Consider the following 72,089-nt stretch of genomic DNA (forward strand, 5'->3'; position numbering starts at 1 on the left):
TTAAGTCTTTGCCAAATTCATCATTTTCAGATTATTTTTTAAAACTATGAATTAAAGGCATGAAAGTCCAGTTTGGTTACCATTAAGTTATCAGTCTTTCATAAAAAAAACACTGCATGGCTAATTCTAATTTTTAAAATGCCATCAAAAATATATTTACATTCTGGTACTGGAAACATTTTATTGGTTCTCCTGTCTCTGTTATATTACAGTAAATGAACATCTAAAATATGTTTTATAACCATCACGGGATTCTAATATAATTTCTAAGTTTTGTGACTTTATTTGTTATACTATTTCTTTACTTGGCTAAGTTGAAAATTAAAATTAAGTATACCTACATATATTTATTTAAAAGCATCAACATCTCATGGATTGTTCTGTTCACTAAGCAGAAGACTCACCTGGTATGTAAGCAGGAGATGGACACTATCTCTTATGGCTTCAGTGATGTCAAGAATTATATAGTCTCCTCCACCCCCAAGTGCCCAATTGAAATGCTCAGATAATAACATCACCAAAACTTGTGGAGTTTTCCACTTAAACATTTACATATATATTAACTTACTTGAACCCCAAACCATAATGTAAAGTATTGAGAAAGTAGGACCGTATTTTTTTTCATATGTGTTTATTTTAGAGAGAGAGAAAGAGACAGAGTGCAAATGGGGGAAGGGACAGGGAGAGGGAGACATTAGAATCTGAAGCAGGCTCAAGGCTCTGAGCTGTCAGCACAGAGCCCTACGCAAGGCTTGAACTCATGAACTGTGAGATCCTGACCTGAGCCAAAGTTGGACGCTTAAGCGACTGAGCCACCCAGGTACCCTGACTTTAAACCCAAGTCAGCTCAAAAAGCACAATTCATAAATAAGAACCAGGATTCTAACCTAACTAGTAAAAACCAAAACCAGGAAATCTTCATCCCAAATCTTCATCCTTTATTTCTAGATTCTGTGTATTTTTTTTAATCTTAGGAACGTTTTTCAAAAGAACTCATTATTATTAATAACATTATTATATAAGAAACCTACACAACTGTCTGAAGAAAAAAATAGGTAACTTAGGTCTTAATATAAATGCTTAGCAACAGGAGAGTATTTAGTTAGATAAACAATTAATCTTGCTAGAAATTAAACATACTAACTGAAATTGAAATTCACACAGATTCAGTCAGATGTTTTTAAGAAAAACATTTAATTCCATTGAGAATGTGGTAAATCTGTCACACTGGTATATTCCTGAGAGAATTGTCTATTGGCAAAATGTTTAAAAAAGCAGTTGGTAATATTTTTGTGTTTTCAGTGTCTTCAAATTTATCCTGCATAAATAATTCAAAAATAGGAAAAATACATGTTCATGAGCATGTACTGCTAGTAACAATGGGTAGATATCGGAAGTAATAACATCATTAAAATAGGGAGAAATAGTAAATTAAACAATTGTAGTCTATGAAATAATATGCTTTCATTTAAATGATAATTGTAGATATTATGAAGCAGCATAGAAGTGTTTATGGCATACTGTAAATTGGAAAAAAACAGAGATGTGTATATTTATTAGGATAACCACATTGAGAAATTATATGCACGCATACTGTTAAAATGTGGAAAGAATACTAGTATTTCTGTTAAGCTAGTTGGGGTTATAAGTAATTTTTTCCTGTTTTCACAACTATATTATTATGGAATGTAAAAGGAAGTACAGTAGTTAGAATAATAATCTACATTACAGCCAAGCTAAAACCCGAACTTCCTCTTTTCACCCCCAATATCCAAACATCGTTACTTTGGGACAGTCCTGCCTCAAAGGAATCTCCCTAACTTAACTATTATGTTCCATTCCTCCTGCCACCTCCAGGAGCAGGCCACCATCATTGTTTGCTTTGATAACCACAACAACCTTCTTCACTATTATTGATCCTTCCCTCTCCAGGGTCAATTCTGGTCTCTCTCCCCTTTGTATTCTGCTCTCCTGCTGTATAGAAGTTGTTTTCCATTCCTATTGGGTCATGCTTTCCTGTCCTCCGAGCTTTTATCTCACCTCTGCCCTTTCCTTTCATTGCCAACACTTCAGAACTCACTTAAACATCTATTGCTTCTTCTCAGACTCTTATGGACTCTTCTTCCCACTTCTAAATTCTGCAGTGTCAAAGGCTCAATCTTTACCTCTCTTGTCTTTTTAATTTCCATCTCTCCTTAGCTGATTTTTTTCAAGTTTTATACTTTGACTTTCACCTAAATTCCACTGATTCCCAAATTTATTTCCAGCCCGAACCTCTCACAGAAGCCACAGAATTGAACAAATCACTGTCTCCTTGACATTTCAGTGTATAATAGGTACCTTTAAGTTTTCATGTCCAAAAATAACTCATGATTTCCCACACCCCACCATCAAAAGCCACTTCTCTCTTACTCTCCATCTTTGTAGGTGGCATCATGATTTACCCTACTACTTAGGCCAACAGCCTAGGTGGATCCTTGAATCTTTGCTTTCACTAACAACCAACCTTGAATCTATCAGGAAATCATTTTGTCCTCTAACTTTGCAATATATCCCTATTTGGTCACTTCTTGCCACATCCGCTTTGATCACTCTTTTCTAAGCCAACATCTCTTTTCTCATCTAATGCAATGCCTCCTAAATTGTCCCCCTGCTTCCACTCTTGTTCCCTCTACAATCTAGTCCTCAAATATTACTGAGAGGAATGTTTTATAACGATAAATGTGATCATATCACTCACCAGCTTCAAACTTACTAATGACTTCCCACTACTCTTGGATCAAAATCTGGAAGTGTTATCATGATCTTCAAGGACCTGTATTTTTGGAACTCGTTTATCTTGCCTCATGCCACCCACTCCCATGCCACTGTGCTCCAGGCAATAAGGCTCTTGCCACTCCTAGCACCCACCAACCTCTTGTCTGTTTCAAAGCCTTTACATTTGATATTTTCTCTTCCCAGAATTCTACTCCCCCAGACCTTCATGGTTCTCACTCCTTCTTGTTCTTTAATAGTCTCTCTTAAAATATCACATTCTCAGGCTCTCCCTGTCTCCTCCTTGTTTGAAAACAAACAAAAAACAAACCCAAATCTCTTATTCCCATTTTATTCTGTTTCATTTTTTCATAGAGTTAATGTGCATGCCTCATGAGGGCAGAGATATCTGTTTTCATTCACTGATAAATCTTAAGCACCCACTGGTGTGTGCTCAATAAATATGAGATAAGTGAACAAAATGTATTACCATTACCATAAATTATGGTATATATAGCTTATATATATATGCTTAATATATACTTATATATAGTATATATAAGTACATATATAGCTTCTCTTCTCCATTAGAATGCAAGTTGTCTTGTTTATATGTGTATTTCCAGTGCCTAGAACAATGCTTGACTTATATTATTCTCTCAAAAAATATTTCTTAAAATCATGACCAGAAGACCTTTCATTTATGCCTTGATCCCTTTATTCCTAAAGTTTGAATTGCTTTGTTTTTCTATGTTAAGCACATGCAATTAAACACTTTATTAAAATCATTTTGGCAAAGCCAGGTATCGGCTATTAAAAAAACACTACTTTGACAATATACTGGAACAAAGTCTTTAGGGGTAAAATTTGTAGAAATCTTTGAAAAGTTTCTATATCTCATGGAGGGACATGAAGAAAGAGACCATGAACTCTAAAATAGCTGCTCTGTACCATGTCTGCCAATTGTTCTTGATTATAGCATATGTCATTCATTGCTTATTTAAACTTACCACTGTCTCTTACCAAAGAGCAGTTTGCTATTTATTATAACTGGGAAATTTTTATGATTTATTATAACTATGAGACTTCAAAATGCTGAATTGTAAAATTGAAGTAATAGTAAGTTTCAATGGGTCAGAGTAATGAACCTTAACATTTCTGAGCTTCTCACTTTCAATTGTTTGTCATGGTGTCCAAATCCAGTGACCCATTTTCGAATCATTGGGTGCCTATTTGCTTAAATTCTTTACTTTGTAAAATAAAATTTTATTTTGAAAGAGAAGCTGCCTACAGAAGTTTAACATATTGAATTAGGTTTTTATATATAAATTATAATAAATGGCTCCTCTTTGCCTTTTATAAAAAGAAAGTTATCCACGGTCAGAATTCATAGATATCACAGAAGTTGTGCAAGTCTGGAAGAACATGCTTAAAATTGATATGCTTCAAGTCTTCAGAGTTGTGCCAGTGTCTAGCTAACTGCATTAGTGGATCTAGTTACTAAGGTCATTTTATCACAGATCCAAATGTATTATTAGAACATATATTAGCACTCTTGACTGCAGGGCTGCAAATATTTAGTAAACTAATCCCATTTGATGTTCATGGTAGTGAGAACACCTGATTGTAAATCTAGTTATTTTGCTACCATCAGAAACAGAATTAGCACAGAAAATCAGATACCAGGCTCTCATAGAATTGTGAGTTCAGTAAATTTCTTAATGCCTTCAGAAAAACAAGGAGTTGAGGGGCGTCTGGGTGGCGCAGTCGGTTAAGCGTCCGACTTCAGCCAGGTCACAATCTCGCGGTCCGTGAGTTCGAGCCCCGTGTCAGGCTCTAGGCTGATGGCTCAGCGACTGGAGCCTGTTTCCGATTCTGTGTCTTCCTCTCTCTCTGCCCCTCCCCCGTTCATGCTCTGTCTCTCTCTGTCCCAAAAATAAATAAACGTTGAAAAAGAAAATTAAAAAAAAAAAACAAACAAACAAAAAAAAAACAACAACAAGGAGTTGACTGAAAGAATGAAGAAATCCCCAGATTTCTAGATACTGAATTGGCTTCAAGACCATTTTAGACCAGATAATCAATCCAAGATAAATGTTCTACAGGTGGTAAGAAAGCAGCCCCAGAGCTCCCTCCGTCTCCATCTCTTCTCCTGAGGACATCACCCATTACAGCTAAGAATGTGACAGGGCATGACTATGCATGGGGTCAAGGCCCAGTAGGCAGTTTTCATCTGTGTTGCTTTGTCAAGACCCTCTGTCACCTGTCACAAGCAAATCAGCAGCTGTGATCTGACATACGCTTCTTTGACATATCTTTATATATCCCATTATTGCACTTAATACTGCATAGAGTAGGTGCTTAACAAGTGATCATTTTTGATATTGTCAATCTAAAATCATATTATCCCATTCTTGTGAGAATCTTGAAAGATTCCTCTCACATAGCAGCTACTCAATAAACGTTTGGATACATGGTATTTCCTTACTTGAGTCCACTTTATTTGGAAAAAGAAAATTTAAAAAAAAATTAATTCCGTTTTCTAAAAGTCACTTTGAGGCGCACCTGAGTAGTTCAGTCGATTAAACATCTGACTCTTGGTTTTGGCTCAGGTCATGATTTCACATGGTTCATGAGTTCAAGCCCCACATCGGGCTCCATGGTGACAGTGTGGAACCTGTTTGGGATTCCTTCTCTCTCCCTCTCTCTCTGCCCATCCCCCACTTGCACTCTCTGTCTCTCTGTCTCTCTGTCTCAAAATAAATAAACTTTAAAATAATAAAGTAGCTTTGAGAAAAGCTTATTAGATGTCTGTCAACTTACATTAAAATAATGCACGATGTATAAGTGAAAAAGTAGGGCAAATAAATTTAATTCCTTCAGACTTCAAAGTAAACAGTAAACATCCCTTTTTGCATAGCAGAGTGAAAATGTGTGCCTCTGTTATCATTCAATAAGACAAGGCCTGCAGGACTCCAAAAGTCCTCCAAGTTCACAGTAAATGGGAAGACTTGGGAAGGCTTCCCATTGCCCCAGAGCAGGGCACTGTTGCTGGGTTGAGGCATCATGGGCCGTGAGGAGTACTGGTGCATCTCCTCACCCATCAAACCTTGAGGCCAGAGAATCATTGGCATTTACTCTTCACTGAAGAGATTAGACAGACCTTTCCAAAAGAAGGTCTATATCTCTCTGGAGACAGGCTGCTCAGCAGACAAACACACTCTGGCCTGGAGAGCCATGCCTGCCAGCATTGAGGGAAAGGACAGAATAGAGATGTAGAATATGAAAATACAGTGGCTCCAGAGGCTATCCGGGGCATTTTCCTGTGTTCATAGCTTGGGAAGGAAGAATGATACAGCAGGCTGTGTTCCACTCCCCTATAAATTATGGGGTTGAAGAGCACATACGGTGGGTCCCTCCTGTGTCTTATCGGTTGAATTCGAGGACACTAACCTTCTCTTCCTGTGTCTGGCATCCCACATTCCAGTCCCCAAAGCTCACCTCCCATTTCTTCCCAGACAGGTTTCTGGAGGGTTGGCATTTTCTCTTTAGCTCAGGAGTTCACCGCCATTCCCTCAGGGTGGGACACAGAGAAGAGTACAGAGAAGAAAGGAGGGAAGACCACAGTATACTCACTATACAATTCCTCCAGCCTCATTTCTCAGATAACTTTTAGAAGTTTTGTTAATCCCTAGTAGTAGAAGTAGTGGGCTCAAAAGAATTCATTCTTCTCCAGCCCATTTTTGATAACTAACCTATCACTAGGGGTGGGGGGGGGGGGGCAGGGAAGTGTTGCCATCAAAGAACAAGATGAAGTCTCTGTGGGTTCTTTACTGTTTTGTTTCCCAGAATGTTTCTTTAGGTCTTGCTATGTGCCAGACAGTCTTCTAGACCCTGGAGATGGAACAGTAAGCCTATGGGAGAGCACTAAACAATGTAAAACAGGACTCTATTTTATTTTACTTACACAACTCTTAGAATCAGTTTTTCCTGTCATTTTTATTTAACTGAAAAATATCCTGAAATTACAAGGTAGATGACTTTAAAAAGCAATTGCTATTTGCAACAATGCACATCTGAGTTTTCTAAATGCATTATATTGCCAAAAAATACAAAAATAAATTGCATGTCGAGGCTAATATTTGATGTGATTCATAACTTCTATTTCAATTTTGCATCTTCCCCCAAATATTTTTTCCATTTACTAAAATTTTGGCAGCAAATGTTATGAATTTTATAAATTTGGTCTTCTATTACCAATGGTAAAGTGAAGAAACTTTTATCTTTATTATTTTGCATCTCTTGATGGGGGTTTTTCTCTAATTCAAAAGGTTGTCCTGGGGGGGGGGAGGTTGGAGTGATGAGGGGATGCCTTGTAAAATAAAAGGAGTTTCAAGTAAAATGGCCTCGGTTTTGAGTATTATCTACCTTAGCCAAGTTCTTAATATGTATATTATATTAAACAAGATTTTTGAAAAAATTTACCCTCAATCTCCATATCTATAAATTAGTAATCACAAGATTAAATATCATAAAAATCTGGCTTTAGGTTCTGATATGGTGGTTCAGGCAAGTCGATTCTGACTAAAAATCCAGACCCTAAGCCAACAGTTGGTGAAATAACTTCTGAAATGACGAACACTTTGTGAATATTGTGCTCTGAGTTCTGAGCAGTTCTGGGCTGCTCATGCTGTATTATACCTCACATGCAAACAATCAGGGATTTGAGAGACGAGAGCTGAGTTCTAGTTCTAGAAGGCCTTCACATGTCATTTTTTTTCCCTCCTCTGAAACAGATTGTCCTCATCTGTAAATAACAAAATTGGAGTAACTTTTCAGGGCCTTCAAGTCTGTCATGTGCTCTCATGCTTTGGTTTCTATTTCCTTTAGTGTTTTTTTTTTTTCCATTACATATATACATGGATAAATTCCTGACTGTTTGTTATATTTTCCGTTATTTTATTTTTTTAATGTTTATTTTTTACTTTTGAGAGTGGGGGCGGGGGGGAGGCAGGGGCAGAGAGATAGAGGGAGACACAGAATCTGAAGCAGGCTCCAGGCTCTGCACTGTCGGCACAGAGTCCCGATGCAGAGCTCGAAGTCACCAACCACAAGATCATGACCTGAGCCGAAGTCAGATGCTTAACTGACTGAGCCATCCAGGTGCCCCAATTTTCCTTTATTTTAAAACTATTTTTTTCTGTTCCATCATTTAACACAAAGCTGTTAAATGAGTTGGCAGTAAAGAATAGTATAGAAAAACTGGGTTCTTGTTGTGGTGGTTGTTGTCATCATTGTTTTTAAGAAATATACAGAGGGGCATCTGGGTGGCTCAGCTGGTTGAGTGCCCAGCTCAATTTTGGCTCAGATCATGATCCCAGGGCCCTGGGATCAAACCCGGTTTTGGGCTCCATGCTGAGCCTGGGACCTACTTGGGATTCTCTCTCTCTCCCTTTGCCCCTCTCCCCCTGCTCATGATCTCTTTCTCTTTCTAAATAAAAATAAAAATAATAAAAATAAAAAATAAATATACAGAAATCTTTATATGGATGGTTGCCTTAAATTTCTGGAGTTGTATGAACTAATTTAGATAAAGATCTTAGGGCAGCAATAGGCATATAGTAAACAATCAGTATTAACTACCCTTATTGTTAGTAATATTAGATTGAATACTAATTTATTATTTTTGACAAAATGTAAGCATTTGCCATTTCTTAGGCATTTTAATTATAGAAAGTTTGAAAAAATAGGAATAAGTAAAACATCAAGAATAAAATAGGGACCCTGCATGACTCAGTTGGTCAAGCCCCTCAAATCTTGATTTCAGCTCAGGTCATGATCTCGCAGTTCATGAGTTTGAGCTCTGACACTGCGGAGCCTGCTTAGGATTCTCTCTGTCTTCCTCTCTCTCTGCCTGTCCCCTGCTCTTGTTCTCTCCTTCTCAAAATAAATAAATAAACCTAAAAAAAAAGAATAAAATAAACATTATCTATATTCCTGCCCCTCAGGGATAGCATCTATTGATAGTTTGCTATGTATTATTCTATGTTTTTCTATGTACATAAATATTCATATGCAAAGAGAAATTTTTATACACTACTTTGTAGCACAAATAGTTTTTTATTTAGAATAAGGGAAATGGCCCTTGTCATAAAATACTAAGCATCTTTTTTTGGCTACATGTTATTTTATTGAGTCTATGTATCATAATTTATTGTACTAGAACCTCATTATTAGATGATTACATTGCTTATACTTATTTTCTCAGGGTAAAACCTTACAATTACAGGGTCAAAGGGTAGGCAGCTTACTGGAGGAAGTCTTTTTGTAATGAAACAATTTGTATTATAATCAAAATGACAGAATTTTCTCCCAACTCATTATAGGTTGTTCTTCCCGACTAACATGAGGGAACAGTGAGTTTCATACATCTCAGCTATACATGCAATTTAAGTCAAACCAACAGAACAAAAACAAATGTCAGATATTTTGTGTAATATGTGGAACACATGAAGCTTAAATGAGCAAGCATAGAAGATAGGTTTTTGAAGTTAGGAGCATTCAGCCCTAGGTATAAAATAGCAGAGTAAATTCAGAATAAGCCTAAATATAAATTAAACAGACAGCTAATTAAAATCAAACAATTAAGGCATTGCCATCCTTAAAAATATTTATGAGGTCTCTGCAAAGGATAAATAACCAAAGAGACATTCACATTGTGTACAATGTTATGATATAATTCTTTTTTAATATATATTTTTAATGGTTATTTATTTTTGAGAGAGAGAGCATAGGGGTTCACATGTGTTAGTGGGGAGGCGCAGAGAAAGAAGGGACAGAGGATCCAAAGCAGGCTTTGTTCTGACAGCAGGAGCCAGATGTAGGACTCGAACTCATGAACCATGAGTTCATGACCTGAGCCAAAGGCAAACACTCGACCATCTGAACCACCCAGGTGCCCCTATAAATCTTAATTTAATTACTTAATGTTATGAACTAAACTGTATTCCCCAAAATTCATGTGTTGAAACCATAACCCACAAGTTGACTATATTTGGAGATGGGGCAATTGGGGAGGCAATTAAGGTTAAATGATGTTATAAGGGTACAGCATTTTTCTGATAGGGCTGGTGCCCTTATAAAAAGAGGAAGAGACACCAGAGATCTTTCTCTCCATATGTGCATGGACAAAATGCCATGAGTGGACACAGTGAGAAGGTGGCCATCTGAAATCCAGAAAGAGAGACTTCACCAGAAACCGAATCTGCCAGTAGCTTGATCTGGGAATTCAAGCCTTTAGAACTATGAGAAAATAAGTTTCTACTATTTAAGCCACCCAGTCTGTGCTATGTTGTTATGGCAGCCTGAGTTGACTAATACACTTTCTAAAGTTTGTGTGTAAACTCATCTATAATATAACCCAAAAAACTCTCACAAGGTAGCCCTCTTTGTTTTACCTAAATTAAAACTATAAGTGGGCTTATAAGTAAATGTAAGCAGACTCTAATAACCATGTGGCTGCTATCCTAGTTTAGAAGAAGGGAACACCTCCATGGTTGGATTTCCCTACATTTGGAAGGACATCTGAGGAGGGTATTATATCATTTGGACTCCGGTGGACATGGTATGTGCCAACACCACCCAAATTTCTTTTCCATTAAGGACATGTCACCCTAGCTGCTGATATGCTGTCAGACAATAGCCTTCAGCTGTTAGCTCCTTCAGGGATTAGCCTGGCTGCAGAGAGCTGCCATACCCAAGGTCAAGCCTTTTTCTAGCTTGTCTGACATTGAAGGATTAATCAGTCCAGCAGTATAAAAGCATGATCATCTTGGCCCATTTGGGGGCAATTCTGAGGTGCTATTCTAGCCCCAGAGCCCTCCATGTGGTAGATGGAGGCTGTAGTTGGCCAATTTGCAGCTTGACTTCTCCCTGTGCCAGCTTTCTGCTTCCCACTCAACCCTTCCACAGGTGTTGCTCCCAAAGGCATACCTAAATAAGCATACTGCATGCTAAATTCCATCTTAGAATTTGCTTCCCTGGGAACCCAACCTGTGGTACATAGTGGGTAGAAAAGGTTACAATAATATTTGCAGGTGCTATAATTGCATCACTGCCTGATTGCTTCTGTTCAAAATGCCCCCCAGAGGGAACCCATGCCCTTTATGCCAAGCCATTTGGCTCACAAAATCAGACCTAGCAATTGTAGCATAAGACCATATTAGCCTTCAATTTTCACATTCTGTTTGCATAAAGCATACAAGAATTCAATGATAAATACTTTCTTTCATTCAACCAGTTGCTTTATTATTAGCCTTCTTATAGATTATTCTTACTGAAAAATGTTGACTATGCTCAAAACTAGATATACAGATAATCAAAGTCTACTTAGAGATCTAGTTATTCAAAATTCAAATTTCTGTTGAGACTTTTCAACTTTTATTTATTTTTGGGACAGAGAGAGAGAAAGCATGAACGGGGGAGGGGCAGAGAGAGAGGGAGACACAGAATCCACAGAATCAGAAGCAGGCTCCAGGCTCTGAGCCATCAGCCCAGAGCCTGACGCGGGGCTCGAACTCACAGACCACGAGATTGTGACCTGGCTGAAGTCAGACGCTTAACCGACTGCGCCACCCAGGCACCCCACTGTTGAGACTTTTCAAATAGGTGTTACATTCACAAAATATGTAATCCCATTCACTTAGGCTTTCCATTAGAATCCTTGTGATCAATTTTCCTCATTTATCATTGTTCTCTTTTCCTTTCCCCTCCCCCAAAAATCAGCCCCTGCCACCACCACCTCTAGCCAAAACAGTTTTTCCCAACTTTGCTATGTCTTCAAATCTATGTTCTGACACTTCCCTGCCATATAACATTGAGAAGGTCATCTAATTTCTCTGAGCCCTACTTACCTTTTCTGTAAAACATGGGAGGAAGTACTAAACTACCATAACTGGGTATAAGTTAAATGAGATAATGTATGAAAAACACAGAACATGGTACCTAGCACTTACCAGGTACTTATTTTTTTTCTTTATCTCTTCCTGAGAGAAAAATCTTTGAGAAAGGCTATGATAGGAAAGAACCTAGAATACACTGCCAGCAAATGGTAGATGCATTGAGGTAGGGGCAATCTCTCCCTATTTCTTGATTAAACTCCTATTTAGGGAACACTTACTTTGTGCTAGGAATATAATTATGGACAAGAAAAAGTCTTTTGATTCAAGAGCTTACTATTTAGTGGAACGCTTACACATAAGAAAATAGGGATGTAAGAGGAAGAGAGGTAAAGGGTGACTACAGATCTAGATAGAAGGGCCAAGGACAGTGCTTTCCTTTATTCATAGCTTTGGTTCTTGAAACAATAACATTTAGAGGGAGAGCTATGTTGCCACCCCTGGATTAACAATCTTGACTGTAGGCACGCAGCTGGCTTCCAGAACAGGGGCTATTCCTAGCACTAATGCAAAAGCTTATCTAAGGAGAATTGCAAAACAAAACACCTGGCATTTCCAAGCCTCATATTTGTAGTGCTGCTAATAATGGATAAATTGCAAATTGTGTTTAAAAAAGTATATCTCCATGAATTCTTATACCCCAAATAAGCATTACTGTGTGTGGCAAATGCAAATATAGCCCATCACTTGGACTCCTCAACACACCTCCATCACAAAGGACTTTGCTTTCTTAAGTGAGCCTCATTGATTCAACATAATTTTCTAGGAAGCTCTTGTCTTTGAAATGGATAAAAATATAATTCTCCTGCACTGTCTTGTGTGTGTGTGTGTGTGTGTGTGTGTGTGCGCGCGTGCGTGCGAGCTGTAGAAAGGAAAGCAATTATATAGCATTGTTTTTCTTTTTTCTATTTTTATGTTTATTTCTTTATTTTTGAGAGATACAGAGACAGTGTGAGCTGGGGAAGAGTTGGGGTGGAGGGGGAGAATGAGAGAGAGAGAGAATCACAAGCAGGCTCTGCACTGACAACACAGACTCTGATGTGGGGCTAGAACCCCACGAAACTGTAAGATCATGACCTGAGCTGAAACCAAGATTCAGATGCTTAACTGAGCCACCAGGTGCCCCTATACAGCATCATTTCTTTAAGGGAAAAATAACTTAGAAGAGATTATCCCTGGCTTATGATAGAATAACACTCTTGGAGATTCAATACAGCATGCAGGTAATAAAAGTAAGGTTTTCTTTGATTTATCACAAAGAATAAAAGAGGGAAAAAGAATACCAAAGCAAAAAAAAAAAAAAAGTGACAGCAGGATGGATAGAAGGAATTTTGTCAGAAGAGCAAAAGCAATATACATAGTATAAGAAGATGAAATGGAATTGAATGAAGAAAGGAAAGGGGAAATCCAGGGCAAGGTATTGAATGTATGCTTAGCCCATTATATTCTTTTTCCTATTTACTTATTACAATATTTTATAGATAAAGAATTTGAAACTCAGAGAATTTAAATTTCCTGCACAAGCTATCAAGTATTTGGTTTTGAGCCAAAACCTGGCAAAATCCAAAGACCATGCTTATTCCTGTTATAAATCCCAGATTTCCGCACAATCTCTACTTGATTATTAAGGAAATTTATAACAATTGTTCTGGTGATTCCCCTGAAGCAAATCCATCATATGCTGCAGCTTGAATGAGTATCTGTGGCTTCAGACTTTACCTCCTCATCTGCACTGTGGGGTGAGAAGTGGGACGATTAAAGAAGAGAAGAATTTTTTTAGTTTAGTTTTTATTTTAATTTTAGAGAGAGAGAGAGCACATGTAAGCGGTGGAGAGGGGCAGAAAGAGAGAGAGAGAATCCTAAGCAGACTCCATGCTCAGCATGGATGGAGCCTGTCTTGGGGCTCCATCCCACAACTCTGGGATCATGACCTGAGCCAAAACCAAGAGTCCGATGCCAAAACTACTGAGCCACCCAGGTGCCTAAAAGAAGGAAGAAATTTGATGAGCTCAGCTTGATGCTTTAATTAAATCAAATTTGCTCTTTCCTAGACACAAATCTTCTTATTTTCCTGGATTTAAATATTTAAATGTAAGACATTGCCATATATATACTATTGTCCTAGGTCAAAAAGTCTAGAATACAATATTCTCTTTTGAGTTCCTCAAACATAAAATGGTCCCTCCTGTTCCCAGGGCTTTTGCTTGGGCTATTTCCTATCCCTGAAATGTTTTTTTCCTTCTGAGTGCTCCTCTCTGCCAACACGCACACTCCTGTATTCTATCTGTATTCTACTCCTGTATTCTACCTCTAATATTATAGCAAATTGAAAGTACCAAATAGCTTTGTTTTTTAAATTACATTTACCACTGTTATAACTTCACATTGATTCATGTAAATTTTTGCTTATGCCTGGTTCTCATAAACTCCACAAGAAGAAGGCCCCTCCATTTGTGCTATTTTGGTACTTACTATTGTATCCCCAGAATGGAGCTTTACAAAGAGCTTAAGTGAATGAATCATAGTTTTAATACTTTTTTCTTCCTTTTCTAGAAAACATGCTATGATGGGAAAGCTATGTTCCTTTTCATACTCTTCCTTTAGTAACTTTGAGTAACCTCCTGAAAAACGGAAAAGATCGTGAGCTTTGGTAGACCCCTGGGTCTGAATCCTAGATCTGCCACTTAATGTGGTTGATTTTGTGAAATTTATTTACTTCTTGGAGACTCAATACTCCTCTATTATAATGGATGTAAGTTTTTATTTCGGAGGATTGTTCCAACTCTTACTGAAATATTATTACATTATATGCAATTAGCAAGTGTGAGTTCCCTAACTTTTATATCCTGCTTTCCTTCTCACAGATAAGGTTGATGGATATGCAAGACTTTCTCAGCTGGTGGTGCACTTATTGCCACCAAGAGTATGAACCTGTTTCCAAGTGTTCAATTTCACATGTTAACCGAGATCAAGGTTTATCTCTTCCTTGAAATCATCCTTAGCTAAAGTGATTTCTAGTTTAATCACAGTCCTTAGTCATTTTTGTTAATACCACATGGTTTAGTATTTTTTAATTCTATTTTTTAATTTCATCCTATTATTTAGAATATATCTATTTTTCTTATTTTGTTTAATTAACTAGGAATTCCACCAGGATTTGTGGGGTGATACAAAGGAGAGGTTGGCACAAACTTCGGCATTCACCTTGCAGTCTATTGGCATAGGCAATAGTTAAAATAACATAGTAGAGGCAGTATTAATTGATAATTCTAGAAATTCTTTCTATGGTATGATTACTTTGTATTGGACACTGTATAAACACCAATAGTGGATATATTCCAGGAAAAGGAAACCATGAGTGCAAAAACATGGTAATGTGAAAGGGAATGGTGAGTGCTAGAATGGCTGCCAAGTCCAAGGGGCTGGAGTACTGTGTGTACATGGAAGACATGAGAAAATTGAGACTGGCTAGAGATGGAAAGAGGAGGGCACCTGGATGGCTCAGGGGGTTGAGTGTCCCGCTCCCTGTCAGCTCAGGTCATTATCTCACGGCTCATGAGATGGAGCCCCACTTTGGGCTCTATGTTGACAGCATGGAACCTGCTTGGAATTCTCTCTTTCCCTCTCTCTCAAAATAAATAAATAAACTTAAAAAGGGAGAGATGGAAGATGAGCTAGATCATTGGGCTTTGCCAATAATTCTGCAAACTTTCTGCTTTTTCCTAAAAGTGGTATCACAAAGACAAAAGACTTTTAGCAGGAAAATAACATGATCCCATGTCAGTTTAAAAAAGGCAAAGCTTGTCTCATTTACAGATGTTGTGTTTCTCTCAAAATTGTGTCTTCCATTAGGGCAAGGGCTACATTTTCTCCTTTTGTGATTTTCCTTAAGCATTTATGAATTGATGAGACCTAGATACCCTCAACACATCATACATAAGTTCTATAGTATGTAAACTAGCATTTGAATTCTCAATATGACATACAAGCTGTTAGAAATAAGGAAACAGGTATTAATTACTTTAAGTGTTTATAAGTAGAGTTCTGCAGGTTTAGAGAGTTCTTATAGAGATTGTGTCATTTGTTCTCATGACATACCTCTAGATGGGATAGGAAAGGAGGGAGCCAAACATAAATATGTACTTTGAAATATTGATAGGTTTCATAGATGTGACCAACCTTGTAAGTACCCTTAAAACATGGGCTCTCTGGAAACCAGAGGCCTTCAGGGAATCCTCAAGTCTTACTCTGTCCAGTTATATTTTTATACATTCATATCCACAGTATCTTGTCAATAAGATGAATGCCAGTGTACCAGCATTCCAAGCTAAAAAGAGTTTTCAAACATCTAAATAATTGATGCATTTTTTTTATCAGACTAAGCAGTAGCTGTGAAATAAAATAGTCTAATGGTAGCTTTTTTATTAGTTCTGTTATAGAGTTGTTTCATAATTTTACCATTCAATTTTAAAGGAACTGAAGAAATGAAAGAGTTATTTGGAGACAATGTGCTTCTATCTTGAGGAGCACATCCTAAAATTAGAAAAGGACATTGTGAAAACTTGTCATAGTATAAAGAAAAAAAGTTTTAGAGCAAGAAGCATGACATTTTCTCCCACCCTTGTTGTACCCTCTCCTCTGCAGCCCTCCCTACCCCACTTCCCTCTCTTTTCCTTTATCTCTCTCGCTCTTTTTCTTACACTATCTCCCTTCAATGTGAGATCTGTTCATATTTTCTCTAACAAGCAGTTGTTAAATGCTTGACATGAGAGCCATTGTGATCAACACTAGGGCTAGATAAGATAAACTAGACGGTGAGTTATGGAGAGAAACTGGGCATAAATTTCCTTTGTACTCAAAGGAACTGACGGTGCGTAATTATTTTCATGAAATAAAAACAGTAAGTACTAAAAATGGTAGTAAGAATAAAATTCATAAATTGAGTGTTTGCTCTATGCTATGTTTGCAAAATGTGGTTCCTGGACCAGTAGCATCGGCATCAGCTAGAACATGTTAGATATGCAAGTGCTCAGGCTTCACTCTAGACTTACTAAATCAGCAATTCAGGGAGAGGGGCCCTGGAATCCTTTTTTTTTTTTTTCCAAGAGAGAGAGAGCAAGAAAGAGAGAGAGAGAGAGAGAGGGAGGGAGGGACAGTGGGAGAGGAAGAGAGACAATCTTAAGCAGTCTTTACACCCAGCACAGAGCCCCGTGCTGGACTGGATCTATCTCACCAACCTGAGGTGAAATCTAAAGTCAGACACTTAACCAACTGAGCCACCCAGGTGCCCTGGAATCCATTTTGTAATAAGCCTCCAGGTGGTAATATTGGACACTTAAATTTGAGAACCACTCCTTTATCTTGAATACTTTATATGCGTCATCTCATTTAATCCACATAAAACTTATGAGTCAAATACTATTCAACTTTTGCATTAGTTAACTCTTACTGCCTAGCCAATCATCCTAAAAGGTGATGACTTAAAAGAACAATAGTTTTGTCATTATCTCTTATGATTCTGGAGGTTAATTAACGCACCTTGCAGTGTGTTCTCATTTTGGGTCTCCCACGATTGCAGTCAGATGGTGGGACTGGAATGATCTGAGGGCTTGCTGACACATATGGCCTGTGTTGGGAAAATGTAAATAGCTGGAAACTGGAACAGAGGCAACTGTTGAGACAGCTCTTTCTTTTTCTATGTAATCTCTTCATCATGGCAGCTTCACACCCGCACGTGCACACACTCACACACACACACACACACACACACACACACACACACACAGAATAGAAGCTGTATCAAATTGTATGACCTAGCCTGGAAAGTCATATGGCATCACTTTGCCAATTCCGACCATTCAGGCAGTCACAAAGAACATACTCAGTTGTAAGGAAAGGATAGAGATGCCACCTCTTGATGAAGGAATTGGCAAGTGTCGAGATGTCAGACTGGAAATATTTTTGTGCCCTTCTTTATAAGATATAATCTACAACAATCTCCATTTTTTCATCTGAGAAAATGGAGTTGAAGGAAGTTAAATAAGCTGTCCAAGATTTCATACTTAGTAAACAGTAGAAAGGAAATTCATGTTCAGAGTTTGTGATCTTTACCAGCATGCAATATTGGTTTTTATCCTGTTTCCTCTCAGTCAGGTGTACATGGAATATTTCACATAGATTATTTTTTGTATTCTCAACATACTAATGAAATCTATACCATTATTATCCCTGTTTTTCAGATGGGTCAACTGAGGCTTAGAGAAAATGAATAACTTTCCCAAATTTTTATGCCTAATAATTTGTAGTAACAGCATGTGAATACAGGTGCTATTATTACTCTGAAGCATGAATTCAAGGATAGCATCATATTGCTGATATCTTTTATTAATAATTATCTTTCATCTCATGTACACATATGCATTTTATAATAATAATAATGTTTTTTAGTGTTTTAGCTGCCTTTTCTATGCTTTTGCCTTTCCAAAGTTATAAAATGATTAATTCTTTATTATTCCTCTAATGCAAAAGAAATGAGCCCTATTTCAAGAAGTACACCTTTGCTCTGAGTTAGAAATAGTACTACCTGCTCTAGCAACAACACTGACATATTAATGTGATAGCTTAATATAGGAAGAAGGGCACATAGGTGGTAAATGTAGTAGGAGATAACTGAGGAAACTGGGCATGCTTTTGTAGAAAAAAATAAGAGATTAGTGAAAGACAAAATTGATGTCTGCAAATATGTGAGGATTAGTCATGCGGAAGAATCTAAACATTCTGTGTAGCTCTCAAGATAAAATGGAGATACAGCTAATGGTTAGGATATTTTAGACTGGCAGATCTCTGTCCAGAACAAAGCCTTTTATAATGAAGACTGGCTGGCAATGCATTGAACTTCTAAGGGGAAAATCTCTTTCCTGTGGCTAAAAGTTTTGGAAATGAGGTCAGGTGGCCAGTTGTTGAAAATATTGAAGAAAGCTTCCCACACTGGACAAACTGTCAAAGGTGATGGTATGTAAAACTGCTTCTAGTCTTAAGATGCCAAGATCCTTGGGCAATTTATTGAGGATACAAAAACCAATGTACCTGCTCCTGGAAAGGGCTAGAACATCCATCAAGCATCTTCTCAGGCTTACATGAGCTTTAGACCTTTGAGACTACAATAGGCCACCCTGGGAGTCTACCGAGTTGGTAGGGGAGGAGTACAGCTCACTATCAGGGTAGTGTCAAGCCTTCTTCTTTGTCACAGTTCAGATAGCAGCATCCACTGTCCTCCAGAAGCTGTCTTCTTTCCTTATGACACCATGAGGTCCAAGAGGATAAGACTGGTGTGTATAAGACTGTCCTGCTTTGAAGGGCCAATATCTCTCTTAACACTCCGTAGAAATGACTTCTAGAATCACCACACAAGACAGATTTATTGCAATATACGTGTTACACAACACCCAGAGAATCCCAAAGCATGATGTAGTCATCACGTATAGATAGTTTAGCTGTACTTCTTTCCAGTCCAAATGTAGTTTACCACTCAGGGATAGCTTTTATATTAGCTATGTTGCCTAGAAATATGTTGACTGTCTTAGTCTTATCAGGTTTTTTAGGGGAGCAGCACTAGAGAATTAACTCAAGGGAAGGTTCTCAAGTAGCAGTGGTGATATTTTATAGGCATTTTGCCCACAGTAGCATTAAAACATGTAACATAATATTAGCTAACATTTTAAAGCATTTGCTGCTTGGTCAAGCCCTCTGCTAAGCAGCTTAAGTGCAAGATTTCATTTATTTTTCAAAGCATAACTATGTCCAAGCAGCTGTTTTTATCCCCATTTTATAGACAAGGAAATTAAGTCTTGAGAGAATAAGGAACTTTGGAAGATCACAGAGCTATGTAATAAATAACAGAGTCAGAATTTGAATCTGATTTTGTCTGTCTCTAGAGCCCAAGATCTTAACCACTTGTTTATTCACCAGCTGTATATTGATCTGCAACTCTGGACTGAGAATTTTGCTAAGAGCTAAGGATAAAGAATTGCACAAGACACATATGGAGCATATGTATTTCATGTAGCAACAACCTATGCTGGCTATTTACAGATTGAAAATGTCTAAGAACTAAATTATATTGGAAAAAAAGTGTCACTGATGCCAGGGATATCAACCATAAACCCAGCAGCTAATTAACTTCCCAAATAAAATGACTTGGGATGAACAGGACCAGCCCACAAGCTCTGCTTCTTCCCTGGAACTGATCAAATTAAAAAAAAAGGGGGGGGGGTAAATGAAGTCCTGACTTAACATTGCCTTCGGCCAGTATACTGTTGCCTCTGTAGTTTTGGAAACTTTTACACAACTTTTTATTACTACTTTAGTAGGAAAGAACAGCATGGTCCACCCCAGCATATTCTGAGGAATGAAAGCTAATTATTTTCATTTTTTTAATGAATTCATTTATTTTGAGAAAGAGAAAGTGTGTGAGCTGGGGAGGGTCAGAGAAAGAGAAAGAAAGAGTCTGAGCAGGCTCCACTCTGTCACCACAGAGCTCCATGCGGACTCAAACTCACAAACCGTGAGATCATGACCTGAGCTGAGATGAAGAGTCAGATGCTTAACTGACTGAACCACCCAGGTACCCTGAAAGCTAATTTAATAGTAGTGGCCACTTCAAAAGAAATGATTTTTACTTACAGCTAGATTGAATAGATGAATAATATAGGATTACATCCAATTTATGTGCATCATGACCTTGACTGGATGTCCCATAGATCCAGTCTTGGGATCTGGATTCACAATCTTAGTGTGGAAAGAGAGAGATTTATGGATTTCAAAGAGGATTCAGGGTTAGGTTGCCAAATAAAATGTAGGACGCTCAGTTACACTTGAACTTCAGGTCAACAATCAATAAATTTCTAGTATAAGTATATCTCAAATATTGCAGGGAATATAATGTTACTAAAACTAGTTTGTTTTTTTTTTAACTAAAGTTCAAATTTATCTGGGTGCCTTGTATATTTATTTGCCAAATCTGGAAACCCTACTTCAAGTTACTCGTGCTTGGTATCACAAACCTAGCTTTGCAGAACCGGGGACAGACTGTGCCCCTGGGGGCACATTTATTATTCCTTCATTGAATAAATGTGTCTTAAGTGTCTGACAGGATTAGAGATGGATGTGTATATTGATGATTATAATGCAAAGTGGAAAATGTTATGAAAGTTAAGGAGTGAGTCAAACAGTAAAAATGACCAGAAAATGGCCAGGTTAATAAAAGTCTTTCCTGTATGCAAACACTGTGTTGAAACATTAGATGCATTTTCTCACTAGATCAACTTTCTGAAGTAGGTACATTTCATATATGGAGGAACTGAGCTGTACGACCTGGAGGTGTTAAGTAACTTACACCCTTGTGCATTGGCATGGCAGAGCCGGGATCAATGCCTTGGTTGGCTTGCTGCAGAGCCTGAGCTCTGACCCATTCACAACCACAAAAATGGCATTGAGTAAATACAGTTGGCCAAGAGAGGCTTGCTCATGGGCGTGCCTTGAATAACATTTTGTAGTGCAGTTAGGGAATGAGCAGATGAACAGAATGGATGGTGGAAGTGAGGAGGCTCTTCTTGAGAAAATACCATGTCTGAAACAAGGGTACATATGAAGAAAGGCAAGAGAAGGGGACAGAAAATGGGTAGGAAGCCAGACAACATTAGGCCTGGTATTCATCTGTTTAATAAATATTTCCCGATTTCTTCATCTTGACTAAATATTGATAATTTCTATTTACAGAGAACCACAAGTTAAGATCACTTTGATGTCAATGATGAAGAGATAGTGCAAATATATCCTTACCAAAAATAATAGGCTCTCCCCAGTGTGAAGATAATAGCAAATAAAGAAAATAGGGACCACATACAGCAGCCATATACAGCTGTTCCCTATGAGCCAGGAATGGTTCAAAGTAGTTTACATGTGTTAACTTATATAGTCCTCACAGAAACACTATGGATTAGGTACATTTCTCGCCCCATTTTAGAGGAGAGTAAGTTGTGAAATAGTGAGTTGAAATAATTCGCCCAAGAGTGACACTTCCAAAAGTAAATATTCAGGTTACAGAACACTCTTCTATGTTGTAGGTATCCATTTTTTCAGCTAATTCATGGAAGCCTGATTATGGATAACAAAGGCTTGGATATCAATATGCAATGTACAATAATTCCGATAGTCTGACCACATAAATCATTTCTATCTATTGAATGCTGGCTTAGGGAAGAAGTCCCGATGAGAAGTCCTGCTGGAATTCCTTGCTCTCGGGATTTTCACATTCAGAACACAGCAGGAGACAAGAAGCAGCAAAGGCAGCTGCAAATGAAGTTCTAGGCATGCTCCGAAGATGGGGGTACCAGAGAGGCTAATCAAAGGAGTCAGGCCTTGAACAATAAACAAGTTATCAACCGGCATATCTGAGGCACTTAGAAAAATATTTCAAACACAGAATTGTGTGGGAAGACAATCATATATGAGTATGTGTACAAGGAAACTGTGGTAGAGCATGAGAAATGATAGAAATAAAATGTAAGAGCTGAGGATGTGCCAGATGATTTTTACTTGCATCGAATTGTTTATTTTGTTAGCATAATAATACAATGAATGGACACTATTAGACCCATTTTATAGATGAAGACTGAGGCATAGAGAAGTTATGCACAGTGGCCAAGGACATAGAATTAATAAGTAGGAAACAGTACTTAGCAATGTATCTTACTACAAAAATATATCTACTTTCCATTTACCCATTTATTCCACAAGTATTTAATCAAATACTGTGGAAGTAGTTACATGTGGTGAACCAAACAGTTTCTTACATCATGAGGCTGTCCATCTCTGATCTACACTATCCTTGGTATCTGATCATCGTATTTTCTTTTCTTTTCTTTTCTTTTCTTTTCTTTTCTTTTCTTTTCTTTTCTTTTCTTTTCTTTTCTTTTCTTTTCTTTTCTTTTCTTTTTTATATATGTGAATACCTTGTTTCATCCAGCATGGATCACATGTGTTCTAGGTTAAGGAAAGGTAGAAGTTGGAAGGTCTCAACGAATTCAGCCACACAGGCATCCCTTAACTATAAATTTTAAAAAATTTAAATTAAAAAATTTTAAATAAGGCAGTCCTAGGTCCAGCTAGGTAGCATTCATAGCAGAAAGTTTAGAAAATTGAAAAAAAAAAAAAAAAAAAGACTCAAGTTTGTGTGGCTGTCAGTCTGGTACATTGTACGTATGGTAAACTGAGAAGTAAATCAATAGTTGTCTGCATTGGGACTGCCAGGAACAAGCTGTTGTCCATGCTTAATTAAAAGGCCAGATTAATGTCTGACACTGCTTCAAAATATGATACCTTTAGATGATGACAGGACAGGAGAAGGTGGGGAGACAAAAAAGAAGGCAAAATGGTACCCAGAGCCCTGGGTAGCATTCGTGGTCAAAACTGATCCATTCTTTAAATACCTGGCCATTTTTGGTATAACTGTAGACTTGCATTTGTAAATCTTTAGAACTTGATATTTTTCTACTTCCAAGGTGCTCAAGGGAAGGGAGCGAAGCCCAGACTGCAGGGAAGGAATGTGACAAAGCAGGAGCTTTCTTGAATTATTAATTAAAGATGAAGAAATTTTATAATTTAAATCCAAAGGAAAAAGCCTTGGTACAAAATACCTACAGAAAACATTTTAGATCTCAAAATATTTATGGATCACAAATTCTTGTTACCTATTCAGGTTTTACATGACCTTATCACCTCCCTTTAATTTCTGATCTCCCCTCCCACAGCTTCCTGCCTTGTTCACTTTTCCAAGCCCTCTGGTTTGCCCTCCAGTCCCCCAAATGCTCTCTACCTCAGGGCCTTTGAACGTTCTTTACTTTCTGCCTTGGATTCTCTTTCTCTAGATATCTGCCTCCTCAACTCTTAATTCCACTCTGACTGCCTTATTTTAAATTTATAGTTAAGGGATGCCTGCGGGGGCTCAGTTTGTTGAGACCTTCCAACTTCAGCCTAGGTCATGATCTCACAGCTTGTGGGTTTAAGCCCCACGTCAGGCTCTGTTCTGACAGTCCAGAACCTGAAGCCTCCTTCAAATTCTGTGTCTCCCTCTCTCTGCCTCTTCCCCTGCTCACACTCTGTCTCTCTGTCTCAAAAATAAATACACATTGTTTTTAATTATAACTAAGAATCCTGATCCTTCTTACTTATTTTATTAATTTTATCCAAGTACTTATCAATTTCAAAAACATTTCATAACATATATGCTGTTTGTTTTTTATTGTCTGGCTTTTAAAAAAAATTTTTTTAATGTTTATTTATTATTAAGAGACAGAGAGAGACAGAGCATGAGCATGGGAGGGGCAGAAAGAGGGGGAGAGAGACACAGAGTCCCAAGCAGGCTCCAGGCTCTGAGCTGTCAGCACAGAACCCAACGCAGTGCTTGAACTCACAAACTGTGAGATCAAAGCCTGAGATGAAGTCTGAAGCTTAACCGACTGAGCCACCCAGGCAACCCTATTGTCTAGCTTCCTTAATGAAACACAAACTCTACATAGGCACAGATTATCTTTCTGTTTTCACTAATAAGCCCCAAGTGTGACACACCTTGTATATTGTAGGTTCTCAATAAGTGTTTGCTAAAAGAATGACAAAATTTCCTCATATATAATATTCCACAAATATACACTTACACTCCCAGCATCCTGCCCAGACCTTAGGTTAATTTCCAATCTATCGCTGTGCCGTGAATGAAATAGGAAGCTGTTTGTAATATAGTATGGAAAACTGATCTCAAGGTGAAAATCTGGTCTATTAGTGTGCTCCAAGATTAGTTAGGCCTTAGTAAAGTAAATATTCTTTATCATCAATGCAGCTTCTTTGTTTCTTTTTTTGAAGGTGAAGTCACAAATTGGGAATCTCTGCCTATAGGGCCATGTTATTTAATGTAAGAATTTTTTGGCTTATAAAATTAGAAATAACAAAATTCACAAAAAACAAAAATCAATGAAATTTCATTTTTTCTTTTCAAGCCCTTGACATTATTTGCTAAAAATAATAATAATAATAATAATAATAATAATAATTAAGAGAAAGCCAAAACTGAAATTGCCAATTCCTTAGAAATGGATGGCAATGAATTTACTACATGTGCTTTGGATAATAATCAAATAAAAATATATAGACTAAATTACTAGAAAGCAAAAAGAATAAATCATATCTAAGCATCAAACTCGAAATATCAGAATAAATAAAACACAAAAAATAGAAGTAAGTAGATTTGAATAATAAAGTAATTTTTAATGGGTGTTTTGAAATAAATGATAGAGTATCTGATAAATTTAATTATTTAAAGATAGGAAGAAAGGGAACAAGAAAGAGGATGTGAGTGAGAATTCAAATATATAATATTAAGAATAACAAAGAGGGCATGACTAGAGCTATGGAAAAAATTTAAGTGTTTAAAAAATGTCAATATAAATAAAAATGGAAGTGAAAGGATTTTTACTACAGTATTGTTGGTAATCCTGAGTAATTAGAAACAACCTTAATGTCTAATCAGTAAAAGCATAGGTAAATAGTTTTTGATATTTCATATTATGAAATATTATACAAAAGTTAGAAAGAGTTAGGAAATAAACACACACATTACTACTTTAACTGGAAAAATAAAAGAGCAAAATAAATGATCTCCTATACGCAAAAAATTTTAAAAGAAAAAATTCCCAGCAAGCCAAAGCTCTGTATTTGTATTGTATATACTGACTCACATAAATTTTTAAAAATCTGGAAAGATAAAACCAAACTAATTTTTATTTCTTCTAAGAAGAATAAAATAATTGGCAAGGCTATAAGGTAGCCTTTCACTCTTGGCTCTATATACTTCTATATTGTTTACATTTTAGTAATGAAGATTTATTCAAATATTACTTGTATAACAAAAATGTATAAAATACTTAATCTACCTAAGTATTGTGTAATTATCGGAAGTTGAACTCTGGGGCCAATATATCATTCAGGTAAACAGATGCAGATTCTAATCAACAGATATTCTTTCTAGATAATTGCCTTCTTTGTGAGTTTCAGATGACCTAAGCACTGTTCTATCTACTATCATTAGCTGCTGTGCTTTGCTATTCAAACAAACAAGTTGTTTTGTTTGTTTTATTTTTTTTAAATATACATACCTGTCTTAGGCTTCCTCTTGGACTTTACTATTACAATAGTGGTGATGATGATGATGATGATGTTGATGGTTGTCATAAATCCATAGAGTTTTGCAGATAGCCATCTCAAGTGGCTTTAAGTCTGTACGGAATAAACTAAAACTTTTGAATGGTGGAGCAATATGATTAGATTTAGATTTTATGAGCTGGTCTGTTTGCAGAGTGGAGAGTGGACTATGATGGAGCAGAAGGGAGGCAGAGGAACTGATAGGGGAAAATCTGTTATAAGATGGCCTACAGGACTGATAGGGGAACTCCAGTCCCTGCCTGAAGACTCCCCTTCCGGGTTCTTCTTCCCACACTGCTTGCCCCAGGTGCCAAATTACTAGTAATGAGGAATGAGGAAGTAACAGATGACAAATTGTCCCCTCTGCGGATTCTCTGGGCTCAGACCTCTGCACAATGATCTCCTCTGAGCCCATGGTGTAAAATAAACCTCCTGCCTTACAAGAACTCTGAGTGCCGCTTGGTTCTTCTGCAGGGTGATCTAGACCAGTTTCCGTAACAGAACCAGTTAGGACAGTGAATGTCCCTTGAGTCTGCCTCAGAAAAATAGGGCTAGAGGTAAAGTACTGATTATTGAGACTCATCCGAGGAATTAGAATTTCTAAGAGGAAACAGCAATAATATATGTGTGTGTATATGCGTATGCATAAGTACTATTTATTTTTAAGGTACTTACTTGGGAGATTCTGATGATCAGTCAAGTGTTGGGATATCCGAGCAACGAGAATATTTACAGCATTCCAAGTAATTTCTGGAGAGCTCAGGAAAGAAAGAATGGGGAGAATGGTAATGGGTAATGGAGAGAAATTCCATTAGGAGAGTCTTCTTAGAAAGAGAACCTGTTTTTCATTTTCAGAAAATTATACATATTTAAATGGTAACTTTACCAACTCTTATTGTTTCCCTATTCGCATTTGTGGTCTATTTCTGGAATGGGTATTTTCTAATCAGATTTATTTAGAAAGTAGACTTTTATTTTTCTTCTCTCTGTCTTTCTGTCTCTCTGTCTGTTTCCCTCTCTCTCCCTCACTCACTGAAAAGGTACAATTCTAGGGGCACCTGGGTGACCCAGTCGGTTAAATGTCCGACTCTTGATTTGGGTCAGGCCATGATCTCGCGATTTCTGAGTTCTAGCCCCACATCAGGTTCTATGCTGAGAATGCCGAGCCTGCTTGGGATTCTCTCTCTCCTTCTGTCTCTGCTCTCCTCTGCTTTCCCTCAAAATAAACTTAAAAATAAAGGTACATTGCCAATGAGAGGAGGGAAGGACTGGTTGGGCTAAAGAAGAAAGTAGAATAATAGAGAAAGGATCTTTAGCAAAACAGAGCATCATATGAATGAACAAAGTGTTTTACTTGAATACCACTTCCTATTTATTTGCTGTTGTCTTGTGTATATGATATCACAACATCTGAGCACTGTCTGAGAGGTCTAACGTGATCTCTCTCTGAACTTTGTCCATCTTCCTATTAGGCCAGCCTTCCCCTTCCTTGCTTCATGTTGCCACATCTGCCACACAGAGTTTGTTAGCTTCTGGCCTGAGAGCCTCTGCCCTTACTCTCCTGTCTGAAACAGTCTCCCCACTGCTATTCAAAGTTGGCATCATCTCAGCACATAGGTGTCTCACCCTCAGAAAGACAGTTCTTGACCTTTTTATGTAAACGAATCTTACCTATTTTTCTTTCATCTGTCTGATGTGGGAAACAAAGGCAGAATGAAATGGCAGGTCAAATTAAATTTCCTTATAACCTGCAGCCAATTGACAAATACTTGAGGCTGGCAGAGTTTCTACATGAACTCCCTACTGTCTTAATGCTAATGCTTTGCTAGAGGGAAAAACAACTTTAGCTTGGCAATAGCTAGGCCCCCAGTATCCTGTGAGCCTTCTTTAACATAGGAAAATCTCAGTGGAAACTTCCCTGGGACTTTACCTCCCCCAGCTGCATAGTATATAACCAGTCTCTCCTCATGGTCCCAGGGCTGGTCTTCCTGCCCACGGGTCCTGTCCCCATGCTTTAATAAAGTCACTTTTTGCACCAAAGATGTCTTCAAGAATTCTTTCTTGGTGGTCGGCTCCAGAACCCCATCCCCCCATCACCCCCAAACTTCATCATCTCTGCTCATTTCCTTCTTCATTCTTAGCACAGTTTGTGATATGTTTGCTGACTGATTTATTTTCAATCCTCTGTTCTCGGTTATGGAGCAACATGGCAGGGACTGTGCCTTCTTGTCCATTGGGTACAGCCAACCCCCATCAAACTGCCTAACAGACACTAGGACTCAAATAATACTTGTTAGAGAAGGGAAATTTAAAGGAAAAAAAGTCCACAAAGATAAACAGTTGAAATCTGAAAGAATTCAGAGCCTAATTATCATACATGCCAGTTTCAGAAGGCAAGATATACATATTCATGTATGTACTAATAATGAAATTAAGAAATTTGGAATCTAATCTTCATCATCTGAGATTACCCATTCCTCTTTTGGCAGTATCAGAGTTTGCTGCAGGATGATTTGCAGAGATCTTCCCTTCTTTCTTAAACTAATGGCCTTGTCATCCCCTCAGGGGCCTGAGGCTGCCTGTGGAGGTATACAGAGGTTTCTACTGGCAACTACTTGCTAAACTGAATATACTTAGCTACCTTATCAAGTCCTAGAATTGTTTGATTTCCTACAGGAAATGTTTGCCTTTGAAAACTCCAGTGGGGAAATAGCTTTTTCACCTCTGCTCAGGAGAATGAGTTTAACATTGTCTGAAGATGAGATTCATCCCCTGGAGGAGGTGCTGAGCATCTAATGAGCTTAGGAACAAATCAGAAAAACGGCGGGGAGTAGATTCCAACCCCCACCCCCACCCTGGTTCCATTTAAAAAAAAATTCTGTTTCAGATATTTGCTTGAGTGAACCTCCCATTTATACTTAGTTTTTTCTCTGTGCTCTGTTACATATGTATAACTCAAATGTGGAAACACATCTAGCCACATTATATATTGTGAAAGATGTGTGATTTTGCTCCATGGGGTGTATTCTATTTAAATAACTCATTAATGCATTAGCAACTAGGCCTGTACTTGTATCTCTTTCATTTCTAATATGAGCCCTCCTCTGGCACTTTAATCCAGAGCAGTTTGTGCCCACACAGTAACACACACACATACACACCCTCCTCACAAGTATCCATATATCCACTGAAACAGCAACTACCCAAAGGTTATTCTTAACAGGTACTTCTATGACCTCAGTTTAAACTTGTTTGTAACTTATTACTACCTCCTCTTTCTCTTAAGAGTTCCTCTCAACTTCAACTTTTATTTGAAATTAAGCATCTGACATTGGCCTTTTGGCCATCGCTTTTATATTTGTTTACCTTGGCGTTTGATCCTAAGTTCTTCTTAACAATCGCCACTTATCATCACCTGGGGACAGAACAAAGAAATAGTTCCCAGATGGGGGTGGAAACAGTTCAGACATGCCCTTGCTCCAATCCAATCAAACACTAATCCAGTTGATTTTCCTTGAACTTTTGTTCCCTTGATTGATAGGACAAGGCTGTTATCTCTTAATCTGTTATTTCTTAAGGCTACAGGTTAGCCGCTACACTACAATTTAACCCTTGCACCATGATTTACTCCAAAGTCATCCTCTTATAATTTCTGTTTTTAGAAATTATGGAGTGCCTGGGACCAGATTTGTTCTCCTAAAATTAATAACTAGAAAAGTAAACCAAATATATTTTTCTTAAACAAATGTTTTCAGACATAATCAATACATATGGACAGTGATCACTGAGAGAAAGGAAACAGAAAAAAGTAAGCCCTACCATCTTCTTGGTATTCTACCCGAGGCATTTTCTTTTTCTTTTTCATTTTTTTAATGTTTATTTATTTTTTTTTTAATTTTTTTTCAACGTTTATTTATTTTTGGGACAGAGAGAGACAGAGCATGAACGGGGGAGGGGCAGAGAGAAAGGGAGACACAGAATCGGAAACAGGCTCCAGGCTCTGAGCCATCAGCCCAGAGCCCGATGCGGGGCTCGAACTCACGCACCGCGAGATCGTGACCTGGTTGAAGTCGGACGCTTAACTGACTGCGCCACCCAGGCGCCCCTAATGTTTATTTATTTTTGAGAGAGAGAGAGAGAGAGAGAGAGAGAGAGAGAGACCTAGTGCAGCAGGGGAGAGGCAGAGAGAGAGAGAGAGAGAGGGGCTCTGAAGTAGGCTCCAGGCTCTGAGCTGTCAGCACCCAGCCCAACCAGGGGCTCAATCCCACAAACCACAAGATCATGACCTGAGCTGAAGTCAGATGCTCAACAGACTGAGCCACCCAGGCACCCCCTGAATCATTTTCTATACTCAAGTGCAAGGATGGGAATCCCAAGCAAACATATTGGTCTAGATAAGTTGAGGAGACAGAGATCAGAAGTTGGAGAGACTAAGGTAATTTCAGTTTGAGGGTAGAGTGCCAGAAAGAAGGGAGCATCCAAAACTGCATCAGAACGCTACTTAGGAGCCCCTTGACTTTGGCTGAACAGCACACACCGTATTATATATATAGTATTACTACACATAGTAATATTAGTAACTTATTAATAACTTACATAGGATGAAACTCCTCGAGAATGGCAAAGAACAGCCATGGAGTTGTAAACTGAACATGGCTTGCAGGTGTTCTTATTCTCCAAACAGAAGAAATTCTTGTTAAATGCCTGGAAGATTCAGTAGATATACTAAAAGGTCATATCCTAAGAGTAATGCTAAACTAGCCATTGATTAAAGGCTTCTGTAAACCTATCATACCAAGCCTAAAAAAATCAAGCTGGTTCACAAGTAAGTTAGCTCCTACCAGACAAAGTGTAACATTATCTTTAAAAAAGACAACAAAATTAAGCATTTGAAGATGTTAACATTGAAGAATTACCAGTCATGTAAAGAAACATGAAAATGCAATCTATAATCAGGAGAAAAAATGGTCTCTAAAATAGATTCAGAGAGAACATAGATGATGGCTAATACAAAATAATGTTAAAATAGCTCTTTGTAATTATGCACAGGAACTGAAAGAAAAAATGTGTACATAATAAGGAAAGAAATAAAAGATGTGAAATGGACCCCCAAAATGTACCTTTTCATTAAGGAAGTATAATTAAAGGAAAGGGGGAAAAAAGAAAAAGAAAATCACTACTGCGATTAATATCAAATTAAACATTATAGAAGAAAAATGAATGAGCTTGAAGGCATAGCAATGGAAACTATCCAAATTTAAGTTCATATACAAAAAAGACTGAAAACAAACAAACAAAAAAACAAACAAACAAAATCCCTGAGCTTCAGTAGTCTGTGGAATCAAATACCCTAACAGTGGAGTTCAGAATAAAAGTGAGGGCTTTGGGGCTGAGTAACTACTTTAAGAAACTATGGCCAGGGGTGCCTGGGTGGCGCAGTCGGTTATGCGTCCGACTTCAGCCAGGTCACGATCTCGCGGTCTGTGAGTTTGAGCCCAGCGTCAGGCTCTGGGCTGATGGCTCAGAGCCTGGAGCCTGCTTCCGATTCTGTGTCACCCTCTCTCTCTGCCCCTCCCCCATTCATGCTCTGTCTCTCTCTGTCTTAAAAATAAATAAACGTTGAAAAAAAAATTAAAAAAAAGAAACTATGGCTGAAATATTTTCCAAATTTGAAGAAAACTATAAACCTATAGGTACAAAAGCTAAAGTTACCATAAGTAGGATAATCCTAAAGATGACTGATGAAGTCATTTAATAGTCAAATTGCTGAAAGCCAATGAAAGGAAAACAGACAAACATAAAACTAGCTGCGGGGGAGGGTGGTGGGGAATATATACATTATGAACATAGACATTTCCTGAAACTATGCAATGGGACATATTTATAGCAATTAAAGAGTTTTATTTATAACAATTAAAGAACATAAAACCAACTTACAATTTTATATAAAGAGAGAAATCTAAAAATTAAAGCAAAATAAAGATTTTTGTTTTTAAAAGAAAGTTTGGGAGAATTTATCACCAATACCACAAGCAATGTTAAAGAAAATTTTCAGCTAGAGCAAAATGATCTCAAGTAGAAGCTAGGAAATATACAAAGGAAGGGAGAATAACAAGGAAGTTATATAAATTGGTAAGTAAAATATGACAGAAGTACACAAGATGGGAAATGGGGATTGGAAGTCTAATATTTTAAGGACCTTACTTTTTACATGAAATAGTATAATATTATTTAAAGATAGACGATGGAAAATTTAAGGATACGTATTGCAAACTTTAGAGCAACAATTTAAAATAATAACAATGAGTTCTAATAAACCAGTCATGGAAATTAAATTTAATGGGAAAATGTATATGTCGATCCAAAAGAATATAAGCAAATGGAAAGGAAAAGGAACAAAGTACAGATGGGGATGAGTAGAAATCAATACTAAGATAATCTATTTAAATCCAACTATATAAATAATTACTTTGCATGTAAATGGTCTAAACACCCTAATTAAAAGACAGAGAGTGTCAGAACTGAACTAAAAAGCAGGACAAATCAAACACTTGTTCAAAGAAAGTCACTTTAATTATAAATACACAGGTTAAAGTTACTGAATGTACAGTGTGATGATTTGGTATTTGTATACATTGTGTTTTTCAATGATACTTCAATAGAGCTGAAGACAAGAGAGACTAATATGTTAGTATAATGGAGCAGGGGTGAAAGGCAATTGAATAATAATGGCTTTAAACATTTTGTAATTAAAATAATAAGCCTCATCAAAATCAAGTTACTGTATGGAAAAACATATAACATGCAAACAAAAAATATGAGAAACCTGGAGTTGATAGAATGTCTATTTAACATCAAAAAAGAGAACTTCAGAAGAAATATTGCCAGGGATAAAAAGAGGCTTTTCATGATAATAAAGGTGAGCCATTAAAAAAAGTCCATAGCAATTCTAAATATGTATGCCCCTAAAAACAAAATTCAAAATACAGGGAGCAAAATCTGACTGAGCTGAAAACTGACATAGATAAATCCATGTTTATAGTTGGAAACATCTACACTCGTTTCACAGTAATTGAGAAAAACAAATAGACAAAAAATAAGTATAGAGAAGATTCCATGAATACTACCAACTAATTCAACTTAATTATCATTTATTGAACAAGCTACTCAGCAACAAAAGAATCACACATTATTGTAAAAGTACACACAGGGGGCGCCTGGGTGACTCAGTTGGTTGAGCCTCTGACTTCGGCTAAGGTCATGATCTCACAGTTTGTGGGTTTGAGCCCTGCATCAGGCTCTGTGCTGATGGTTTGCTCAGAGCCTGGAGCCTCCTTCAGATTCTGTGTCTCCTTCTCTCTCTGCTCCTCCCCCACTCATGCTTTGTCTCACTCTGTTTCTCAAAAATAAATAAATGTAAAAAAAATTTTTAAAAATAAAATAAAATAAATAAAAGTACACACAGAATATGTATCAAAGTAGGCCATATGCTGGGTCATGAAATTTTTAAAATGTATTTGAGAGAATTGAAATGACATAGATTTTGTATTTTGTTATGACCAAATTAAGTTATGCCTAAGTAACTCCAAATATTTGGAAATATACAAAATATGTATAAATAATGCATGGGTCAAAGAAGAAATCATAAGAGAAATGGAAATTTTTCTAACTAAATGAAAATGGAAAACACACATGCACACACAATATATTCAAATTTGGTGAGAGTTAAAATAGTACTTACAGAGAAATTTATAATTTGGTTTATATTTTTTAAATTCAAGCATATACATTAAGAAACTAAAAGAGGGGCGCCTGGGTGGCGCAGGCGGTTAAGCGTCCGACTTCAGCCGGGTCATGATCTCGCGGTCCGTGGGTTCGAGCCCCGCGTCGGGCTCTGGGCTGATGGCTCGGAGCCTGGAGCCTGTTTCCGATTCTGTGTCTCCCTCTCTCTCTGCCCCTCCCCCGTTCATGCTCTGTCTCTCTCTGTCCCAAAAATAAATAAACGTTGAAAAAAAAAAATTAAAAAAAAAAAAAAGAAGAAACTAAAAGAAATTAAAGAAAAGGAAAAACAAATGAAAAGAAGGAACTTAAACCCAAATTCAGCAGGAGAAAGCACATAATAACACTAAGAAGTAAAAATAAATACAATAGAAAACAACAGTGTGGAAATTCAAAAAAGGCAAACGTTGGTTTTTTGAAAAGGTGAATGAAATTTCTAATCCTGTAGCTGGACTAATCAAGACATAAAAGAGAAAAAACACGATGATCAATATCAGGAAAGAGAGGACATCACTGTAGACTACAGAGACATTGAAAGGAATTTAAAAATACATTTATAGCTTCAGGCCAAAAAATCTAACTACATAGAAAAAAAAAGACAAATTCCTTTAAAAATACAAATTATCAAAATTGACTTCAGGAGAAATATTTAAAAAACTGAATAACCTATTAAAAACATTGAACTCATAAGTCAATACTTTCTCATAAAGAAAGCTGTAGACCCCGATGGTTGCATTAATGTACTCCAGCATACATTTCAGAAAGAAGAAATACTAATACTACCAATTCTTTTGCAAAGGCTAGAAGGAGCACTTGCCGCTTGATTTTATGAAACGAACATTACCTTAACACCAAAATTAGACAACACAGTGTACAAAAATAAAACTAAATACCAAAATGATCATTAATGTAGACATAATAATCTTTAACAAAATATTAGCAAATGAAACTTAGCAACCTAAAAACATGGAATAATATATCCAGATCAAGTGGACTTTATCTCGTGAATGCAATTTTGGTTTAACGTTTGAAAATCAATCATTATAATTCATAACAAGACAAAAAAAGAGAAATGTGATTATTTTAATAGATACAGAAGAATTATTTGATAATATTCAACTGCTAATATATTTTATAAAAACTATCTCAATATGATAAAGAACCTCTATGAAAAGTTTACATCTAACATCATACATACTAAAAGAGTGAATGATTTCCCTTAAAATCAGGAACAAAGAATGACCATTTCTATTCAACTTTGTACTGGAGTTTCTAATTAGTGCAATAAAATTAAAACAAAAAGCATAGAGATAGGTAGATTGCTAAGGAAGAAATAAAATGCTGTTTCTTTGCAGATAATGTGAGCATGTACATAGAAATTCCTAGGTAACATACAAAGAAATCTATTTTATTTGATTTTTGTAAGTTTATTTATTTTGAGAGAGAATGCACATGTCTGCATGCAGGGGAAAGGTGCAGAGAGAGGGGGAGAGAGAGAATCCCAAGCTGACTCCCCTCTGGCATGGAGCCCAATGCAGGATTTGAACTCAGGAACTGTGAGATCATGACCTGAGCTGAAACCAAGAGTTGGAGACTTAACTGAGTCATTCCTAAAGAAATCTATTTTAAATGATCAGTGAAATTAGCAAGATCTTAGGAAACAAGATCAATATATAAAATTCAATTTTATTTCCATATTACTTCAACTAATAATTAGGAAACACAACTTCAAATCTCAATAGAAAATTTTTGTAGGAGATGACAATATTATTCTAAAACATATGTGGGGGAAAAAATACCTAAGGGAGAAAAACAACATTAGAGAGCTTGCATTACTTAATTTCAAGATATTCTAAGTTACTAGTAATCGAGACAATGTAGTATTGATTTCAGGATAGATAATTTAACCAATGGAAAAGAATAGAGTCTAGAAATTGACAATACATCAATGGTCAACTAAGTTTTTTACAGTGCCAAGGTAATGCAATGGAAAAAGTTAATCTTTCCAACAAATAATACTATAAAAAACATATTTCCATGTAGGAAAAAAAAATGCATCTTAACTCTTAGCTTTACATCACACAAATATTAAATCTAATAGGATTGTACAACGGCCTAAATATAAATGCTAATATATTATAAAACATCCAAAAGAAAAAGGAGAAAATCTTCATGACCTAGGGATGGGCAAAAGTTTCTTAGATAGGACACAAAAAACATGGAGTATTCAAGAAATGATACTTGAGGAGTGCCTGGATGGCTCAGTTGGTTGAATGTCTGACTCTTGGTTTCAGCTCAGGTCACCATCCCAGAGTCCTGGGATCAAGCCCTGTGCTAGGCTCCAAGCCCCCCAGCCCCCATTTCTCTCTCTCTCCCCTGCTTCTGCCCCTCTCCCCAGCTAGCTTTCTGTCTCTAAAGAAAGAAAAAAACAAGAAATAATACTTGTGCTCTTCAAAGGACACCATTAAGAAGACAATAAGGTAAGCTACCAGCTGGAACCAAATATTTTCAGTGAATATGTTTGAAAAGGTCTTAAGTCCAGAATATATTTAAAAAAAAAACCCTCAGTAATTAGACACCAAATAACTCAATTAAAAATGGGCAGACTGTGTGTGTGTGCACGTTTATTGATATATGTGTGTGTGTATATGTATATATCAATAAATACTCGAAAATATGCTCAATATATGTGCACATATATCATATACATACACCAATAAACACCTAAAAATATGCTGAAAATCATTCATCTTCAGAAAAATGAAAATTAAAACCACCACAACAGAACACTGACAACAGAATGTGTTGGTGAGGATATGAACTCATTGGATCCGACACGCATTTGTTAATGGGAGAGTATGTCATTATAGTCACTTTGAAAAACAGTTTGGTAGCTTTCTTTATACAGTTAAACAAATACCTACCATATGCCCCAACAATTCTACTCCTAGTTATTTACCCAGGAGAAATGAAAACATATGCCCACTAATAGATGTGTACACAAATTTTCATATGAGCAACAAATAGTGCTCACATTTTATAATAGTGAAAAGTAGAAACCACCCAAATGTCCATCAAAGGTGAGTGGATAAACCGAGTACACTATATCCCTAAAAGGGAAATAAATAAAAATAAATTTTAACAACTTATAAATAAATAAATAGGGTGAAACTGATACAATAATGTGGATGATTTCTGAAAACAATATGCTGAGCTAAAGAAGCCAAATAGATACAAAAGACTATATGCTTTAAGATTCTATTTATATACAATTGTAGAAAAGGAAAATCTAATATATAGTGTCAGAAAGCAGATTAAAGATTTCCTGAGGTTCCAAATCAGGGATCATCAGGAAAAGGAACATGGAAAGGTTTTAGGGTAATAGAGATGTTCTATGGTTTCACTATAGCAATGCTAATAGGATATAGACATTTACTAAAATGTGATAAATGATATACTTAGAATAGGTGCACTGCACTGTGTATACATTATAATCTGAGACAATTATTTTTTAATTTTTTTAGTGTTTATTTTTTGACAGAGCAAGCGAAGGAGGGGAGAGAGAGGGAGACACAGAATCTGAAGCAGGTTCCAGGCTCTGAACTGTCAGCACAGAGTCAGACACAGAGCTCGAACCCACAAGCCATGAAATCATGACTGAGCCGAAATCAGACACTTAACCACCCGAGCCACGCAGGCGTCCTTGATACAATTAATTTTTAAAAGTTAACTTCCATGAACAGATTTCCCAGGCAACCCTACCAAAAGTTTTCACTATCTGTCTCTCTCTAACTGATATCCCACTTACTCCTATTACTGTTTATTTTCAATGATTAATATTTGCTAATTGGCTCTACTTTTTACTTATTTCTTCCTTATTATGTGTGTATGCTACCAGAATAGAAGTTTTGTAGAGGCAATCAGCTTGCTATTATTTAACAGAAATCTTGAGAACTAATTCAGTATGAAAGATTGGATGATAATAATATATCAATAAAAATATTCTTTAATGCTAGGTAATTATATTTAGGAAGCTTGCCATATCTGTTCTGAGATCTTATTTGTTCTTAGAGTGTAAATCCTATAATCCTGGAAGAAGCACATTTCTTCTATTGATTATAATAAGGCATCTAATTTGCAAACACACAGGTAAAACTTTAAAGCAATTGGCCTTTTCCAAATTTTTATATTGTAGGCTCCTTCCACCTTCTATGATTCTTGAGTTAGAACAAGAAAGACTGAAATGTACAGTTCTCCTTGTGCTGGAAAAGAAAATTATGTGACATACATAAAACGTTATCCTACTACAACACAATTTTCAAGGGCTTGATACATTCACTAGGTCTCCTGAGTATTTGGAGACTCCTTGCATTTTTTTTTAATCATTTCCTCATTTAGTTTCAAAAGATATATACATTGACATGCAATTTATATTTTATGAATTATACGGCTTCCTCATATAGTTAACAGCCCTTTCACTGTCCATCAAAGCATGATGTAGCAGAAAGATCTTGCTCTGGAGTCACAGTCAAGTCAGAATATTAGCTCTACCCCCCTCTTGGGAAATGTTAACAACATTCCTATATGTTAGATCTTTAGCTTGCTCATCTGAAAAGAGAAGATGTTAGTTATCAGTTCTGAACTTCTTCATGTATGTGTTATAGAGGGAGGTTGCCTGAAGAAGTCTGAATGGACCTTCTCTCAGTTCTCACATGCCTAGAAGCAACAGAAAACACCAACTAAAATGAACAATTGGAAATTTATGAGCCCTCTCCCACAAGTGGTTGATGGTAGAGGGATTGTTTATTGAACAGATTCTCTTTGTGTACGACATTTCTCAGCTTATTTTCTTGTCATTTCACTGTGGCCCCCCATACTTCCAAAGTAGCTGTTCCCACTATGATAAGCATATGCTATTGATCAGAGGTAGAAAATAAGTCTGTTTTGTGTATCTTTTTAAGAAAGCAGGCAAAGCTTCTACAAACCCCCTACCAAGCTTCCTCTCACAAAGAATGCATAGTCCTGCCAGGGAATCACTGCATGAGGGGACTGGATTACAATGATTGATTTCCATTAATCAAGATTCATCCTATGGCACTGGGGAGGCACCCATCATCCCTCTTGAGATACACTTATCATATAAGGAAAAAGTAATAAAAATAAGGTCCTGTTTGCAAGGATGAAGCAGACCAAGAACACATTTACCTCCAGGGAATTCATCATCATCTATGGTCTGGTGGCAGGGTTATTGCTGACCCAGAATTCAAGTGGTGCTGCACATTGATAGTGTCTTCATCTCTCTAGGAGGCAGAGGTCTGTGGGGTGTGTGTGGGTGGGGGTGAAAAATAATAAGTTGTTAATTTACAATTAGAATTGTAAACTGTGTACAGAAATGCTACTATTTTTGGCATTGTTGTGACTCTGATCCCAAGATTTTATCACCAGAATATTGTTGTTCAGAAAACCAGAACTCAAGACTCATAATTATTACTTGACCTTAGGAAATTCCTTGTTTTCTCCCCCAAAGGCGACTTGAGTGTACCCTTGAAGATAATTAAACCTTAAAGAGGAGACTGGTCATGGAAACAGAGATGTTTGTATCCACAGCCCTTGAATAAAGACTTTGGCACTTTTTTAAAAGTCTCGAATTCAAGGATTTTTCCATATGCTCTGGGAAAATTACGGTCTTTTGGGAGATGTGTCAGAGTTTCTAAAACCATAGAATATTTTGTCAAATAGCCAAATTAGACCAATTCTTTACATTTTGATTCTGCGTTGGAAATACTTTGATCTAGATTAACCGATTTCTTCATACAGGTTTTGTCTAGAGACACTATAATGCGATTAATTTGGTTTCTGTGTACTGAATTAAACTGTCACTTACCTAGGTCTCAGGAATTATTACTAAATCATTTTAGTTAGAATTGAGAGTGATCACATCTCCTGATGTCCTTACACAGAAAGTTAATTATATAAAGTGTACAAATTTTACTAGCTAATTCAAAGTGGTCAGTTTATTTCATTTACCTACATATCTTTCAGGGACATTTCACTGTTATTCCCACATAGTCTCAAAAGAATTGATTTATAAGGGTTAAGTGTGATTGTGCATATGAAGGAGGATTAGCATTACTGACTGTTATGGCTGGCATGCACATAGTAGGCACTCAATAAATGTGATGTGCTATTATTTTATCCTGAAAATTGGAATTATGGCACCTCCCTCTCAGTGTTATTACAGAAATGTAATTAAATATCATCCACATAGATGCCAAGTATAGTACCCAGCTTCTATACAGGAACTCAATAAATGTTAATTTCATTCCTTTCCCTGCCTACTAAACAAAACATCCAGAGGAGTAATAACACTGTCTTCATGATCCTACATCACCTCAGCAAAATAATTTCCTCTTCTTAGAAGAGAGAAACTACCAATAAAGTCTGGTTTCAATTTATTAAGAATATTCTCTCCTTTTGACAGTATAAAACAAATCCCTGCTATGAAATAACCTTTTTGCTGATCTGTGTATAATGGTAACTCAGTGCCACCTACTTCTTTTTGGATGAATAAATTAAAAATACTTTCTTTCAAAAATGCAACAAGCATACTAGTTGTATAAAGAAACTGCCCATTACAGATGAAGTAGAGTTTCTGTGGGTAGCAGCAGGTGTTTGGGAGTGCAAGCTGTAGGCATTTATAACTCTGAGTGTTACTGCCTCCTTGAAAGAATTTGCTATTTACTTCCAACAGAGGACAATTAGACTTAAGTTCCAAAGCCACACATCAGGTGAAGTGTAAGAGAAGAGCAGAGGAGGAGTGACTGGTAATTTTTTAGGTAGCATGATTCTTACCTTTTGTGGTTAGTCAGGTGAAGTATAAAACATCAATGATAATGCTCTTTAATGCTGGATAATTGCATTTGGGGAGCTTGCTTACCTGTTCTGAGATCTCCCTGAGAGTGTAAGTTCCATGATGCTGCATAGAAGCATATTTCTACTACTGATTATAACAAGACATTTCCTTTGCATACCCAGAGATAAAAACTCCAAAACAATTTTCACAAATTGTAACATTCTAGACTAGATGATGTTTGAAGTACAATTTCCATGCAATTTAAGATTTCTTCTCTGGCTGGAAAATTGTTGGGCTTCTGTTGTAGATGGGCATTGTTTTTTGTTTTTTGTTTTGTTTTTTTTCAAAGAAATAAATCAGAAAATTATTTGTGCCCTCATATCCTCTTTTATTTCTAGGGAGCATGTTAATTGTTGCATTAAATGTCACTAACTTATCTTCCTCAAATGAATGAAAGGTTTTACCTGTCCTGTCCAACTGCATAGGAAAACAGCTTTGATTTGGCAATTATAATACTTATGGGTTTGGGAAGAGTGTGTGTGGTGGAGGTTTGGCTTCATGTTATAAATTCACTGGTATCTCCTCTGGGAACTTTATTCAAAGTTTATAAATCTCAGAAACACTACTGACTGTTTCCAGTAGAGATTAAACTGTTCACTGCTCATAGAAGTTGTAGAGACGCTTGGCCAGACGTGGAGTAGGATTTTCAATTCTCATAATAAATGTTGACTCTTCCACTTACATTTTTGTAATCAAACTTCAGGGTTACATGCCTAGCATAGTGCTCAGACTATGCTAGGTATTCACTAAGGATTTGTTGAGTGAGTAATAATAACATAGATAATGACCCTTCACTCTAAGGTTAACTGTGATATCAGCACCTAGGATAGTTCAGCACTGAATTTGAATCTGTACGTAGGCATTCCTTCCCCCTTGTTCAAGTATAAATGCAAACTGTTTGCTTATCTAGCTACTCAAGAAAACAATAAAGAAAGATAGTCTGGTGAATATTATCCATTTACTCCTGTAGGATTCTAATTTGTGTTCATATAATCACGTTAAACCAACAGAAGACAATATATTTTTTGAACACATTAGCTTCATTTGCAACCAAATCGCATTTAATGGCTTTTGTTTTAATCTTATAACCTAGACTATTATCCACTTCTGCATTTATTTTAAAGAAATTATGGTGGGAAAAGTATGAATCTTGGAGTCAGACAAAGGAGTGTTGGAAATGTTATTAATGGTGTTGTCTTGAACAGTTTTCTCATTTATAAAATGGTGACCTGGAAATTATATGGAAAAATACAGCATGGCAAATGCTGAGTATCCTATGAATATACTAGAATGCTGCCATTATTATTATTTCTGCCATCATCATTATTATTGTGTTTACTATTATAAGGATTTTTAGAATATTTTTTAATGTTTATTTTTGAGAGACAGAGAGAGAGCGCGAGCAAGAGTATGAGTGGGGGAGGGGCAGAGCGAGTAAGGAACACAGAATCTGAAGCAGGCTCCAAGCTCTGAGCTGTCAACACAGAGCCCAATGGAGGACTTGAACTCATGACCTGTGAGATCAAGACCTGAGCTGAAGTTGGACACTTAACCCACTGAGCAACCCAGATGCCCCTTATTCTTGGACTTTTACTCATTGATTCCAAAAATATTGCACTAGGTCACATGATCTCCCTTATATCAAGGTCTGTAGCTGACAGGTTATTTTAGAATGAATGCTAGGAAAATCTTTTCTTTTCCTGAAGCAAAATACCTCTTTGCTGATAGAGATATGTATAGTATTGTGTTTCTATAGGAAACACAAACTGAATTTTAATTTTAGCTCACAGCTCTAGTGATAATACCAAAAATGACTAAAATTGCTTCTTTTAAAAAAATCCATAATTATAATTTTTCTAATTACATTTTTTTTCTTTTTGTTATTATGACCTTTTGTAAATCACTTTAAATTCTTTTTGGAAAGACATTTGGTTTAATTAAATGAAAGTATTTATAACATGATTAAAATTGAAGAGTATTGGCATAATTTATTCTTTGTTTTGTGCAAAATTGATTTCATCTTTGCTCATGAATATCTTTCAAAAACAGTTTTTAAGATTATATTGCAAACTAATTATATCATACATTTTGGCCCTTTCGTTTCATCGAGGTTTGAACGCCATATTTTTATGACCCATTTAAAAGATTGAGAGAGAATTATGTGTCTTTATCTACATCAGATACAGACATTTGTGACACAAAGCTATGCATTATTCCATAATATTTAATTTTGGATTTTAGATAAATTATAATTTTCCTGAAGCAATTCAGTTCATTTATTGATTAAATAATTGAATGGACAGTACCCCATTCTGAGGTGAAACATTAATTAAATCTTTATGGCTCTGTACTGTCAAACCCATCTTTGTGTCTGAGTTCTATTTAGAGATAATCGACCACAAATATGGATGCATGGAGTCTTTTGTTTTAACAAAAGGGTGCACCTGTTAAAACTTCAGATTCTGAGTCTAGATTCATGATCATGTCAGCACAATTGTTAAAATACTACCTAAATAAAGCATGAGCTGAACAGCAGGTAAACTCCCCCTTCATAACTGATTTACCAAGCACTCAGTACCTCCTATGCATTGAGCAATATGGTACAAAGATTATTAATATATTTTCCCTTCTCTCAAAGAATTCCCAGATTGGAAGGGAAGGAAATATGTATAGATGCATAGTTCCAGACAACATGGCAAATACTAAAATTGATGTTTTCATGGATTTCAGTGGTGACATAGAGCAGGTGGTTCAGAAAAATGATTTGGTTGAGTTGGTTCTTAAGTGATACTTGGAATTTTCCAGTCGGATAAAGTAGAAAATGCATGCTAAGGTGCAAAGATGGTGAGGTGATATCAACAGAACATATTCAGGAGACTGTAAATAACTTAAAATAGCAAATAGTCTGCAGCAGTTTGTATAGTAGTGGAACCCAAAGGATTGTGAAAAGACTGTGAAGGTTCAATCACTGATCTATTAGGGTGCCCTCCTTGTCTGGATAATAATCACCAGCATTGGTTTACATATATACTATGAACAAGAGAAGTTTCAGTGACTTATTTATCTCTGAACCTTCAGCCAAGACAAATCATTACTTCATTCATCTATTTATTTAACAAAACCAGTTATAGTACTAAGCCCAGGGGAGATAATGGTACACAAAACAAATAAGATCCATACCTTTGTTCTCTAGTAGTAAAGAAACAGGAACAGGTACTATACACATATAAAAATAGCCTCCTGAAGAAAATAATGCAGGCTAATATGTTGGAGAGTGACTGGAGGTTGACTCTAGACTGAATAGTCACTGAAAGCCTCTCTGAGGAGATGACTTTTAAGCTGACACTTGAATCAGAGAAATGGCCAGCTATTCAAAGGCAGGTGGGAAGACTGTTCCAGATCCAGGAAAGAGCAAAAAGAAATTCCCAAGGTAGAATACAAGCTCAGCTTCTACAAATAATCACAAGAATTTCGGTTTGACCAGAGCAAAAGAGCAGAGAGAGACCAAACAACCAATGTGGACTATCACTTCGTAGAGTGGGAGAATAAATTTAAATTTTATCATTAATGCAATGAGAAGTTACTGAATATTTAAGTAGGAAAGTAACATGACCCAATTTATGTTTTAAAAAGAATGGCCTACATGGAGAATGGCCTGTAATAGAACAAGACAGGAGGCAAGGAGACAACTGGGGAGGCTTTTGAACAATCCTGATCACCTTAGATTAAGATAGTAACAGAGGAGAAGGGGTGGGGTGAGGGGTTGACAAACTGAGTATATACTTTGGACACTGAGAAATATGATTTGCTGTTGTCTTAGCTTTGCAAGAATGACGGAGAGGAAGGAAACAAAGATAACTTCATGTAGATTTTCTGAAAGGGAGGGAGGGACTTAAGGGACCCAACTTAAACAATAACAATAATAGTAGAAAACACTTAGATAAGTGCTTACTCTGTGCCAGACACTACTCTAAGCATAGTTACATGTATTAACTCATTTAGTGATTACAACTCTATGAGTCCAGTAGTACTCTTATTCCCGTTTTACAGATAAGGATACTGAAGCAGAGATGTAGACTTGCTAAAAATCATACAGCCAGGCACAGTTTCACCTTAATACATTTGCATGATTAATCCCATCATCTCCTAGTCTTTTAGTCTTTTCTCATTGAAGCCCACCCTAACCATTCTACTTAAGACTGTAACACTAGCCTCTCCAGGCACTCTCAGTTATATCCTGCTCTAAAGTAGCCACTTGGGTGGCTCAGTAAGTTAAGTGCCTGACTTGATCTCAGTTCAGGTCATGATCTCATGGTTTGTGAGATCAAGCCCCTCTCTGTGGGTGCTGTGCTGATAGCATCAAGCCTGCTTGGAATTCTCTCTCTCCCTCTCTCCCTGCCCCTCCCCCTCCTCTGCTCTGTTTCTCTCTCTCTCAAAATAGATAAATAAACTTTAAAATGTAAATAAAATACCAAATACTGTACTCATTTATGTTGTTGATCTGCCCCTACTAGAATATAACCTCCACAAGGGTGAAGGTTTGTCAGTTTTGTGCATTGTTGTATTCCAAGAACTTGAACAACCTTTGACACATAGTTAACATTCAATAGATGATTCCTGATTAAATAATGAGCAAGTGAATAAATGCCTGAAGTTGTAAAGCTGAGGTTTAAACCCTGGTGGCCTGCCTCCAGAGTCTCCATGCCTCCTCACTCTACTATGCCATAATCCCTCTCAGGAGGGGATGAAAAATGACTGTTGCTCCTCAGTTGGCAGGAGGCCTATGTGCTGGACTGATCCAGATCCAAATTTATGAAGTGGAAGAGATGGTAGATAACTTGAGCTAGTCCTTACCTCGACTGCCTCCTTTCTTCCCCCTAAACTCCTCTTCTCTCTGAGCACCTGCCCCCTTCACTATTTTGCTTGACTAATCACAATGTGTCTTTACAATGTCAACCTAAATATCAGGTCCTCTGTAAAGAATGCTTTTAGGGGCACCTTGGTGGCTCAGTTGGTTAAGTGTCTGAGTCTGGATTTCAGCTCAGGTCATGATCTCACCCTCGTGAGATCAAGCCCTGTGCCGGGCTCCTAGCTAGGTGAGGAGCCTGCTGAAGATTCTCTCCCTCTCCCTTTCCGTCTCTATGCCTCCCCAACGACTCTCTCTCTCTCTCTAAAGAAAACAGTAAAAAAGTAAAAACCAAAGGATGCTTTTATTCAGCCAAGACTGAGCTAGTTGCCCCTTCCGTGTTGCTCTTTGAACTCTGTGCTTTTCACCTTGTGAACTGACAGAGTATTTTAAGTGTCCACTGAACTGTGCTGTATTTACCTGAGGGCGTTGTCCCAGCACCTGGCATCTGATAGGTGCTCAAAAAATTGTGTAAGTTGACCTGAATGACTTTAGGAAGTCCCCCACATATAGAACTTTATAAGTAGTTTGGGACCTATCTGTAAAGAGTTAATGCTAACCAGTTCAAACTGCTTAGGGGCTTTGTGAATCATTGTTACCAATAGTTCAGTTTGAATTATGTTATAATCAAGATGAGCTTCTGTTCGCCTTACCCATTCCCATATCACTCAAAGAAGCTAACTGAGAAAGCAAAGTTCAAATTCTAAAATCCTCTGAACCATTTAAAGTATATATTTTAGACTAAAATCCCTTTTTGATTGGCTGAAGCCACCATAATTGGAGCCAATTGAATCTGAATTTAAACATGTCTGAGTTGTGATAATACTGGAAGGGCTGTTTACCACATACAAAAATTTAAGCAATATGGATTATTTGGTAAGGTAAAGAGCGTCTTTAGAAAGCAATTTATATTCTGTAGATTGGAGGAAATAAGACCTTGAAAAAAGATCTAATCACATTTTGTATTGATATTTTAGGAAAATTTGTAGTAGCAATATACGAGCACATAAAACCCACCAGTGAACTAATCTGAAATTTAAATCAAAATAACTTGTATTGGCCTATTCTAGTTTCTGATGATTCATTTTTTTTTTTCTGAGTCGTGGAAGAACAGCAATATAATCTCTTTTATGTAACTAGTTTAATTTTTCATAAGCAGCCCTAAGGTTAAAAAAAAAAAAAGAACTTGAGAACATAATATGTAATTGAATCATCTTGGAACAAGAACAGCAGAAGGTAATGAAGATTTAGGTAGGGAATGGATTTCACACTGTTCTTCCTACTTTCCTTTGCGGTCACATCAGTGAATGAGATTTCTGTTTAGAAAAATCAATAGGAATTTACGGTGAACCTTGGAGGAGGGCATTCTGATGTGACTAAGGAACTCTAGAGGCAATTGTTACTCAGTGTTGAGGCAGCTCCTTCCTACTGCTGGGGGAGGGAATGAGCAGATGAGAAAACAAAACTGAGTGATATGAGGACCCTGACTGACTAGGAACAGAGAAATCCTCACAGATTCTTTTTCTTTGTCAATCACTTATTCCAGTCATTCATTCACCCACTTACTCATTCATTCAACAGTTTTCATATGCCTCGCTGGGCCAACCTCTCTACAGAGCATGTGTAATTAAGAAAGAAGTAAAATACAACACCTAGTTCCCATGGATCTCACAATGTAGAGGGGGAAGCAAGCAAGAAAAGTAATCAGCAAAATGCACAGTGATAATTGCCATAAAAGAGAGGATGTCTGGCCTATCGAATTTAGGAAAGATTCCTGGAGGGGAACTCCCTAGGCTACATCTTCGTGGAAAGTAGTAGAAATCTATGACAAAAAAAAAAAAAAAAATAATAATAAGTCCAGGAGATAGTATCTACATAGCATTAGTATACATAAAGAGTTCTGTACTCTTTCAGGTAGGATTAGATTTGTTTATACATAGCCGGAAAACATCAGATTAATAGGGATTTAAGTTAAAGAGATGCTTGTTTTTGTCATAAATAGAGTTTCAGGACTGCTGGATTCCTTGAGGATCCAGGCTTCTTTTCTCACTTGCTTCTCTACTATCCCTAGACATGACTCTCATTCTCTCAGTCTAAATTGGCATCTGTATTTAGACAGCAGGAATTTTTTTTTAAAAAAAGAAAGAAATAGGGTTCAGAGGGTACATGCTAACTCTCAAAGATATTCTGAGAAATCACCCCATCACTCTCTTACATCTCATTTCCCAAAACCTAGTGGCATCTAGCTGCAAAGGAGGCTGGGATCTGTAGTGTATGTTCCTTGAGGCTGTGTGTCAAGTGAAAATTCTATTATTATGGAAGGAGAGGAGATTGGATTTTTGGAGGAAAACAATAGCTTTGGCTGTAAGCAGAAAATAGCCAGATGTTCAAGAAATGCTGTTTATTTCCATGTGACTTAAACAGAGGTGGAGAGGGGGATGGGATGGAGAATGGTGTGATCGAAAGTCGGAGGCATGTCATGGGCCACACATGAAGAGTCCTCAACAAATTAACAATAAATGTTTACTGTGCCCTTGAAAATATGTCAGTTATAATTTATGTGTACTGCCTTTTTTTCCATCTTTCAGATAACTCTTCGAGACACAATTATTTTTATTCCTATTTTAAAGGTAAGGTTATGAGGGTTTAAATACTAAGAAATTTTCCTACAATTTGCTGTTGTTAAGTTTAGAAGCTAAGCTGTGAATTTAGGTTGGTCTGATTCCTGTGTAAGAGTGACAAGTAGCTTGGCTTGCTGGAGCTCAAATTTCACCTTTTCCCCTTGGGCTCTGCATCTCCCACTTCTTTCTGTGGTCTCTTTTTGAGTGAGCTACCTGGATCCACTTAGCACATCTTGGTCTGGTCAGAATCAAAGTGCCTGAGAGCAAGAGAGCAATAAAGTAAGACTTAGCTGCTCACGGTGTGAACAAGGAAAGGAGTCAGTCTGCAAATTAAGTCTTGGCTTTTCACCTCACGTTTTCATTAAGTTTTAACTCTGTATATAAAAAAGTTAATTATACGGTGCTTTAATCCGATATAAAAGGTCAACCAAGTCCTGCATTATGTAAGACGTTAAGGCAATTCTTGGAGTAGAAACCCATTTGAACGGTTGATCAAGGTAAATCATAAGTGTTTCGTGAAGCACTCTTCTAATAAGATTCAGTTATTTCCATTGAGAATGTCCAAGTCTGTGACTGGAGTACCTCACCTAGTGTAAGCAAAACTAATCTTACCAAGGACAAACTGTGATACTCACCTTTGTAGTTTATATTATTCTTGACAAAATTTATTATCTATGTGTGTAGTTATAAACATATATATTCATTTTACACAAATTGCTGAACACAGAAGGGATGTGGATGAAGAAATTAATTTAAAAAAATCAGAAAACTTCCACCCAGAAAAACCTGCTGTGGCAATGCCAGTATATTTCCTTCTAATTTTACAACAATTTATGTTTATGCTTGTTTTTCATAGGTTGAAATCACACTATTTTACAATTTTATTGGCACATTTTAAAAAGACTGCATTGTGGGGGCTCCTGGGTGGCTCAGGACTTCAGTTCAGGTCATGATCTCACAGTTTGTGGGTTTGAACCCTGCGTTGGGCTCTATGCTGACAGCTCAGAGCCTAAAGCCGCTTCTGATTCTGTGTCTCCCTCCCTCTCTGTTCCTCCCCTGCTTGTACTCTGTCTCTCTGTCTCTCTCTATCTCTCTCTCAAAAAAATAAATAAACATTTAAAAATTAAAAAAAAGACTCTATTATACATGTTTTCCATGTCATTAAAAACTTTTATAAACAAAATTTAAATAATCACATGATGCCCCATCTTGTGAGGCTATGGTCATTTAATGAACAATGATTAAGATACATGCAGAGCAAAACAATTTTGGTTAGAGTGGTAACTGATTTGGATGGACAGTTGAGACCTGGTTCCACAGAACTTCAGTGTGCTTTGCCCTTTAGTGCTTGTATCCTCCCAAAATAGAAATGTCCTTTTCTCAAGTCCATACCTCCTTCCCAAGTTTGAAATCCATCCATTATGATGGAACTTTTGGCTAGAGGGGTTGCATAGGTAGTATTCTAACAATAGCAATGTGAAATCACTACCTCAAGGAGATATCTATACCCTCCGTGTTCACTATAGCATTATTTGTATTAGCCAAGACACAGAAACAACTTAAGTGTCTATAACAAATGAATGGATAAAGAAAATGTGAAATATATATAAAATTGAATGTCATTCAGCCATTAAAAAAAAAAAAAGAAATCTTGTCATTTTCAACAAGTGGATGAAACTTGAGGGCATTATGCTAAGTGCACTAAGTCAGAGAAAGAGAAATACTGCATGATCTCACTTTTATGTGGAATCTAAAGAAAAAGCCAAACTCCTAGAAATAGAAAGTAGACTGGGGTTTGCCAGGGGCTGGCGTGCAGGCGAAATGTGGAGATGTTGATCAAAGGGTAAAGTTCAGTTACAAGAGGGATGAGTTCTGGGGATGTAATGTATCGCATGGTTACTATAGTTAACAGTACTGTATCATATATTTGAAATTTACTAAGAGAATAGATCTTAAATGTCCTCACCACTCACACAAAAAATTGATACTCCACCCTCTAACAAAAGCAATCTGGGACCAGAGATGATGCTCTTGATCACTCATCAATATAGGCCTACCTACCTTCCTTCTGTTTGATTCAGACATAAGTCATTCATAGTTCTGAAAAGTATGCTTTGTTTTTATATCACCATGTTGTGGCACATGCTGTGTCCTCTGACGTGTCCACATGGCACTATTCATCCTTCAAAGTCGAATCCAATATCGGCTTCCTTTAGCTTTACCTCATCCATTCCTCTCCCTTCCTCTACCCCAACTGTAGGAAGACTCTGTCTCTTCTATACCTCTATGACTTGATTCATACCTCTGTTCTGTCACCAAAAGAATTCTCTTAATCCATGAGGTACTCTCCTCACTGGACTAGACACTTCTGAGAACAGAGAGCTGAGCCCAGTGTCGTCATTTTCATCTCTTATGTCTGTCACCTAACTTGTCATGTTGCCATGTCACTTGTGTTGAGCACCTAGGGCGAACTGGGCCTCAGTTTCCTCATCTCTAAAGTAGGCATTATAATGCAGGTCTTTGATAGAAATGTTTTAAGAATGTATAATGGTAGCATTTTTATTTTAAAGTGTGGATTCTCAGTAGAGTCTGAAAAGTCATCCTTGCCTGCGAGTTTCCTACAAGGCTGTGATTTGTAAAATTCTTACCTTTCCCCCCAAATATATGACTAATTTAACTCTGGAGAGTTGCTCATATAAATACCAGGTTCAGAAGGATATTATAAGGGTAGGTGCATGTCAGTGAAGTAAAATAGATGAAATAGAATTTTAAAAGGTTAGAGCATTCCATCTACATTGTGACACATTCATTTGATTTTCAAATGAGACAACTCTCTTTTAAAAAGATTTCTGTCAATAAAACCCCTATTAATTCTTCCTAGTGGGAATTAGGGAGAGCTAATGAAATATGTTTGTAAATAACCTTGAAGATGATTAATAACTTTTACTTTTAGTGCTTCACGATAACTTTAGAGCACGTTCTGATATTTAAAAAACTATCATTCCTGAGAGAAAAACAGACTTACAAAGAAGTATGGACCTCCTCAGGCCACAAAATGTGGTTCCTTCATTTCAAACATATGGTTTGTGTTTAAATTTCCCTCACTTTAAAATAAATGAAGGCAATGTAAATCAACATTTATTGAATGTCTGCATTGTACCAGCCATCATCAGGAAAGGAAAAGTAAATAGGATCCTGTATCTGCTCTTATGAACTTAAAACATTATACTGTTGGTGTCTTGTGCTAAGTGTTTTTATAGAAGAAAACACAGAGACAGAAAGAATTTAGGGGATGGATTATTTATCTCTATCAGGATCAAGGGGTACGGGGTCCAACTTCCTAATGAAAGAGTGGTTTGTCCTGAATTTTGCAAGAAAAATGTGAATCTCTAGGATTCTAGAAAGTGGGGTATACACACAGACTTCTTTGCAGCCCAAAACTTTCTGAGAACTAGAAGCAATCTGAAATTCCTGGATGTTGTAATTGACTGTATGGGAATAAAGGCAATGAGGCTGGGGAAGGTTTGTCTGGAATAAGGGCCTGAGAATTATAAAATATCATGCTACAGATCTGGGCATTATACCATGGATGATGGTGATATGTTTAAGGAGGGAGGGGCTTGAACAGCTCTGTATTCTATAAAGCTGTTTCAGTCAACTTAGGCTAAATTATGTAGTGATAAAATCTGAATCACTTAATATTTTGAAATCTCCAGCTTATATCATATGTTCATTATGGGTTACATGTAACCCCATTCTATGCCATCCTTTCTCTGGGACCCAAACTGACAAAGTGGCCTCCTCTGGGGCCCTGGTAGTTTGGTGACAGAGAGGAAAAAAGGGACATTGAAGACCATGAGCTTGTACACAGAGTTTCTCTGGGAAATGATGTGTGTTACATTCACTCTCATTTTCTTGGCAAAGTAAATCACATGGCCACTCGTAGGTACATGAGAGCATGCACACAATCCTTCCTCAGGAAAAATGACCGTGGGTCAGGGAGACTGCAAATACTTTGAGCAATGATTCAGTCTACTACAGAAGATGGTATTTGGGCATATTTCAGATATGAGGAAACCTCGCTAATGAATAATTAGGAGATAAACTAGAATAAATTAGAGACAGCTCTGAATTGACATTATGTTGTAAATTATAGTTTTAATATTTTCAAGTATATCCAGAAGCGTAAAACAAGCAAATACAATACGGAACAGCTAGATTTGCTTGATGAGAGATACTAATTTGTAATTGTTATATTATTATCGCTGATAATCATAATTCAGTCTGTGCTGAGTGTGAGAATCTTTCCTTTGCATTGCAGGTGCAAGGCACACAAAGTCACCAGCATTATCCTCATTTGACACAGTAGTAAGTTGATACTTAGTTAAGCCCACTATGTTGTCCCAAGTTACAGTTACAAAGTAACAGACTCAACTGAAGTCAAACATCAAGTGCTTTGCCCTCAAAACTAATATTAATAGGTAAGTGGGCAAAATAAACTTCCACCTGAGGAATTTAATCACCACAGGGACAATCTTATCCATATGGAAAACTTGCTCACATCTCTTTTTCTAGGATAATTTAAAGATAAATATGAGCATTTCTCAATTATACTTATCATAAATCCTGAATCAGTGACCTTGAAGTTAATGATTTAAACATGCAGTACTCTGAAAATGGGAACTCCTACTACTTCAACTGCCTAAGTATTTTAAGATCAGCTATGAAATTATATTTTACCAACCAATGAAGATTTCAAATATGCATTCATTGTAAAATAATCCAGCCAGTTCCTAAATACAGCACTGCACTTTTCTCTGTGCTTTTATAGGTTTTATTAGAAAGCACTAGCTTTTCTTTGCCTGGAATCAGCATTTTTGTCACATCTGTGGTCCATGTGCTTTGCCAGAAAATATTCTGTTAAAATGAATTTAAACATGTCAGCATCCACTTTACCTAATAAAAGAAATCTGCAAATGTTGTGGTTGCTTTATACAAATGTACATTTTTAAAAGTAAGAGGAGAAAAGCAGTAACAGTAGCTCTTATGAGAAGCCTTACAGACCCCAGTTCCTCATTTTCTGACATCTGACTGGAAAAGCAGCCCATTGAAGGCAAACAGTGTGACGTAGTAGAGAAGGCACAGTGTTTCGGAGCCTAGTGATGGGCATTCTAATTCTGGATCTACTTCGAAGTTCCTTGGATGGAACAAACAGACTCCTTGGGTTGCAACAACTCTGTATGTAAAAGAAGAGTCAGGTGATTCCAGTTCTCTCTTACAGTTCTCATATTCTGTTAGTTGAACCAAACAGAATATATTTATTCATACAATGCCTAACGCATATATCCAATTCATTTTTGATAAGTGGTTTCTCAGAGTCCAGTCCTATGCAGATTCCGATAATAAAGCCAAATAAGACACGATCAGTCACAGACCTGCCCTCAAAGACCTCACAGAGCAGTGCAGGGAGGCAACACTCTCAGAACCGTGCAAATGCCACCCTGGGGTGTACGTGGGGAGGACAGCGAGGGACACAGGGAGGGCCAGACATCAATTGCAAAAGCTGTTATTGTACAAATGGTTCTCTTTGATGCACCATCTTTGTCCTGAGTCTGTGCCTATTTTATCTAAACATTCCCCATCACTTCTCACTATTCCTGCATGCTTTGCACATAACATCATCTCACTAACAATCCCACTTAGATATGAGGAAACTGAGTTGCCCAAATCCTCCTGAATGTAAAGTAGGAAAGTAGCCTCTGAGGCTCATTATCTGACCCCAAAGACAATGCCTTTATCCCCCAGGCAAGCTAGTGAGTGTGTGCATTTTGAACACTCATGAATTATTTTTTTCTCTGCATCATTGTGTCTGTTGTATAATTTGTAAAGAATTCAATTGCAGTTTTGCTAGTGACTGATGAGATTGGCAACTGTCTTTTTTTTTTTTTTTTTTTTTTATTGTGAGATTAAGTCTCCTGCTTGCTAAGGACTTGCCTCCCTTCAGCTTTGATGAAGGCATTGATTGGAAGAAAGAGGTATTGATAATCCTCAGTGGTGCTATGAGGGAGGTTTGGTGGAAGCATTTTGCTTTCGCATTCAGACACTGAAAAAAGTGTTCAGAATAGAAACAACTGGTTCCCTTTTGGCATTTTCACTCCCGGATTAACTTTGCCAAGATGATGCTCTTCAACCTCCCTTCCAGGCCACTTAACAAAAACCCCTTCAAGTGCACAAGAAAATGATTCCTTGAGAGGCCCGAGGAAAAGACTGGGGAAAAAAACAAACAAACAAACAAAAAAAACAAAAAAAAACACAAAAAAAACCCACAAAAAACAAAAAACACCTTGGTTGAGTGTTACAAGAGGCCTATCCCAGGAGCCTTCTTCAGATTCACTAGCTGAACTACTTGGAGCATGAAGCTGCATCTGTAGGGGCTGTGGTCAGGTGGAAATGTAATAAAATGTAAAGAAATATACAAATTCAGCCCTCCAAAACCCGTTTCAGCAGCTCACAAAAATCCTCAAAGGTCCTTGTAACTTAGTTACTTCAGACAGGCATGGGCACCTTTTTCATTTCTTTTTAATGCTTCTCGGTTTCTGTGTCAAGGACTTTTGAGGAGGAGGAGGCAAGGGGGTTTCGCCATAAGCTTCTCAGCCTCCAGATCCCTGCCGTGCTGATGTATATACATTGGGAGAGTAGGGAATGAAGGGCCTCCCTCCTACCATGTTTAGTCACTGCCCTGTGAGCCCATGGGACCACACATAAAGGCTTTAAAACACAGCAGATTCAAGTATGAAGTGCTTATAAGATGGGCCAAAGCTTGTTTTTTTAGTGCTCCTAAAGTGAAAGCTTCACTTAGCCCTTTTATAGGCAAATAACTCCATACTTTTTCTCCTAAACTAAAAGACATAGAAGATCAATAATAATATTGGAACATATATCTGAAAAAGTTCACATCTACAGTTTTATAGTGTTTACTATACAGTTGACAAAGTATTACAGACTTTATAAACATAGTTACCACTAAACCCTGAGTGTTAGCTAATATATTTCCCATTTTTTGCTTTTTTGGTTTTAATTTTCATATAAGATAATTGAACCTAAAAAGGATAGTTACAGGGGCACCTAGGTGGCTCATTTGGTCAAGTGTCCAACTTCAGCTCAGATTATGATCTCACCACTTGTGAGTTCGAGCCTCGTGTTAGGCTCTGTGCTGATAGCTCAGAGCCAAGAGACTGCTTTGGATTCTGTGTCTCCCTCTTTCTCTGCCCCAACTCCACTCACACTCTGTGTGTCTTTCTCTTAAAAATAAAAATAAACATTAAAATTAAAAAAAAATAGTTACCTAACTTTTCTAGGGTCAAACAAGTAGAAAATGTCAGAGTTTGAAATTGGTTTTCCAACTAAAACCTATTTTGTTATCCTATATGTCTGCTTTGGTCCAGATAGTGACTATCACATACCTCAAAGCCCATTTAAAGAGTGACCATTAAAGACCAACCCCTTCAGTGCAAAGCAAAACCATAATGAGGGACTCCTGGGAAAGTTAGTCAGTTAAGTGTCTAACTCTTAATTCAGTTTATTTCATGATTTCACAGTTCATGAGATCGAGCCCCACTTTGGCCTCCGTGATGACAGCACAGAGCCTGATTAGGATTCTCTCTGTCCCCTCTCCCCCCCCCCCCAAAATATAAATAAATAATCATTTAAAAAACCACAGTGATGGGGTGCCTGGGTGGCTTAGTCAGTTGAGCATCCGGCTTCAGCTCAGGTCATGATCTCATGCTCGTGAGTTCAAGCCCCGCGTAGGGCTCTGTGCTGACAGCTCAGAGCCTGGAGCCTGCTTCCAATTCTGTGTCTCCCTCTCTCTCTGCCCTTAACCCACTCACATTCTGTCTCTGTCTCCCTCAAAAATAAATAAACATTAAAAAAATTAAAAAAGAACACAATGAGATACCACCACATACCTGTCAGAATGGCTAAAATCAAAAACACAAGAAATAACAAGTGTTACCTAGGATGTGGAGAAAAAGGAACACTTTTGCACTCTTGCTGGTATTTCAAACTGGTACAGCCACTGTGGAAAAGAGTAGGGAGTTTCCTCAAAAAGTTGAATATAGAACTACCCTATGATTCAGTGATTGCACTATTTCGTATTTATCCAAAAAATACAAAAGTGCGAAATCAAAGGGATACATGCACCCCTATGTGTATTGCAGCAGTATTTATAATGGCTAAGATATGGAAGTGATCCAAGTGTCCATCCATACTGGACTGGATAAGGAATATATGGAATATATAAAATGGAATATTACTCAGCCATAAACAAGAATGAGATCTTGCCATTTGCCACAGCATGGATGGACCCAGAGGGTTTAATGTTGAATGAAATAAATCAGAGAAAGACAAATACCATATGATTTCACTCATGTGGAACTTATAAAGCAAAACAAATGAACAGAGAAAATAAGAGACAAACAACAGCAAAGCAAAACAAACAAACAAGCAAATGAAAATGGACTCATATACAGAGAACAAACTGGTAGTTGCCATAGGGGTGTTGGGTAGGGGATGGGTGAAATAGGTGAAAGGGATTAAGAATACACATATCTTGATGAGCACTGTGTAATATACAGAATTGTTGAATCATTATATTGTACATCAGAAACTAATGTAACACTGTATGTTAATTATATATCAATAAAAATAAAAACTTATGAAAAAAATAAAGACCAGCCCATTCACTTAATGGGTAGAGGAAGAAAAGCCCAGAAATAACAAGAGGCGTGATGGAAAGAGCACTGAGTCTGCTGTCAGCCATCTGGGGCTCCACTTCTTGCTCTAACATTTCTTGTGGTCCAGAAAATGCTACTTAGTGAATCTAGATCTCCGTTTCTTTTCTGTGAGGGAGGGTATGAGGGAAACAGTGTACCTCACAGTACCTTCTTCCCACACAGTTTCAGATTTAGTCCCTTCCCTCTTCTGTACTCGCCCCCAAATATAACTTAACTGTAAGTAGACTTCACTACAAAAGCTTCCATTCGGGGTCTTAATATTTTTTGTGTGTGTACAGGGAGAATTTGATTCTCATCATTCAAAGCCATTTGAGATGAAGGTTGTGCTTTCACAGTTTCCCCAGTGTCAAACCCTTACTTATGTTTTTCCCTCAGTGGAAGGAGGATAGATATTTGAACTACTATAAAATAAATGTGACACTATGTTAAATTTTTTAAATACACAATCTAATGTCACTCAGCCTTCATAATTGGTATGAAATGAGGTAACATCAGCCCAAACAGAAAGATAAGAAAGCTAAAGTTCAAGGTATTATAATGGTATTAAATTTGCACAATTTCTAAAGTAACAAAAATGGAATTCAGACTCAGTGTGTTTGATTTTCAAACTATGTTCTTCCCGCTGCTCCCACTGTTTTAGGCCCAAATGCTTACCTTAATGCAGTTGGGAGGAAAATGGAAAGCTAAGTGACCACAGGTGTCCCCAGTGGATCATGATGGTCTCCATTTGATAACAATTCCGTTAGAGATAGCTTTGCATAATTTCCCAGAGTTAAAGTGCTTCTGTAATGTTCCCATTTTGCTCTCCTCCTTCTATTCCATAGGGATCAGGAAGACAGCGCAGTCAGAGAATCTTATTCCATTTTCTTGGCAAGTGAGATCAACATTCTTGTGTACCATGCTCCTTTTATGGACAGTGAAATGTAACTTATTTTAAATACTGCATGTGACTCCCATTAAAAAAAACAACTCTGTTTTACTAAAACAGTCTTAACTTAAACATGTACCTTTCCATATCCATAAATTGTCTCTTTATTACTATAAAATGGGAATAGTGCTAATATACAACTCGCTGTGTAGTAAATCATCCATCCGTCCTTTCAACTAAGAACATTTTGTTTATCATGCAGCAATCTGTTGTCCAGGACTGTCACATTCTGACTGTGGAAGCACTTGGCCAAAGTTTATACAAATACATGTTGCCTGTTTGAATCTGAACACCGTGTAAGTCTTTTTTTGTGGTAGAGTACAGTGACTTTTGGCAAAAAAGTTAAGCATACATGATCTCTGTTATCTTGATATTTTCATTAAAAGCAATATACATAATGAAAGTAATTTACAAGTTAAAACCTCAAAATATTGAAAAGGAACACAAATGAGTGGTAGAGAATATAAATAATTGTTTAAATTGTATGGGTGTGCAATGTGAAATGTAATTAGCAAATTTTCAAAGGGTCTGACAGCACATAAATGGATTCGCTAAAATATACAAATAATGAGAATTGTTAATTTTTTTTAATTTCATGAACTTAAAATAGATATATGTGTGCATGTATATATACATACTTTTTTATTTTAATTCCAGTGTATTTGACATACAGTTTTATATTAGTTTCAGGTATACAATAGTGATTCAACAATTCTATACATTGTTCAGTGCCTGTCAAGATAAGTGTACTCTTAATCTCCTTCACCTATTTCACCCACTCCACACCACCTTCCCTTTGGTAACCATCAGTTTATTCTGGATAGTTAGGAGTTTGTTTTTGATTTTTTCCCTCTTTCTCTACATTAATTTGTTTTGTTTCTTAAATTCCACATATATAGGGTGTTTATCTTTCTCTGACTGGTTAATTTGCTGAGCATTATACTCTGTAGATCCATCAATATTGTTGCAAATGGAAAAATTTCATTCTTTTTTTATGGCTGAATAATATCCCATCATATATATGTATCTTCTTTGTGTATCTAGCAATGAACACTTGGGCTGCTTACATAATCTGTTTATTGTAAATAATGCTGTTATAAACATAGGGGTGCATATATCCCTTCAATTTAGTGCTTTTGTATTCTTTTTTTTTTAATTTATTTTTAACATTTATTTATTTTTTAGAGAGAGACAGAGAGTGAGCAGGGGAGGGACAGAGAGAGAGGGAGACACAGAATCCAAAACAGGCTCCAGGCTCTGAGCTATCAGCACAGAGTCTGATGAAGGACTCAAACTCATGAACCATGAGATGGTGACCAGAGCTGAAGTCGAACGTTTAACCTACGAGCCACCCAGGAACCCCAGTGCTTTTATATTCTTTGGGTGAATACCCAGTAGCACAATTCTTGAATGGTAGCGTATTTCTATTTTTAATTTTTTGAGAAACCTCCATTCTGTCTTCCACAGTCACTGTACCAGTTTGCTTTCCCACCAACAGTGCATGAGTGTATCAGTGTTCCTTTTCCCCATATCCTTATTGACACTTGTTGTTTCTTCAGTTCTTGATTTTAGCCATTCTGACAGGTGTGAGGTGATACCTCATTGTGATTTGGATTTTCATTTCTCTGATGATGAGTGATGTTGAATAGCTTTTTCATGTGTCTGTTGCCCATCTGTATGTTGTCCTTGAAGAAATGTTTATTCATATCTTCTGTCCATTTGTTTGAATTATTTGAGATTTTTGGGGGTTTGAGTTATGTAAGTTCTTTATGTATTTTGGAAACTAACCCTTTATCTGATACATCATTTGCAAATACTTTCTCCCATTCAGTAGGTTGTCTCTTAGTTTTTTTGGTTGTTTCTTTTCCTGTGCAGAAGCTTTTAATTTGGATGTAATCCCAATAGTTTATTTTTGCTTGTGTTTCCCTTGCCTCAGGAGCCATATCTAGTAAGATGTTCCTATGATCAGTGTCAGAAGAATTACTGCTTGTGCTGTCTAAAGATTTTTATGGTTTCAGGTCTCACATTTAGGTCCTTAAAACATTTTGGGTTTATTTTTGTGTATAGCCTAAGAAAGTAGTCTGGTTTCATTATTTGACATGTAGCTGACCAGTTTTCCCAGCACCATTTTTTGAAGAGACTGTCTTTTCCCCATTGCATAGTCTTACCTCCTGTATCAAAGATTAATTGACCATATAATCATGAATTTATTTCTCAGCTCTCCATTCTGTTCTGTTGATCTATGTGTCTGTTTTTGTGTCACTACCATATTGTTTTAATTACTACATCTTTGTAGTATAACATGAGGTCTGGAATTAGGATAACTCCAGTTTTCTTTTTCTTTTTCAAGGTTGCTTTGGGTATTCAGAGTCTTTGTGGTTCCATACAAATTTTAGGATAGTTTGTTTTAGTTCTGTGAAGAATTCTGTTGGTATTTTGATAAGGATTGTATTACATATGTAGATTGCTTTGGATAATATAGAAATTTTAACGATTTTTGTTCTTCAAATTCATGAGCGTGGAATATCTTTTACATTTCTTCATGTCATTTTCAATTTCTTTCATCAGTGTTTTACAGTTTTCAGATATAGGCCTTTCACCTCATTGGTTATTCCTAGGAATTTTATTTTTGATGAAATTGTAAATCAGCTTGTTTTCTTAATTTTTTTTTCTACTACTTCATTATTAGTGTACAGAAATGCAACAGATTTCTGTACATTGATTTTATATCCTACTACCTTACTAAATTCATTTATCAGTTCTAGTAGTTTTCTGGTGGAGTCTTTAGGATTTTCCATATATATATCATGTCATCTGCAAATAGTGAAAGTTTTACTTCTCCCTTACCAATTTGGATGCTTTTTATTTCTTTTTGTTGTCTGATTACCATGGCTAGGACTTCCAATACTATGTTGAATAAAAGTGGTGAGAGTGGACAGCCTTGTCTTGTTCTTGACCTTACAGGAAATGCTCTCAATTTGTCCCCAGTGAGTATGACATTAGCTGATTTTATTTATTAATTTGTTTGTTTGTTTGTTTGTTTGTTTACTTACTTATATTTTTTGCCAAGTCTGCTAATGTTTAAAATTCCAGGCTTTTAGTACTGCCAGTTATAGAAACTCAGGAAATTAAACCCCTCCAGGTTTCAAAGCCAAATGTTGTAGGGATTCATCTTTCCTCTTTGAGCTTCCCAGTGTGATAGTCTGTTTCTTGTCCTTCTCTGTACCCCTGGCTCCCTCTCTACCATGGATGGCTTGAGTCCATTTAGGTTCCCACTGTACTTCTACCCTTCCTACCCTCTTGGGTGTGGCCTCTCCTCTATCTTTAGTTGTGGAGCTTGCTCTGCCAATCTTTAGGTCATTTTGGGGATTATATATGCTGATGTGAATGTTATATAGTTTTATCTTTCGGATGAAGTGGGCCTAGAGTCCTCTTATTCTGCTATATCCCAGCCTCAATAATAAGAAACAATAAGAAATCTTTTTAAAAAGGCATCAGGAAATCTCATGCCAACACAAGAATGACCTTAGTATGGCAAATGTAGTCATCTTTCCAGTAGAAAAAATATTTTTACTTTAATATTAATAGAGGTTTCCACAAAAGACTTTAATAGGGGCTCATTTATAGTTAACTTAGGTAAATATTTACTAATATTAACTACAAATAATTTAATTTTCTTGACAAGCTATTTTTAAATTTTTTCTAATGAATGTAATATACTGTCACAGTTTTAAAAACTTATTAAAACTGTGTATGCCCTGGGTGGTACTTACCTATTAATAGTCCCAGCAATTTGTTTTGGGCACCTCCAAATGTCAGCATCTGTGTGTGTGTGTGTGTGTGTGTGTGTGTGTGTGTGTGTGTGTGTTGCTATGGTCAGTTTATACTGAAGGAAATCTTGCAGTCTCCTTTCTGGGATGTCTGAACCCTGGTTGCCAGGTTGCTGTGAGTTGAGACATGGATGGGGGTAATGGCAGGCTCACTACCTGAGTCTCATTGTCTTCTGCATGTGACCTCACTCCCATCTTAGCTGAGACTCAGTTCTGAGATACTCCGACCACAAGCCTCAGCCCTGAAAAACCTTGTGAATAAGCTATAATAATTAAATGGTAATATAATAAAATGTAACATTTATTTAGCAATGATAACATCAGGCACTTTGCTGGACACTTCACAGAGAGTATTGGGCACAACCCTGGTGGTGACCCTGCCATGACATTGTTATCTTCTTTTTCTGGAGGAGGATACAGAGGTTGGTAAGGTTAACCAATTTGTTCCAAATCGTACAGTTTATAAATGGTAGATCCAGAAACTGTTCTTAAGCCTATATAACTCTGAAGCCCATGCTTTCTACTTGCAAGATGAGTATAAAAAAAGCAGAAAAATGTGTGCAGATTTTTTTAATTGTGCATGGTGATCGTAGCTCCAGATGATAATGCATGATTTTATGATCAAAAGTACCTGGATACTCATTATCTGTGAACTTATTTCATGCCCAAATTTACCACCATAAGCCCCACTTAACATCCACCTTCTTTGCAAAATCACGTACAGCTGTGAGATAACATACAACGAATGGAAATTTAGAGAAGCTCTTTTTATGACAGTTGTAAAGAAACTGAAGATTGGAAGGATGATGTGAATTGAACAAAACAGATGAGGGATACCGTCCCTGCATGAGTGGGGGACACAGTTTTTTCTTTTTTTTTCATTGGTTGGTTGGCTGTATTATCATATTGGTTGGCTGCCCATGTCACACATGAGCTGTGGGCCAGCCAGAAAAGTGCTGTCTGTGAGGTCAGCTGTTAATAGTCCTAACTCATGTGACGGACAAAAGGAGCTTGACTTTGAAAATTACCTTCCTCTACTCAGGAAATAGGCATTATAAATCATATGTATGTTCAGAGACAAAGTATCCTTTAAAAGCAGACATGCCCACTAATAGCAAAACTCAAATTTTAATCTTAAGTAAGTTTAGGAAGATTTGAGTAAGACTTCTATTTTTAAACATCTGATGACAAAGCAATGCTGTTAAGGAATTATTTTAGAGAAAAATCATGAAAAGAGAATACTGTAAATTAAATAACAAATCTTTGGTTTCTGATGAAACTGGGTTAAGATCTTGGCTTTGTCACTTTTTAGTTTTGTTATTTTGTTTTATTTACATACTGCTTGAGCCTCAGTTTTCTCTCTATAAAGTAAATATAATAATATTTAGGTACTGTGAGTATTAAATTAGATAATATAAGGAAGATACCCAGCAAGGCACCTAGGAACTAGGAGGTCATCAGTAATAGAAGTTGCTACTCCAAACAAATATAAATAAAAGATATATCCATAATATTTTCCATAGTTTTCCACTCTCAACACACTGACATACCTTCTTCAGTCTGTTATATTCGTATTTTACATTGCTACACGAATTCTGGAAATTCCATTTATATTTTGCTTTTTCAATATAATCATATGGTCATTTTGATTTTTTTTTTTTATTGGGGTGAAATTCACATAACATAAATTTAACCCATTTTAAAGTGAACAATTCAGGAACATTAAATACATTCACAATTCAACTACCATCGCTGTCTACCTCCAAAAATTTTCCTCATCCCAAAAGGGAACCCTGTACCCATTAAGCAGTTATTTTACTTACCTTCCCTCTCCCCAGCCTCTGGCAACCAGCCACCAACCTGCTCTCTGTCTCTATGAATTTACCTATTCTAGACATTTGTTTTATAAATGAAATCACAATATGCAACCTTTTCTTACTGGCTTCCTTCACTCAGCATAATGTTGTTAAGGTTCATGGAAATCGTAGCAGGTGTCAGTACTTCATTCCTTTTCACAGCTGAATCATACCTGGTATGTATACACTACCCTTTGTTTATCCACCCATTTGTTTATAGACATTTGGGTGTTTTTCACCTTATGGCTATGGTTCATAGTGTTGCTGTAAACATGCACACCCATGTATTGGTTTGAGTGCTTGTCTTCAGTTCCTCTGGAGTGAAAATTAAGAGTGGAGTTTCTGGGTTGTATTGTAATTTCACACTTAACTTTTTGAGGAACAGCCAAACTGTCTTCCGTAGTGGCTGAACTATTTTGCATTCCTGCCAGCAATGTAGGGATGTTGTAGTTTCTCCACATTCTCACCAATACTTGTGATTTTCCGATTTTTTAAAATTATATACATTCTAGTGAATGTGAATTGTTATCTTGTGGTTTTGATTTGCATTTTCCTAATCACTGATGATGTTGAAATTGTTTTATGCATTTATTGACCATTTGTATATCTTATTTGGAGAAATGTCTTTTCAAGTTCTTTTCCCATTTTGAATTTTTATCTTTTTTCTGTTGGATTGTAAGAGTTATTTACATATTCTGGATACTAGATGCTTCACAGATATATAATTTTCAAATCTTTTCTTTTGTTCTGTAGGTTGTCTTTTTACTTTCTTAATACTGTTCGTTAATTTTAAATATTTATTCATATCATCTTCAAATAAGACTTCTGAATTTTAATGCATTTATAACATACAAAAAGTAAGCGTGAGAAAGTTTTATAGACAAACATGAAATACTGGGGATACAACCAGAGAGAGATAATTAAATTAAATATGGTGAATCTATATTCAACATGATATAGTGGTCTGATACCTATTAGACTGCCAAAGTAAATTACTGTATTAAATAATATCAACTCTGGATTTTTGAAATGAAGTTTTATTTTTTATTTTATGAAAAAAGGTGGAAAATTCACTTTTTATTTATTTCCAGTCAATAACCCACTCTTGTCCTTTTCCCACCTTATGTCAACATAGTGTTGCAGTTGGCTTACTGGTAATAAACTGGTACTTTGCATTCAGTGTATGTTTGTGGAATAGTTATGAACATGTGCACAGATAAACTTTCATTAATACTGTAGCATTTCTCTTTGTATACACCAATGTAATAACTGTACTTAATTAAAAACCTGCCCAAGCATTTCTTCAAAGACATTCTACAATTTGAACTTTGTTTAAAATAATTTTTTTAGCCTTTATTTATTTTTGAGAGAGAGACAGCATGTGAGCAGGGGAAGAGCAGAGAGAGAGAGGGAGATATAGAATCTGAAGCAGGCTCCAGGCTCTGAGCTGTCAGCACAGAGCCTGATGTGGGGCTCAAACTCACGAATTGTGAGATCGTGACCTGAGCCAAAGTCAGATGCTCAACCGACTGAGCCACCCAGGTGCCCCTACAATTTGAACTTTTTAATGACAGGCCCCTGTCTTTCTCAAATTAGAAATGTCTTTTGTAATGCTATTACTTAACTTTAAAATAAATGTATTCAGACATGTGTTTCATTTTATATACTACCAACATGTAACTTCCACCTGAAAAGAAGAGGTAACTTTTATGATTAGGTTAATATTTATTTTGCAGGGAAAGCCAGGATAAGAAAATCTTACTGTTAACGAATTTACAGTTCATTAATTTAACTAATATTTATTAAGCCCCCAGTGCATGCCAGGAACCATGTTATATTATGAGAACTCGAGTGAAATAACCATTATATGACCTCAAATAATTTACATAAATGCAGTTAATTACAGTATCATCACCTCATTTCTACACATTCTAGTGGAAACACAGGGAAACATATCCCTAAAACTGCTGTGAAAGTCAGGAACTATTTCACAGATGATGTAGCTTAAATGCAGCCTCAAGAATAAATTGCAGGTTTACCAGATGAATACGTTTAGAATTGAGGTGGAGGATGTCCAAGGCAGAGGTAACAACATGCACCGTGATTCAAGGAAGTGTGAGAGAGAATTTATGAGAGGGAACTTGGTAGTAGTACAACATGAAATGAAAGACATAGGAGAAAAAGATGAGGCTGGGTTGGTGGGACAGATCATTATAACTTTTTAAGGTTAGGGAACAGCATAAATTGAGGCTCAGAGGCAAAGAATCTGATTTAGGAAAAATAAGAAAATTTGTAAGGATTGCAAAGGCACTCCCAGTGCAAAATCTATGTTCTTTTTCATCCTGATTCGATGACCTGTGAACAACACAATCATTCTGGTTTGCCAACCTGGATCTGTGTTTCCTAAGTTGAGTATTATTATGTACTGATTATGAAGGAGAACAACTTCATTTGACCTTTGCTTCAGAATGTGTTTTTATAACTCTTGATTCAGTTCTGCCCAATGCAGCAAACCTTTTTTTAATACCTTGCGTGCAGCAGGCATGGAGTTAGGCAAGGAGGAAGGTTTCTTTCCACAATGAAATCTTCCTATTGTAGGGAAAGGGAATCTTAAATGAATATTTTATATGAGGTGCATGGTGAGATAATGAAAGCAATTATTATCTTTGCTGGGTTGCAGAGAAGATGATGCTTGAGTTGGATGTAGAAGAATATTTTCTAAGTTCTTTTTTTCTTAAATATAATTTATTGTCAAGTTAGCTAACATACAGTGTATATAGTGTGCTTTTGGTTTGGGGGGTAGATTCCTGTGATTCATCGCTTACATAGAACACCCAGTGCTCACTCATCCCAACAGGTGCCCTCCTCAATGCCCATCACCTATTTTCACCTCTGCCCTGCTTCCTGAGTCAACCTTCAGTTTTTTCTCTGTATTTAAGAGTCTCTTATGGGTTTGCCTCCCTCTCTGTTTGAAACTATTTTTTTCCCTTCCCTTCTCCCATGTTAAGTTTCTCAAGTTCTACATAGGAGAGACAATCTATGAAGAAAGAACAAGGACGTCCATAAATAAATATATGGAACAATGCATTTATTAAAAGGGCTGTAATAAGAACTTGGGTGCTAGGGAGTGAGTGATGGGACTTGAGGATAAAAAGGCCTCTGTTGGTGGATAATGGAAATCCACAGGAAAGAAATTCAGAAAACCAAGTAATTTCACCCAGGTTCCATTACTACAAAGGCATGTAAGCAAGATTTAAATCCAGATTAATTTGACTGTAGAATTGGGATTTAAACCATGTGAATTTCTCATATGATGTAATATTAAAAGTGGTGCAATGTCCTAATGTAAGTTCCAACATATAGATATAATTTTGAAATCCAAGTTATCAATCATGCATAAGCAGTATTCCCCCTGGATATTAACTCAGATACACAAAACTAAATGGAATTTAGCTCCAAAACTAAAAGAAAAAAAAAACTAATTGAATTAAAGGGAGATAATTGAGCAATAATAGTTGGAGACTTTAATACCTCACTGTAATAATTGATAGAAAAGCTAAGAACAGGATCCATAAGGAAACAGAAACGCAAAAAAAAACACTATAAAACAACTAGACCTAATAGACATCTATAACAACTTTCACCCAGGAACAGTGGAATGTACATTTTTTTCCTAGTGCACATGGAACATTTTTCCAGGATAGACTATCTAGGACATAAAACAAGCCTCAATAAATTTAAAAGGTTTAAAATCATTCTAAGTATGCTCTGCAGCTGCAATTAGATACAACTTGAAACCGATAATAGAAATAAATTTGTTAAATCTACAAATATGAGACACTTAAACAGCACACATCTAAACAACCAATGAGTCAAAGAAGAAATTACAAGACAAATTAGAGAGTATTTTAAGATGAATAAAAATGAAGACACAAAATAACAAAGCCTATGACATGAACCTAAAGCAGGGCCTAGAGGGAAATTTACAGCTGTAAATGTCTGAAAAAACAGATCTCAAATCAATAACCTAATTTTTCCTTAAGACTCTGGAGAAAACAAAGACAAAACTGAAAATAAGCAGAAGGAAGGAAATAATAAAGATGAGAGTGTAAATTAATGAGATAGAGAAAAGAAAACTGTAGCAAAAATAAACAAAGCAAAAATTTGGTTCTTTGAGAAGATCAACAAAATTGACAGACATTTAGCCCGACTGTCCAGAATAAAAAAGAGAAGCCTCAAACTACTAAAATCAGGAATAAAACAGGATACATCCTTTGCATACCACAGAAAAATAAACATTTTTCTCTTTACAAGGGAATATGGCAACAGATTAGATAACTTAAATAGAATGGGAAAAATTTCTAGCAAGACACAAACTACTAAAACTGTATTAGGAGAAAATAGAAAATCAAAATAGATTTATACTTGCAGAGATATTGAGTTCTTAATTAAAAAAAAAAAACAAAAAACAACTTCCCCAAAAGAAAATCCCAGGCCCAGATAGCTTCACTGGTAAAATTTACAAAACATTTATTTATTTATTTATTTATTTATTTATTTATTTATTTATTATTTTTTTAATCTTTATTTATTTTTGAGAGAGACAGAGTGCGAGTGGGGGAGGAACAGAGAGAGGGAGACAAAGAATCGGAAGCAGGCTTCAGACTCCAAGCTGTCAGCACAGAGCCCAATGAGGGGCTCGAACTCACAAACCATGAGATCATGACCTGAACAGAAGTCGGAAGCTTAACTGACTGAGTCACCCAGGCGCCCCTCATTTACAAAACATTTAAAAGAGAATTAATATCAATGCTTCAGAAAAGCATTATTCAATGCCAACATCAATATCACTTTTTTTTAATAAAAAATTCCACCTCTTCTAAAAAATAGAAAGGGAGGAATTGTCTTCCAAACCAGTGGCTATGAGTCCAAAGTTACCCTGACACCAAAGACATCACAGGAAAAGAGATATATAGACTAATACCCCTTATGAATACAGGGAAGCAAAAAAAAATCAATAAAATATTAATATTAGCAAAGTGAATCCAGCAATGTATAAGAATAATTATACCACAGCCAAGTAAGATTTATTCAAAGATGCAAGGTTGGCTTAACATTTGAAAATCAATTAATGTCATTTATCATATTAATAGAAAAAAAGGATGAAAATCATATGATTATCGCAATAAATACATTAAAAACATTTAACATAACTAGTACCGTTTCATGACAAAATGTTTAACAAACTAGGAACAGAAGGGAACTTTGTCAACTTGATAAAAGACATCTACAGAAAACCCACAATTAACATTTTATGGAATGTTAAAATGCTAAATGCTTTCCTGCTGACATTAGAAATTAAAAAAAATAAAGTCCACTCTCCTTATTGTGTTGACCCTTTAAAAATTTTTTAATGTTTCTTTCTTTCTTTATTTATTTGAGAGAGAGTGATAGAGCACAAGTAGGGGAGGGACAGAGAGTGAGGGAGACACAGGATCCAAAGCAGGCTCCAGACTCCAAGCTGTCAGGACAGAGCCCAATGCAGGGCTCCAACCCACAAACCCTGAGGTCATGACCTGAGCCGGAATCAGATACCCAACCCACTGAGCCAGCTGCCCCTGTGTTGACCATTTTAATGAAGGTTCTAGGCAGGGCGATTAAGAAAAATGACTCAAAGGAACCCAGATTTCAAAGGAAGGAGTAAAGGTATCTCTGTTTAAAGGTGATGTGATTTTTGAACAGAAAAAGTCTTAAGTAATCAAGAAGAAAATGATTAGAGCTATTAAAACTTTTAACAAAGTTGGGGCACCTGGGTGGCACAGTTGGTAAGCATCTGGCTCTCAATTTTGGTTCAGTTCATGATCTCACAGTTCATGAGATCAAGTTTGGCATCAGTGGGGCTCCTGCTTGATAATCTCTCTCTCCCACCCCGTCTCTCACTCTCAAAATAAATAAGCAAACTTTAAAAAAAAATAACAAAGTTACAGGATATAAGATCAGTATACACAAATCAGTTGTATTTCTATGCATTGGCAATGAATATTCTGAAAGCAAAACTAAGAAAAGAACTCCATTTATAATAATATCCAAAAAATTACATATAAGTTTAACAAAATAAGTACAAGACTTGTACATTGAAAACTATAAAATGTTTTTTGAAGAGAGTAAAGAAGATTGACATAAATGGGAGAACATTCCATGTTCATGGATCAGGAGATTTACTATTGTTAAGGGAGAAATACTCCCCAATTTGTCTTAGATTGACACAATCACTGTTTGAATCCCAGTTGACTTTTTTGCAGAAATTGACAGGATAATCCTAAAATTTAAATGGAAATGGCAATTATTCATAACGGTCAAACAATCTTGAGAAAGGAGAATGAAGTTTGAGGGCTCACATTTCTGATTTTAAAACTTATTACAGAGCTACACTAGTAATGATGATGTAATACTGATGTAGAGATAGATACACAGACTGATAGAATATAATTGAGAGTCCAGAAATAAACCCATGTATCTAAGATTAACTGGTTTTCAGCAGGAGTACCAAGATCATTCAGTATGGAAAGAATTGTCTTTTCAGCAAATGGTACAGAGACACTTGGATTACCATATGCAAAAGAATAGAGCTGAACTTATACCTCACAATCTTTACAAAAAATAACGTTTTTTCACTTAATAATCTACAGAAAACAGATTAGTTGCTGCTTAGGGTTGGGGAGGGATGGGAAGAATAGGGAATGACTACAGATAGATGAGCATGGGTTTATTTAAGTGGGAACAAAAATGTTCTAACATTAGATTTTGTGATGGTTGCACAACACTGGGAATATACTTAAAAAACATTGAGTTTTACATGTTAAATATGTGAATTGTATAGTATGTAGATTATATCTCAATAAACTTTGGAGCAAAACCAAAACACACACACAAAATATTACTTGAGAGCCTCTGTAAAACCCTGTGAAAACTGAACATTGACTTTGTAAATTACGTGAATAGTCTCTCTCTACACCTTCCCAAAACTGTCTTGTTATTTGAGGTGAAATTATTCTTCGATGCTATTTAATACTCCCGAAACATTAATATTTTAAAATCTTGGTCAAATAATTTGCGATTCTTTTCTTTCTGTTGATGTTCTCAAGGGATGTGTGAGAAGTTGTATGTGAGTAAATAATTATTTCATTTTGCAAAAAGAAATGAAATTGCTGCTATTGGCAATAGAATTAAAAACAGCAAATCTTGGTTGACTTCATCCCAAAGATTAGTTTTGGGGATTTATTTTTTAGATGAGTTAGTAAGTGATCTTAAGTGTCAGTGCATTGTACATCTGACAGGAAAAATGATTCTCTTTCTTCTAATTGATCTCTAGAGAATTCTAACCACTATTAGATGGCTGTACCTTACTAAAAAAACCGGTAAGGAAAACACCAAAGGAAAAACAAGCAAACTACTACAAAAGGCAAATGAAACAGTGTAATTTGGGAATTTGTTATCTGGGACCATGTAGTCATCAGATTTTGTGATGAAAAACTTTGCTATCATTCTGAAATCTGAGTCTTTAACTTGTCATAGTTGTTTTATTAAAAACATTATTTTTCCTTCAAGTGGCATACACTTGAAGTAAAAAAATATATATATTTGCCTGAAATCCAACTTAACCTTCATAGCATCCTCACTTATGTATATTTATTGTAATTAACATTTTAACGCATAGAGAAACACGTGTATATATACAACAGAAAAAAAAAGCATAACTATAAAATGGAGATATGGAGGTATACAGCATCAATCCAGTGCTTCCCTGTGTTCCCTGAATTTTATCTGTCCTCCAATATTGCAGAATACATGATCAAACTTTGCCCAGCATCCAAATGTATTACACACATTCTCAAATATGCCAAGGAATGTTTTGCTGCTCTGCCTTTAAAAGTACTCTTTCCTTGGGTGGAGGAGAGGGGAAAGTGGGTAATGGGCATTGAGGAGGGCACCTGTTGGGATGAGCACTCGGTGTTCTATGGAAACCAATTTGACAATAAATTATATTTATTTACCTAAAATAACCTTTTTTATTATATTTAAATAAATTATATTTAATAATTATATGTACATATAAATAAATTATATTTATTTACTTAAAATAACCTTTTTCCTCTTTTCTGTCTGATGAAACTTCTGTTCACTCTTAAAAACCCTGATTAGACACCACTGTGAAGTTCTCCATCATCCCTCTGAAACACCTATAAACCCCACTGCCAATCAATATATATTCATCTCTATGGTGTCACTTCTCACACTAGGTTATATCCTGTTGTTAATGTTATATTTCATGTGTTTATCACAGTACTTAGTCTATGGAATTCTAAACAAAGGAATCTCTTTTTATAATATCAATTTAATATTTTTCATATTCTCCTCATTGATAGGACCTATTCATCAACCCTCTTGTTTATTTTCTTCATCAGATTGCTTTATTCCTGTTGAAGAATTTGTTCAC

At 36.5% G+C, this 72,089-nt stretch overlaps 2 long non-coding RNA genes across 3 annotated transcripts; both read right to left on the reverse strand.

Moving 5' to 3' along the window:
• Positions 1 to 14,842: 14,842 nt before the first annotated feature.
• On the reverse strand, positions 14,843 to 29,356 carry LOC123380230. 2 transcript variants are annotated; one of them, XR_006585777.1, is made up of 6 exons: positions 29,331 to 29,356; positions 26,640 to 26,714; positions 25,919 to 26,039; positions 20,394 to 20,498; positions 18,798 to 19,104; positions 14,843 to 17,337 (listed from the first exon to the last, which is right to left on the reverse strand). It is a non-coding gene; the product is annotated as an uncharacterized LOC123380230 (long non-coding RNA). The 2 variants fall into 2 exon arrangements; XR_006585776.1 differs by lacking the exon at positions 29,331 to 29,356 and having other exon boundaries at positions 26,640 to 27,011.
• An 881-nt stretch (positions 29,357 to 30,237) lies between these two features.
• On the reverse strand, positions 30,238 to 50,890 carry LOC123380232. Its single transcript, XR_006585779.1, has 3 exons — positions 50,245 to 50,890; positions 38,949 to 39,058; positions 30,238 to 30,668 (listed from the first exon to the last, which is right to left on the reverse strand). It is a non-coding gene; the product is annotated as an uncharacterized LOC123380232 (long non-coding RNA).
• Between the last annotated feature and the right edge of the window lie 21,199 nt (positions 50,891 to 72,089).

The sequence above is a fragment of the Felis catus genome, chromosome D1 (assembly GCF_018350175.1).
Source record: "Felis catus isolate Fca126 chromosome D1, F.catus_Fca126_mat1.0, whole genome shotgun sequence".
In the NCBI taxonomy this organism is placed as follows: Eukaryota; Metazoa; Chordata; class Mammalia; order Carnivora; family Felidae; genus Felis; species Felis catus.